The following is a 72,089-nucleotide window of genomic DNA, read 5'->3' as shown; positions in this document are numbered from 1 at the left end:
TGGCCCCTAGACCCTGGCCTCTAGTCCCCAGACCCTGGCTTCTAGACCCTGGTCTCTAGCCCCTTACCCTGGCTTCTAGCCCCTGGCATCTAGACCCTGCCCTCTAGCCCCTAGACCCTGGCTTCTAGCCCTCTAGACCCTGACCTCTAGACCCTGACCTCTAGCCACTAGACCCTGGCCTCTAGACCCTGACCTCTAGCCACTAGACCCTGGGCTCTAGCCACTAGACCCTGGCTTCTATCCACTAGACCCTGCCCTCTAGCCTTCAGACCCTAGACCCTGGTCTCTAGCCACTAGACCCTGTTCTCTAGCCCCTAGACACTGGCTTCTAGCCCATAGACCCTGGCTTCTAGCCCCTAGACCCTGGCTTCTAGCCCCTAGACCCTGGCTTCTAGCCACTAGACCCTGGCCTCTAGACCCTGGCCTCTAGCCACTAGACCCTGGCCTCTAGACACTAGACCCTGCCCTCTAGCCTCTAGACCCTGCCCTCTAGCCTTCAGACCCTAGACCCTGGTCTCTAGCCACTAGACCCTGTTCTCTAGCCCCTAGACACTGGCTTCTAGCCCATAGACCCTGGCTTCTAGCCCCTAGAACCTGGCTTCTAGACCCTGGCCTCTAGCCCCTAGACCACGGCTTCTAGCCACTAGACCCTGGCCTCTAGACCCTGGCCTCTAGCCTCTAGACCCTGCCCTCTAGCCTTTAGACCCTGGCCTCTAGCCACTAGACCCTGTTCTCTAGACCCTGGCTTCTAGACCCTGGCTTCTAGACCCTGGTCTCTAGCCCCGAGACCCTAGCCTCTAGCCCATAGACCCTGTCCTCTAGCCACTAGACCCTGCCCTCTAGCCTCTAGACCCTGCCCTCTAGCCTTCAGGCCCTGGCCTCTAGCCCCTAGATCCTGGCCTCTAGCCACTAGACCCTAGCCACTAGACCCTGGCCTCTAGCCTCTAGACCCGGGTCTCTAGCCCCTAGATCCTAGCCACTAGACCCTGGCCACTAGACCCTAGCCACTAGACCCTGGCCTCTAGCCACTAGACCCTAGCCTCTAGACCCTGGCCTCTAGACCCTGGCCTCTAGCCACTAGACCCTGGCCTCTAGCCACTAGACCCTGGCCTCTAGCCACTAGACCCTGGCCTCTAGCCACTAGTCTCTAGCCACTAGACCCTGCCCTCTAGCCACTAGACCCTAGCCACTAGACCCTGGCCTCTAGACGCTGGCCACTAGACCCTGGCCTCTAGCCCCTAGATCCTGGCCTCTAGCCACTAGACCCTAGCCACTAGACCCTGGCCTCTAGCCACTAGACCCTGGCATCTAGCCACTAGACCCTGGCCTCTAGCCACTAGACCCTGGCCTCTAGACCCTGGCCTCTAGCCACTAGACCCTGGTCTCTAGCCCCTAGATCCTAGCCTCTAGCCACTAGACCCTAGCCACTAGACCCTAGCCACTAGACCCTGGCCTCTAGCCACTAGACCCTAGCCACTAGACCCTGCCCTTAGATCCTAGACCCTAGCCACTAGACCCTAGCCACTAGACCCTGGCCTCTAGCCACTAGACCCTAGCCACTAGACCCTGCCCTATAGTCTTCAGCACTGTGTTGATTAGTGTGATAGTTGGTTAGTTTCTCTCTCTTGCTCACTCTCTATTAATTTACACTGTTCCACTTCCTCCTACTCGACTTCTCACTCCATTCCATCTCTTTGTCTCTTTTCCTCCCCCTTCTCATCTCTTCCTTTCTCTCTCAGAGAGCTGAAGCACAGGTCTATGAAGGAGCCCAACGAGACCAAGTTTAAGCTTCAGGACTACGTCAACAAGGAGATGAAGAGTGCTGGATGTGCATGTTAGATCACTCTCTGTGTGTGTGCGCGTGCGCGTGCGCGTGCTAGCTCGTGTCTTGCTCCACGTCAGATGTATTACACTCATAAAAGATGATGTTATATGACTACCTGCGGCCTCAGCCTGTGAGATAGAGTGCCAGTCATGTGCGAGATATACCTATGTCACTAACCACACAGTTTGCCCTTCCTTTGTCCTCTCTATGCCCTCTGAAAGAATCCATTATGTCCATATTCTAAGGTTATCTGTGAGGCGTCTCTCCTCTCCTCATCTCTCTTCCGTCTCTCCTCTCCTCACCTCTCTCTTTTCCTCTCCTTTCTCTCTCCTCTTGTTTTCTGGGACCCACTGCTCCACCGCCTTCTGCATCTGTGAATGTACTTCAATATCCAGCCATGACTCTTACCCCATCAGTGCTGTCTGACACTGTTAACTTTACGACTGTCTGACCATGTTAACCGTATGACTGTCTGACCCAGTTAACCCTATGACTGTCTGACCCTGTTAACATGGTCAGACAGTCATGGGGTTATCAGGGTCAGACAGTCACGGGGTTAACAGGGTCAGACAGTCATGGGGTTAACAGGGTCAGACAGTCATAGGGTTAACAGGGTCAGACAGTCATAGGGTTAACAGGGTCAGACAGTCATGGGGTTAACCCCTTGACTGTCTGATCCTGTTAACCCCATGACTGTCTGATCCTGTTAACCCTATGACTGTCTCACCTTGACTGTCTGACCATGTTAACCCTATGACTGTATGACCCTGTTAACCCCATGACTGTCTGACCATGACTGTCTGACCCTGTTAACCCCATGCCTGTCTGACCATGACTATCTGATCCTGTTAACCCTTTGACTGTCTGACCATGTTAACCCTATGACTGTCTGAACCTGTTAACAGGGTCAGACAGCCATGGGGTTAACCCCATGACAGTCTGACTCTGTTAACCCCATGACTGTCTGATCCTGTTAACCCTATGACTGTCTCACCTTGACTGTCTGACCATGTTAACCCTATGACTGTATGACCCTGTTAACCCCATGACTGTCTGACCATGACTGTCTGACCCTGTTAACCCCATGACTGTCTGACCATGACTATCTGATCCTGTTAACCCTTTGACTGTCTGACCATGTTAACCCTATGACTGTCTGAACCTGTTAACAGGGTCAGACAGCCATGGGGTTAACCCCATGACAGTCTGACTCTGTTAACCCCATGACAGTCTGACCCTGTTAACCCCTTGACTGTCTGATCCTGTTAACCCCATGACTGTCTGACCCTGTTAACCCTATGACTGTCTCACCTTGACTGTCTGACCATGTTAACCCTATGACTGTATGACCCTGTTAACCCCATGACTGTCTGACCATGACTGTCTGACCCTGTTAACCCCATGACTGTCTGACCATGACTATCTGATCCTGTTAACCCTTTGACTGTCTGACCATGTTAACCCTATGACTGTCTGAACCTGTTAACAGGGTCAGACAGCCATGGGGTTAACCCCATGACAGTCTGACTCTGTTAACCCCATGACAGTCTGACCCTGTTAACCCCATGACTGTCTGACCCTGTTATGACTGTGACCATGACTATCTGATTCTGTTAACCCTTTGACTGTCTGACCATGACTGTCTGACCATGTTAACCATATGACTGTCTGACCATGACTGTCTGACCCTGTTAACCACATGACTGTCTGAACATGACTGTCTGACCCTGTTAACTCCATGACTGTCTGACTCTGTTAACCTTATGACTGTCTGACCATGTTAACCCTGTGACTGTCTGTCCCTGTTAACCCTATGATTGTCTGACCATGACTGTCTGACCCTGTTAACCCCAGGACTGTCTGACCATGACTGTCTGACCATGTTAACCCTTTGACTGTCTGACCATGTTAACCCTATGACTGTCTGACCCTGTTAACCCTATGACTGCCTGACCATGACTGTCTGACCCTGTTAATCTTATGACTGTCTGACCATGTTAACCCTGTGACTGTCTGACCATGACTGTCTGGCCCTGTTAACACTATGACTGTCTGACCCTGTTAACCCCATGACTGTCTGACCCTGTTAACACTATGACTGTCTGACCCTGTTAACCCTATGACTGTCTGACCCTGTTAACCCCATGACTGTCTGACCCTGTTAACCCCATGATTGTCTGACCCTGTTAACCCCATGACTGTCTGACCCTGTTAACCCCATGACTGTCTGACCCTGTTAACCTAGTCTGACCATGTTTAACCATATGACTGTCTGACCCAGTTAGCCCTATGACTGTCTGACCCTGTTAACCCTATGACTGTCTGAACCTGTTAACCCCATGACTGTCTGAACCTGTTAACCCCATGACTGTCTGACCCTGTTAACCCCATGACTGTCTGACCCTGTTAACCTAGTCTGACCATGTTTAACCCTATGACTGTCTGACCCTGTTAACCCCATGACTGTCTGAACCTGTTAACCCCATGACTGTCTGACACTGTTAACCCTATGACTGTCTGACCTTGTTAACCCTGTGACTGTCTGACCCTGTTAACCCTATGACTGTCTGACCCTGTTAACCTAGTCTGACCATGACTGTCTCACCCTGTTAACCCCATGACTGTCTGACCCTGATAGCCCCATGACTGTCTGACCATGTTAACCCCATGACTGTCTGACGCTGTTAACCCCATGGCTGTCTGACCCTGTTAACCCCATGACTGTCTGACCCTGTTAACCATATGACTGTCTCACCTTGACTGTCTGACCATGTTAACCCTATGACTGTATGACCCTGTTAACCCCATGACTGTCTGACCATGACTGTCTGACCCTGTTAACCCCATGACTGTCTCACCATGACTATCTGATCCTGTTAACCCTTTGACTGTCTGACCATGTTAACCCTATGACTGTCTGACCATGACTGTCTGACTCTGTTAACCTTATGACTGTCTGACCATGTTAACCCTTTGATTGTCTGACCATGTTAACCCTATGACTGTCTGACCCTGTTAACCCCAGGACTGTCTGACCATGACTGTCTGTCCCTGTTAACCCATGACTGTCTGACTCTGTTAATCTTATGACTGTCTGACCATGTTAACCCTGTGACTGTCTGGCACTGACTGTCTGACCCTGTTAACCCTATGACTGTCTGACCCTGTTAACCCCATGATTGTCTGATCCTGTTAACCCCATGATTGTCTGACCCTGTTAACCCCATGACTGTCTGACCCTGTTAACCCTATGACTGTCTCACCTTGATTGTCTGACCATGTTAACCCTATGACTGTCTGACCATGTTAACCCTATGACTGTATGACCCTGTTAACCCCATGACTGTCTGACCATGTTAACCACATGACTGTCTGACCATGTTAACCCGATGACTGTCTGACCCTGTTAACCCCATGATTGTCTGACCCTGTTAACCCCATGACTGTCTGACCCTGTTAACCCCATGACTGTCTGACCCTGTTAACCTAGTCTGACCATGTTTAACCATATGACTGTCTGACCCAGTTAGCCCTATGACTGTCTGACCCTGTTAACCCTATGACTGTCTGAACCTGTTAACCCCATGACTGTCTGAACCTGTTAACCCCATGACTGTCTGACCCTGTTAACCCCATGACTGTCTGACCCTGTTAACCTAGTCTGACCATGTTTAACCCTATGACTGTCTGACCCTGTTAACCCCATGACTGTCTGAACCTGTTAACCCCATGACTGTCTGACACTGTTAACCCTATGACTGTCTGACCTTGTTAACCCTGTGACTGTCTGACCCTGTTAACCCTATGACTGTCTGACCCTGTTAACCTAGTCTGACCATGACTGTCTCACCCTGTTAACCCCATGACTGTCTGACCCTGATAGCCCCATGACTGTCTGACCATGTTAACCCCATGACTGTCTGACGCTGTTAACCCCATGGCTGTCTGACCCTGTTAACCCCATGACTGTCTGACCCTGTTAACCATATGACTGTCTCACCTTGACTGTCTGACCATGTTAACCCTATGACTGTATGACCCTGTTAACCCCATGACTGTCTGACCATGACTGTCTGACCCTGTTAACCCCATGACTGTCTCACCATGACTATCTGATCCTGTTAACCCTTTGACTGTCTGACCATGTTAACCCTATGACTGTCTGACCATGACTGTCTGACTCTGTTAACCTTATGACTGTCTGACCATGTTAACCCTTTGATTGTCTGACCATGTTAACCCTATGACTGTCTGACCCTGTTAACCCCAGGACTGTCTGACCATGACTGTCTGTCCCTGTTAACCCATGACTGTCTGACTCTGTTAATCTTATGACTGTCTGACCATGTTAACCCTGTGACTGTCTGGCACTGACTGTCTGACCCTGTTAACCCTATGACTGTCTGACCCTGTTAACCCCATGATTGTCTGATCCTGTTAACCCCATGATTGTCTGACCCTGTTAACCCCATGACTGTCTGACCCTGTTAACCCTATGACTGTCTCACCTTGATTGTCTGACCATGTTAACCCTATGACTGTCTGACCATGTTAACCCTATGACTGTATGACCCTGTTAACCCCATGACTGTCTGACCATGTTAACCACATGACTGTCTGACCATGTTAACCCGATGACTGTCTGACCCTGTTAATCCTATGACTGTCTGACCCTGTTAACCCCAGGACTGTCTGACCATTACTGTCTGACCATGTTAACCCTTTGACTGTCTGACCCTGTTAACCCTATGACTGTCTGACCCTGTTAACCCTTTGACTGTCTGACCATGACTGTCTGACCCTGTTAATCTTATGACTGTCTGACCATGTTAACCCTGTGACTGTCTGACCATGACTGTCTGACCCTGTTAACACTATGACTGTCTGACCCTGTTAACCCTATGACTGTCTGACCCTGTTAACCCCATGACTGTCTGACCCTGTTAACCCCATGACTGTCTGACCCTGTTAACCCCATGACTGTCTGACCCTGTTAACAGGGTTAGACAGTCATGGGGTTAACAGGGTCAGACAGTCATGGGGTTAACAGGGTCAGACAATCATGGGGTTAACAGGGTCAGACAGTCATAGGGTTAACAGGGTCAGACAGTCAGTGTCAGACAGTCACAGGGTTAACATGGTCAGACAGTCATAAGATTAACAGGGTCAGACAGTCATGGTCAGACAGTCACAGGGTTAACAGGGTCAGACAGTCATGGTCAGACAGTCATAGGGTTCACAGGAACAGACAGTCATGGGGTTAACAGGGTCAGACAATCATGGGGTTAACAGGGTCAGACAGTCATGGGGTTAACAGGGTCAGACAATCATGGGGTTAACAGGGTCAGACAATCATGGGGTTAACAGGGTCAGACAATCATGGGGTTAACAGGGTCAGACAGTCATGGGGTTAACAGGGTCAGACAGTTATAGGGTTAACATAGTCAGACAGTCATAGGGTTAACATGGTCAGATAGTCAAGGTGAGACAGTCATAGGGTTAACAGGGTCAGACAGTCATGGGGTTAACCTCATGACTGTCTCACCTTGACTGTCTGACCATGTTAAGCCTTTGACTGTCTGTACCCTCTATTACCCATAGAATGACTGACTGTATACCTCCATGCATAAAATCCTCCTAGTCCCTGTGAGATCTTCAAATTCAGCTTAACTGGTCATTTTCATGGTCCTTCGAGCCAGATAGTGGTCCAGGAAATTGTACACTCCGCATTACCCTATGACCCCTGTATTTAACCTTATCTCTGACTGACAACCTCTTATCATTGACCATCTAGCTATGCGCTTCCAGAATCTCTCATGACCGCAGCTGCCCGTCTAGCTCACTCAAACTAGCTGATCTAGAACCACTCAAACTAGCTGATCTAGAACCACTCAAACTAGCTGATCTAGAACCACTCAAACTAGCTGATCTAGAACCACTCAAACTAGCTGATCTAGAACCACTCAAACTAGCTGATCTAGAACCACTCAAACTAGCTGATCTAGAACCACTCAAACTAGCTGATCTAGAACCACTCAAACTAGCTGATCTAGAACCACTCAAACTAGCTGATCTAGAACCACTCAAACTAGCTGATCTAGAACCACTCAAACTAGCTGATCTAGAACCACTCAAACTAGCTGATCTAGCTACTATTTTAGCCTATTTCTTTTTAAATGACTTTTTGTTGATTATTTTGCTTAACAAGCACCTTGAGATTCTGTCTGTAATGAAAAGCACTATAAAAGTTTAATCAATGATTATAATTATCCCTGGTTGACCCCATGACCCTTGCAGTCTACCTTCCTATCACTGTATATATCCTGGGATATGTCCCAATTATCACTCCTTTCTCACAAAGTGTGCACTTGTTTACTTCCCTTCACTGATCTGAAAGGGTTAGTATGATTGGTATAAAAAAAACATGATGGAAACTGGCCCGTACCTCCACCAATCCAATGCTTTTAGATTTGTGGTAAGTAGTGAACAAGTGCACACTTCAGGAAAAATATGTTTATTGGGACACCACTTAAATCCCCTATAACTGAATGAATCCCCATCACTGTCTTACTCAGTTAAACTCAGCTGTCAGTTCTCCTGCTTGATCCAACGGGTTCATAGTAAGAAAAGGAAAAGTGAGAATGTCCCGCAGAGCTCATTGTATGAATGTATTCCTGTACAGTATCTGGATGAATGTATATATTGTATGTAGTCGAATGTGTATAGTCAGGTCATTGTCAGTTGTCAGGCTGGCTCAGTATCACAGTACAGATGTAGGATCTTAATTTGAGCCAGTTCTTGACCGCAGGAAAATAATCCAGCAGCAACAGGAAATGTGAATTATTATGTAATTTTAAATTAATGGACTTTTTTGTAGGGGTTGATCCATTTTCAAGTCTGACATTTTGAAGTGGAAATTACAATCTTTAGAAGCCTTTTTAAACCTTGAATACATTACACATTTGCTTTTCCTGCTATGCAGGAAAATTCTCAGCGACAAAGAGTGATCAAATTTAAGATTCTACATCAGTAAATCATATGTTCAGGCCTTTTCAGCCAACTTCAACTCACCAGCATTCTAATCTCCTACAGTAGTATTCATTTATAACAAGCATTTTGCTAAAGATCACCCATAATCGAATGTAGTGAAATGTATATTCAATGTTAAAGTTAAGACATTGATGGAAAATGTTAGAAGTTAAAGTGTAGTGTCTTACCTGTCAATCAAAATAAAGGCAGATTTGAATTCAGTGGCAATTTCAAAATCACTCTGAAGTCCAACAAATCTAAAGTAAATACAGTTTTAGAAATAGATTATGGTTAATGCATACATCTATTTTTCTGGTGGAAAAATACTAATTACGATGTACAAAATCTTGAATTGATTTAAATTGGCTTTTCCTGCCAGTAAATGTTTGGTTGAGCCTTCGGTCCGTAGATCTCTTGTAGTTGTGTTAAGTGTAGACCTAGCTTGATAACGAAGCTTTGAACCGAGAGAGAACTCAAAATGAAGCAAATAAAAGCATTTTTTGGTGAATTTTGTCTAAAGTGTTGTACAGTAATTTGGAACGAAATATACAATAATGAAGAAAGGGGAAACCAATAATATGTTGCAATATCTTTATGACTAGGCTATTGTTTCATGTTGTTTGAATCATCAATACTCTTTTGCTGCCTATTTTTTGTAATATATGTATATGGTGAATGTTATGTATATAAAGTGTTTGTCATCTTTAAATGTTTAATCAGGGTCATATCTTTTGAAAATCTTCAAGGATTTTTTGTATTTACATGACATTATTTTTATTTTCTTTCTTAACCACAAATGAAGATGTCATGTTGTTTGATTCTCATCTTTTATCAGTTCTCGGTTAATCATCAGTATTTCACAAAGATCCTTCATGTTCTTTCAGTGTATTACCATCAACATCCATAGAAGCAGAATATTAAATGTACAGTATTTACATAACTTGAAATTAGATGTTCAGACAATGTATTGTTATACCTTCATGAGATCTTTTACTACTTTTCAGTGTGCAACGACTTTCTTCTCAAATTAAAGTTCAATACAATAAAGATGACAACAAAATACTTGGGACTCTTGATCTAATCCAATGTGTCTCAATCTCTTTTTGTCACTTAAAAAGAAAGTCTAAAAAGAAAATTGAAAGTCATGGGAGTTTCTCGGGAGTTTCATGGGAGTTTCTCTGTCCTCTTCTCGAATCCTAAGTACTTTTCTCTTTCGTGATCCATAAAAGAAAAGTGGTCGCCATATGTAGACGAGTGTCAATTTGTTAATAGGCGAACGGAGTAGTGTCCTCAATAGCCTTCTCCCAGCGAGGAAGCACAAAGGTATCCTCTCGGCTCCGTATCGTAGAAGCGTTTTGAAATCCACCACACAGCTGTTTTCTTCTCGGAAGAGAAACGCCTGCTCACGTTTAAAAACGATATGCTACTAAATCTGTTGTCTATAAAATGTCTGGCTACATTTATTTTTAACACTTTACACATATTTTGGAATTCCTCTCTAACTGATGGTGCACGAGTGAAGGAAAGTCTAATTTAATACAAGCACATTTGTGTCCACGTTTTCCACCAGGAGAGGGCGGCGGAGAGGACGCGAGGAGTCGAGCAAATCCAATTGAGATTCTCCCCATGTAAAAATCTGAATAAGAGTGTGTTCGTAGTTTTGACTTTGTCTCCCTCTGCTGGTAAAGATAAGTTACAATATATGGATAGAACCTGTAGGCAGGATACCAAAATGACATATTAGAATACTTTAGAAAATCATCCTTCCATGTTTTCCTTTTAGATGAGCAATTTCTGAAGTATTGGAACAGGGCCCATAACATCAACTGACATATTAAATAGTATTTCTGAAGTATTGGAACAGGGCCCATAACATCAACTGACATATTAAATAGTATTTCTGAAGTATTGGAACAGGGCCCATAACATCAACTGACATATTAAATAGTATTTCTGAAGTATTTGAACAGGGCCCATAACATCAACTGACATATTAAATAGTATTTCTGAAGTATTTGAACAGGGCCCATAACATCAACTGACATATTAAATAGTATTTCTTCACTGGAGAAACCTGTTGAAGTAATTCACAATTCTCCCTTTCAAATTTAGTCATTTACAGCTATAAAATACAAAAAATGGTTCCTGTACCTGCAGTGCTTGTCAGAATGTTAAGCTTCACAACACGAAGTGATAAATAAATGAATATACATCTGCACCAATACAAAGAAATGAACAAGGAAATACATCCACAGTATCAATGTCTGTTTTGGAAACGACTAGAGAGACCGAGCAGTTATTATTCACTGGAGACACAAAATGGGCCTATCACATTCAGTCAGTTCCCACTGGCCTTGAAATGTATTATTCAGTCCAGTCTCAAAAGAAAAGAAGGAAAATATTCACTATCAACTATCAAAGCAGCATACCATTAGCTTGGTCCCAGATCTGTTAGTTTTGCCAACTTGAGAATGGCCATAGCACTTGTTAAGACCGCATTAACAGATCTGGGACCAGGTTAGCATATCATGTCATTTAACAAACAAGGTCCACATCACACTCGTACAATCAGTCCAGGAGCCAACATTACACATATACCAGCTGTATCTCTTTTGTAAATGGTCAAGTTATTTTCTCACGACAACTGTAGGACAGTTAGGAGAACATTCATATGACTTTGCATTGGGCCGATTTACTGAACCTTCTCATCAATGACCTCAAATACTAATCTGCACTATACTGCCTTTGCACTATGTACAGCTCTGTACAACACAGTATCCACAGCAGGATCCCTCCCTCTGCTTATATACATATAGCCCCTCTGTAGATGGTCTATTCCCACTGTAATCAGCCTATACTCCACAGATTGATGTTTTATGGTTACTGTTCCGATGTCTATGTGTCTGTATTCTGTTTGTATATTGTCTACTGCTGGCAGCACCAAGGCACATTCTGGGTATGTGTAAATGTACTTGGTGAATAATGGTGATTCTGATTCGTATGAAATGGCCCCCTGTTCCCTATAGTGTACTACGACTAGCAGAGCCCTATAAAGGTGCTTTATAGGGAACAAGGTGCCATTTCAGATGCACTCCTGAGTCCAACGATGCAGAAAGATAAAGTGACTAAGAGGGTGGGGTTGGCACAAAGCTGAGTCTGGAGATACATGAGGCAGGGTCATAGAGATGAATAGAGGGTGCACTTGCCAGAAAATCTGTTTTAGCATGTGCAGTGCCTAGTGCTGAGCGATTAATCGAAATGTCGGTTATTTTTCGTTTTTTGAACAACTAATTGACCGACGTCGGTTAAATTATTTGAATTCCATTTTGTTCGGGTTACACAGTTTCTCTGGAGATAAATTGCATACGGCCTGAACTGTGCAATATAGTAGGGAGTTGTAGTTTCCAACAGGGCTAATATTCTACATAGTTTAGTGCATAAAATGTGGTAATTAACTACATTGACCATAATCCACTGCAAATCTTCTTGTCCCATCTGTGTTTCTTTTACAGCTGCTATGGAAGAGACAGAAGAATGCGTGATCGTGAGGTGATATAGAGAGCAGCTGTTGCTTCACAAGGTATCTCTACCTGAAAATACATGATCTAAGTGATTGATAGTTGGTATTCAGCAGTCATAAAGTATGCCTTATTTACTTTAAAGAACTCCTAAAATTGGGACTTTGTCAGACAGCAAAGGAAGCAGCTCTATAGAGAGGAGATGACTTGGAATGAAATAATAAAGTAATCAAATTAAACAAATGTAATATACACAACTTAATATTTGATTAAAGTAATGTGAATAAATGATGGGTAATAAAAGTGATAAGCAGTAATGGGCAGTCACTACCTTCATGGGAATTATATTAATTAGTTTTATTCTGTGTTGTTACAGTATTCAACCCACATTATGAATAGCGTATTTAATGTAAAAAATACTTGATTATTTTCTTATCTAACCGAAACCGAACCGACCTCAAAAAGCACTAATCACTCAGCACTAGCAGCGCCATTGAAGGGTATGTAGTCAACTTGGTGGGACTTCCTATGAGTTAAGGAGGTCAACATAATTCTGGGCTCTCTTTCCAACTATTCTGAACAAAAATATAAATGCAACATGGTCCCATGTTTCATAAGCTGAAATAAAAGATCCCAGAAACGTTCCATTTGCACAAAAAGCTTATTTCTCTCCAATTGTATGCACACATTTGTTAACATCCCTGTTAGTGAGCATTTCTCCTTTGCCAAGATAATCCATCCACCTGACAGGTGTGGGATATAAAGAAGATGGTTAAACAGCATGATCATGGCCAGCAGCATACCACCCTACATACCACTGCTGGTTTGCTTCTGAAGCTAAGCAGGGTTGGTCCTGGTCAGTCCCTGGATGGGAGACCAGGTGCTGCTGGAAGTGGTGTTGGAGGGCCAGTAGGAGGCACTCTTTCCTCTGGTCTAAACAAAGATCCCAATGCCCCAGGGCAGTGATTGGGGACACTGCTCTGTGTAGGGTGCCGTCTTTCGGATGGGACGTTAAACGGGTGTCCTGACTCTCTGAGGTCATTAAAGACCCCATGGCACTTATCGTAAGAGTAGGGGTGTTAACCCCGGTGTCCTGGCTAATTTCCCAATCTGGCCTTCAAACATCATGGTCACCTAATAATCCCCAGTTTACAATTGGCTCATTCATCCCCCTCCTCTCACCCTGTAACTATTCCCCAGGTCGTTGCTGCAAATGAGAACGTGTTCTCAGTCAACTTACCTGGTAAAATAACGATAAAATAAAATAAAAAAATTACACAGGGGAACCTTGTGCTGGGGACAATAAAAGGCCAATCTAAAATGTGTTTTAAGGGACCATGCAATTGGCATGTTAACTGCAGGAACGTCCACCAGAGCTGTTGCCAGTGAATTGAATGTTAATTTCTCTACCATAAGCCATCTCCAATGTTGTTTTAGAGAATTTGCCAGTATGTCCAGCCAGCCTCACAACCACGCCAGCCCAGGACCTCCACATCCGTCTTTTTCACCTGTGGGTGATGAAATGGAGGAGTATTTCTGTCTGTAATAAAGCCCTTTTGTGGGGAAAAACAAATTCTGATTGGCTGGGCTCCCAAGTGGGTGGGCCTATGCCCTCCCAGGCCTCCCATGGCTGCGCCCCTGTCCAGTCATGAAATCCATAGATTAGGACCTAATTTATTTATTTCAATTGACTAATGATCTCTGTAATATCGTTGAAATTGTTGCCTGTTGCATTTATATTTTTGTTCATTATATATGGTCAGGATTTGGGGTAAGGCGGAGTAGAGGAGTATGGCAACAGGACAGTAACACCACACTCTGTAGTCCTCTCTCCCTCCTCTTTTACTGCTCTGTGTGGTTTATTCTTAATTGTATATATATTTTTCTCCTTATGAGGAGGAGAAGGATCCTATTTGTCTGTCTTCATCCAGGGGATATGTCCAGCCTTCCTCTTTTTCCTTATTGTCCTCCTCTTCTCAGGGCTTGTGCTTAAAGTTGGCCTCCACTAGAGAGCGAGAGAGAGAGAGACTAAATCAGTCACTTAACCAGGTACCAGGAGAAATCAACTGTGTAAAATAGAGTGGTTCAGCTCCACATAAACTGTCATAGCCTCTACTGCCATGAACTCAGTGGAAGCACCTCACCTCTAGGTATTCTTAAAAGAGTTAGATGCACTATTGTAAAGTGATTGTTCCACTGGATATCATAAGGTGAATGCACCAACTTGTAAGTCGCTCTGGATAAGAGCGTCTGCTAAATGACTTAAATGTAAATGTAAATGTAAATGAAGCATATAGCTATCAATTCACCAATCATCAGAAGGGCATCACATGTATTGGCGAGAAATATCCACCAACGGAAGGTGATTAGGTCACTATTAGTATGCTGGACACTTTACTCAACATATCACCCATAGTAAAAGACCCCAAATATTATTCAACTAAGGGGCAGCAGGTAGCCTAGCGGTTAAGAGTGTTGGGCCAGTAATCAAAAGGACGCTGGCTCGAATCCCCATGCCGACTAGTGGGAAAATGTGTCTGTATGTCCTTGAGCAAGGCACTTAACCCTAATTTCTCTTATAAGTCGCTCTGGATAAGATTGTCTGCTAAATGTAGAAAATGTATATGTTTTCCTTGGACAAATCCTGGGTAGAGCCATGTGAATGGTTACCTGCATATTCCTGGGGCAGCATAGGTCGATTCACCAAACCCTGAAAGGCAGCCATCCAATCCTGCTGCTCCTCCTCGGTCTCGCACGTAAACAGGAAATTCCTGTCGGGCGTTACTATGGTGATGCCAAACTGCCAGTGGTAGCCCTGGGTGGATGGGGGAAGTCCGGGGAGCACAGTGTAGCTGTTCTCCTTACTACCAATGAACACCTCACCGCGCGCATAGGCATCCTCACAAAGAAACAGAGAGGAGACTCAGTGTGTGGGAGAGGGGGAGAGGTGTGTGTGTGTGTGTGTGTGTGTGTGTGTGTGTGTGTGTGTGTGTGTGTGTGTGTGTGTGTGTGTGTGCGTGCGTGCGTGCGTGCGTGCGTGCGTGCGTGCGTGCGTGCGTGCGTGCGTGCGTGCGTGCGTGCGTGCGTGCGTGCGTGCGTGCGTGCGTGCGTGCGTGCGTGTGTGTGTGTGTGTGTGTGAACGTGTTTAACTATACTTGTGGGGACCAGAAGTCTCCATAAGAATAGTAAACAAACCAACATTTGACCAACTGGGGACATTTTGTTAGTTCCCACAAGGTCAAATGCTATTTCTAGGGGGTTTAGGTTTAAGGTTAGAATTAGTGTCAGGGTTAGAATTAGGTTTAGGTTCAGGGTTAGGAGCTAGGGTTCATTTTAGGGTTAGGGTTAGGTTAAGGGTAAAGGTTAGGTTGTTTGGTTAGGGTAAGGGTAAGGGTATGGGTTAGGGTTAAGTTTAGGGTTAGAGGTTAGAGAAAATAGGATTTTGAATGGGACTGAACTGTGTGTCCCCCAAAGGTTAGTTATACAAGACTGTGTCTGTGTGCACCTGTTACGTGTGTAATGTGTTTGTCTGACCAGCCACATTGTATATGAGGTCCAATAAATCATTTGGGTATGTTTGTTTGCATAATATGACATGCAAATAACATTAATTCAGTACCACTGTACTATAAGTGCCATACTGCTTTATATGACTTGTCATAAGAACCAATGAACTGCTTATAATGGGTATTATGCATTTATTATCAATCAGAGCTGTTATCAGTCATTTTGGAGCCTGTTGAACCGTAAGCCCTAAATAAAGTGTTACTAATAGTACTGAAATGGTACAGCACCATCTCTTTGACCCATATGACATGGCACCTCATTCACCCACTGACTATCTTACCAGAGGACCCTTGAAGTACATGAGTCTCCTGTCATCCATAGTGAACCATCTCTTCTTGAAGCCCTCTGTGTGCTGTAAGAGGGAAACAGGAAGCACAGACGTTGAAGGAATTAAAGAGGCTGTACAGAAGTTCAGTTGTTAATCACCTACATATATTGTCTTTCTGTCCAATGAGGTCATTTCTGGGCAATATGTCTGTCTATTTAGGGGACACCTTTTAGTTCCAGAGCCCCCCCCACCCAGAGGCAAAAGATCCGTATAACCTCTTTAATGAAGAGAGTACAATAACAGTACTCTTGTAACTGTAAACAGTTGTTTACAACTGTGATAATGCACTATTATTGTACTCTCTTAACTAATGGCTTTCTTTGCTTACATACAGGATCACATACTGGAATAACAATACATTATCCACATCAAGCAGTACAAGGCAAGCATTCAGCTCACAGGCCCTGCAAATATACTGTGGCTGAGGTTGTACATGGCCATTATTAATGCGGTAGGTTTGTGTGGTACAAATTAAACCCCATTCGCAGTGAAACCTGATGGGCTGATGAAGTTAGAAGCATTAAGTGCTGTGTCACAAAGTAACTAAAGTGTAAGTAACTAAAGTGTAAGTAACTAAAGTGTAGGTAACTAAAGTGTAAGTAACTAAAGTGTAAGTAACTAAAGTGTAAGTAACTAAAGTGTAAGTAACTAAAGTGTATGTATTAAAAGACTTCACCTTTGGACCCGTCTTCTCCATGTAGCCTTCCTTGATGTAGTTTCGTGTTAGCTTTGGCACCAACTGGACGAATACATGAGAAGAAGGAGAAATGTTTTATTCTGTGACCATGTGAGGGTGTGTGTAGCCAGTCCCAATTCCCTCGCTACCCCTTCCCATTGGCCCTAAGCCTTCCATGTTTGCAGATCCATAAGGTATAAGCAATATGATGGAAGATGCACCAGTACAAGACCCTTGGGATATGCAAACATTGAAGGGTTAAGGACAAGGAGAAGGGGTAGGGAGCAGAATTGGGCCAGCTGTATATAAAGCTGTGTATACTAGAGAGGAATGGACTGAGGGATTAATGAGAGAACAATAAGATAATGAGAGAGACTCACATCAGCGTGGTGGGCCCCAGGGAAAGCGACCTGTAGGTAGTGAAATCTGGCTGCTCTGATGGCGTTGAACCAGTCCACCATTTCCTTAAAACACAACAGACATGCTAACATGATCTGGGTCCTGTTCAATGGGAATGAAACGGAAGGCAACTTTTTGTGCTACCTACACTGAACACGACCCAATCTCCATACACACTGACACCCGATAGAGACTCTTTCCTGGCAATAATCCACCATTACTGTGAACAGCAGTCGACTGTGATTTCAGAATATTTCCTACTGGGTTTAGGGTGTATTTAAAGGCATGCAATTGCAACGTATGTCCTGCAGAGGGAAATATACTCCTGCTCAGCTGCCAGCCGCTTCACAACACAAATGCTTCTGACAGTTGATAGACAGTCCACTCCTGGGTGGTGTTCTCCAGGAAACAGAAGAAAATGCTTTAAAACTGAGTGAACCAGGGAGGTACTTACTGAACTTGACCAATAAGAAATGCTTATTTATGTTTTCCATTGAAAAATGTTTTGCTACAGTGTGCTAAACAAACATGACCTAGATGAATGTAATTTCGTGGGACTGGTGTGAATGCCAAGCGAACACCCAACGACCACGCAAGATTGCCTCAAATTAGTTCACCTCACCTTGCCATCCTTGTGGTAGACAAAGATGTTCCTAGTGCTGTTGTCCTTCAGATAGGTGACCTGCAGGCCGTGGGGCTGGCCTATCTTCCCAGGCTGGAAGGAGGCGTTCAGGGTGTGGATCTTCATCAGAGCCTTGGGCTCTCTGGCCTGTACAGGGAGAGAAGGAAGGGGGAGGAGAGTATTCATCATCATCACCACCATCGTCATCATCATCACCACCGTCATCATCATCATCACCATCATCATCCTCACCACCACCACCATCATCATCATCATCATCACCACCACTACCACCATCATTACCACCACCACCATCCCCATCATCATCACCTCCACCATCATCATCACCACCACCACCATCAAATCAAATCAAATGTATTTATATAGCCCTTCGTACATCAGCTGATATCTCAAAGTGCTGTACAGAAACCCAGCCTAAAACCCCAAACAGCAAGCAATGCAGGTGTAGAAGCACGGTGGCTAGGAATAACTCCCTAGAAAGGCCAAAACCTAGGAAGAAACCTAGAGAGGAACCAGGCTATGAGGGGTGGCCAGTCCTCTTCTGGCTGTGTCGGGTGGAGATTATAACAGAACATGGCCAAGATGTTCAAATCATCACCACCACTACCACCATCATCACCACCACCATCATCATCATAACCACCACCATCATCATCATCATCACCTCCACCATCATCATCACCACCACCATCATTATCACTACCACCATTATCATCAAAACCACCATCATCATCATCATCACCTCCACCATCATCATAACCACCACCATCATCATCACCACAACCATCATCATCACCATCATCATCATAACCACCATCATCATCATCATCATCACCTCCACCATCATCATCACCACCACCATCATCATCACCTCCACCATCATCATCACCCCCACCATCATTATCATCATCATCACCACCACCATCATCATCATCATCATCACCACCCAACCATCATCGTCATCACCACCACCATCATCACCACTGCCACCATAATCACCACTACCACCATCATCGTCATCACCACCACCATCATCACCACTACCACCATCATCGTCATCACCACCACCATCATCACCACTACCACCACCATCATCACCACTACCACCATCATCATCATAACCACCACCACATCATCAACACCTCCACCATCATCGTCATCACCACCACCATAATCACCACTACCACCATCATCGTCATCACCACCACCATCATCATCACCTCCACCATCATTATCACCACCACCACCATCATCATCATCATCATCACCACCCCACCACCATCGTCACCACCACCATAATCACCACTACCACCATCATCGTCATCACCACCACCATCATCACCACTACCACCATCATCATCACCATCACCACCATCATCATCATCATCACCATCATCATCACCACTACCACCATCATCATCATCATCATCATTGTTCGGCTGCAGAACAATCAACTATGAGCTTCCTCTAGTAACTACAGTCATTAGTAAGGTTTGCTGTTTTATGTGGCTGAAGCCAGTGTTGTCCCCCATCAGGCCTAGAATGTATGGGAGGTATGATGTTCACTGACACCCAGGTCTTCTTTTGGTGGAATGTAGAGTATGTAGAATTTGTCGCTAACAACTGATTAAGGGTCAGATATTCTTTGCATTCAACTGATGGTTGAGGTAAGGATTGGGAATAGAGTAATCTGATCTGTGGTTAAGGACAACTTCTATTTGAAGCAGGGACAGGGAGTGGCCAATGTTTATGGTGAGGTATGTGGCATCATACTTTACTGGATTTAACATGTATCTTTTGTTGATATGCAAAGTAGGAGACAATGCCACTATGTGGAACAGAACATCTGGGGAATGTGAGCAGATCAGAATCAGACGTTTGAGACGATAACAGTGTACTATTGTCAGAGATAGTCAGGAGAAAGGAATGAAGGGGAGGAGGAAGAGGAGGAGGACGGGGAGAAAGGAATGAGGAGGAAGGCGGAGGAAGGGGGTATGAGAAATGGGAGATGTTGCATAATGATCTAAGCAATTATAATATACCTGACATTTCCCAAGGTGTGTGTTATTTCAAGCAATTGCAGCTCAGGACCTCAGAGTGCACTTGAGATGAGACTCAGGCACTCACAAATGCAAAGAGAGAGAAGAAGAGTCTGAGAGAGAGCGAGCGAGGGAGAGGAAGAGAGAGGGAGGGATATAGAGAGAGAGAGAGAGAGAGAGAGAGAGATAGAAAAAGAGAGAGATATACATAGCACTACACTCACATCATGCTTGTTGAAGTACTTCAGAACACCATCCCGCTCTGACAGAATACATTTTCGGCTCAGGAACTGTCCGTTATCTCGGCCCCGTTTCCATAGAAACCCCTCTCGGTACCCTGCAAGGAGAGGAGAGGAACCACAGGGGTCCCATTCCAAAGACAAAGGAGCAAAGGAGAGGAGGAGAGAGAGAAGGCGATGAGGAGAGCGTAAAAGGGGGAGCCACAAAATAACAGGATTCAGAAGTGAAGCTGGGGTCCAGTAGACTGTGTGTGTGTGTGTGTATGTGTGTGTGTGTGTGTGTGTGTGTGTGTGTGTGTGTGTGTGTGTGTGTGTGTGGGTGTGTGTGTGTGTGTGTGTGTGTGTGTGTGTGTGTGTGTGTGTGTGTGTGTGTGTGTGTGTGTGTGTGTGTGTGTGTGTGTGTGTGTGTGTGTGTGTGTGTGTGAGTGTGTTGCTGAGGCTGGGTCAAGGTGGTGATGTCTGTCGTCTTGGCCTTTAGCTGGAATGAATAATTCATCTTGAATTGTCTCAGCAGAGATCAATTGCTTCTTCCAACATTACGATCAATGCTGAAATCAACCCTCTGCCCTATTCAGCAAGCACACACACCATGGCTTTGTGCTCCCGGTCTGTTCCTGTCACTGACCTCTCTGCCCTCACTAAGTCTCAGCCAACAGACAGAGACAACTAGGACTGTCACTGTCCTACACTGCCAACACACACACACACACACACACACACACACACACACACACACACACACACACACGTGAATAGAGTATTAATATCAAACTATCAAATCCCATTAATGAGCAATGCACTAGAAGACAGACAACAGGGTGAAAGAAGGAGACGGAAGAATGAATAGCAGAGTGGCATTTCATCTCAGTTAATACTGCTGTGAAAGTGCTCCATTCTCCTCAAGGCTTACGCAGACTGTACAATTTTAGCTTTTAGATTTTTCCGTCCCAGAACTATTGGCCACGTTGTGGGAACATTCTTAGGTCGCAGATCATTTTTGGACATCTTGGCTCGTTCAGTGTGATAGGGTCTACGGTCGGACATCTTGGCTCGTTCAGTGTGACAGGGTCTACGGTCGGACATCTTGGCTCGTTCAGTGTGACAGGGTCTACGGTCGGACATCTTGGCTCGTTCAGTATGACAGGGTCTACGGTCAGACATCTTGACTCGTTCAGTGTGACAGGGTCTACGGTCGGACATCTTGGCTCGTTCAGTGTGACAGGGTCTACGGTCGGACATCTTGGCTCGTTCAGTGTGACAGGGTCTACGGTCGGACATCTTGGCTCGTTCAGTGTGACAGGGTCTACGGTCGGACATCTTGGCTCGTTCAGTGTGACAGGGTCTACGGTCGGACATCTTGACTCGTTCAGTGTGATAGGGTCTACGGTCGGACATCTTGGCTCGTTCAGTGTGACAGGGTCTACGGTCGGACATCTTGACTCGTTCAGTGTGACAGGGTCTACGGTCGGACATCTTGACTCGTTCAGTGTGACAGGGTCTACGGTCGGACATCTTGGCTCGTTCAGTGTGACAGGGTCTACGGTCGGACATCTTGGCTCGTTCAGTGTGACAGGGTCTACGGTCGGACATCTTGGCTCGTTCAGTGTGACAGGGTCTACGGTCGGACATCTTGGCTCGTTCAGTGTGACAGGGTCTACGGTCGGACATCTTGGCTCGTTCAGTGTGACAGGGTCTACGGTCGGACATCTTGGCTCGTTCAGTGTGACAGGGTGTACGGTCGGACATCTTGGCTCGTTCAGTGTGACAGGGTCTACGGTCGGACATCTTGGCTCGTTCAGTGTGACAGGGTCTACGGTCGGACATCTTGGCTCGTTCAGTGTGACAGGTTCTGATTAAGTACCACTACGTGCGGTCGAAGGCTCCAACAAAGTTCTGTCAGTGTCACAATTTTTTCACCTTTTATCGTGTAGTGTGGCTGGTGGTATGAGCCAATCCCGGTGACTGACCAATAGTTAGACGGCTGGCACTGAGTATGCACCCAATAATACGATTACTGTGAATTGTCAGATTAATATAATAATTTGATATAAATGTTTACATGCTGTGCAAGAAGAAGGATGTCTCTAATAATCTTGTTTATCAACACATCTGAAATCAGCAATCAAAATAAACGTTGTACCACAGCGACCATGCTATTTGGGGAAGCCTGTTTGATTCTGAGTTTGGACATACAGAGTTAGTATGGGAAAACTGCTTCTAAGATATATTCTTTCAGTTCACTCACACATAAGCATAGAGAGAGGCTTGTGCTGCACATGTGCAGATCAAACACTGCAGGTTAAGTAGCCTACGTCGGCTGATGTCACCAATCACAGAACTGAAGCAAATCATACAATCTGTTCAGGTTGATATCAAGGGAAACGTGCTGGAAGTAAGGAACACAATACTGCCTATATTCTTCCATCCCTCCCTCTCTTCCTTCCTTTCTCCATCCCTCCCTCTCTTCCTTCCTTTCTCCATCCCTCCCTCTCTTCCTTCCTTTCTCCATCCCTCCCTCTCTTCCTTCCTTTCTCCATTCCTCCCTCTCTTCCTTCCTTTCTCCATTCCTCCCTCTCTTCCTTCCTTTCTCCATCCCTCCCTCTCTTCCTTCCTTTCTCCATCCCTCCCTCTCTTCCTTCCTTTCTCCATCCCTCCCTCTCTTCCTTCCTTTCTCCATTCCTCCCTCTCTTCCTTCCTTTCTCCATCCCTCCCTCTCTTCCTTCCTTTCTCCATCCCTCCCTCTCTTCCTTCCTTTCTCCATCCCTCCCTCTCTTCCTTCCTTTCTCCATCCCTCCCTCTCTTCCTTCCTTTCTCCATCCCTCCCTCTATTCCTTCCTTTCTCCATTCCTCCCTCTATTCCTTCCTTTCTCCATTCCTCCCTCTCTTCCTTCCTTTCTCCATTCCTCCCTCTCTTCCTTCCTTTCTCCATCCCTCCCTCTCTTCCTTCCTTTCTCCATCCCTCCCTCTCTTCCTTCCTTTCTCCATCCCTCCCTCTCTTCCTTCCTTTCTCCATTCCTCCCTCTCTTCCTTCCTTTCTCCATTCCTCCCTCTCTTCCTTCCTTTCTCCATTCCTCCCTCTCTTCCTTCCTTTCTCCATTCCTCCCTCTCTTCCTTCCTTTCTCCATCCCTCCCTTTCTTCCTTCCTTTTTCCATCCCTCCCTCTCTTCCTTCCTTTCTCCATCCCTCCCTCTCTTCCTTCCTTTCTCCATTCCTCCCTCTCTTCCTTCCTTTCTCCATCCCTCCCTCTCTTCCTTCCTTTCTCCATTCCTCCCTCTATTCCTTCCTTTCTCCATCCCTCCCTCTCTTCCTTCCTTTCTCCATCCCTCCCTCTCTTCCTTCCTTTCTCCATCCCTCCCTCTCTTCCTTCCTTTCTCCATCCCTCCCTCTCTTCCTTCCTTTCTCCATTCCTCCCTCTCTTCCTTCCTTTCTCCATTCCTCCCTCTCTTCCTTCCTTTCTCCATCCCTCCCTCTCTTCCTTCCTTTCTCCATCCCTCCCTCTCTTCCTTCCTTTCTCCATCCCTCCCTCTCTTCCTTCCTTCCTCCATTCCTCCCTCTCTTCCTTTCTTTCTACATTCCTCCCTCTCTTCCTTCCTTTCTCCATCCCTCCCTCTCTTCCTTCCTTTCTCCATTCCTCCCTCTCTTCCTTCCTTTCTCCATCCCTCCCTCTCTTCCTTCCTTTCTCCATCCCTCCCTCTCTTCCTTCCTTTCTCCATCCCTCCCTCTCTTCCTTCCTTTCTCCACCCCTCCCTCTCTTCCTTCCTTTCTCCATCCCTCCCTCTATTCCTTCCTTTCTCCATCCCTCCCTCTCTTCCTTCCTTTCTCCATCCCTCCCTCTCTTCCTTCCTTTCTCCATCCCTCCCTCTCTTCCTTCCTTTCTCCATCCCTCCCTCTCTTCCTTCCTTTCTCCATCCCTCCCTCTATTCCTTCCTTTCTCCATCCCTCCCTCTCTTCCTTCCTTTCTCCATTCCTCCCTCTCTTCCTTCCTTTCTCCATCCATCCCTCCCTCTCTTCCTTTCAGTTCACTCACACATAAGCATAGAGAGAGGCTTGTGCTGCACATGTGCAGATCAAACACTGCAGGTTAAGTAGCCTACGTCGGCTGATGTCACCAATCACAGAACTGAAGCAAATCATACAATCTGTTCAGGTTGATATCAAGGGAAACGTGCTGGAAGTAAGGAACACAATACTGCCTATATTCTTCCATCCCTCCCTCTCTTCCTTCCTTTCTCCATCCCTCCCTCTCTTCCTTCCTTTCTCCATCCCTCCCTCTCTTCCTTCCTTTCTCCATCCCTCCCTCTCTTCCTTCCTTTCTCCATTCCTCCCTCTCTTCCTTCCTTTCTCCATTCCTCCCTCTCTTCCTTCCTTTCTCCATCCCTCCCTCTCTTCCTTCCTTTCTCCATCCCTCCCTCTCTTCCTTCCTTTCTCCATCCCTCCCTCTCTTCCTTCCTTTCTCCATTCCTCCCTCTCTTCCTTCCTTTCTCCATCCCTCCCTCTCTTCCTTCCTTTCTCCATCCCTCCCTCTCTTCCTTCCTTTCTCCATCCCTCCCTCTCTTCCTTCCTTTCTCCATCCCTCCCTCTCTTCCTTCCTTTCTCCATCCCTCCCTCTATTCCTTCCTTTCTCCATTCCTCCCTCTATTCCTTCCTTTCTCCATTCCTCCCTCTCTTCCTTCCTTTCTCCATTCCTCCCTCTCTTCCTTCCTTTCTCCATCCCTCCCTCTCTTCCTTCCTTTCTCCATCCCTCCCTCTCTTCCTTCCTTTCTCCATCCCTCCCTCTCTTCCTTCCTTTCTCCATTCCTCCCTCTCTTCCTTCCTTTCTCCATTCCTCCCTCTCTTCCTTCCTTTCTCCATTCCTCCCTCTCTTCCTTCCTTTCTCCATTCCTCCCTCTCTTCCTTCCTTTCTCCATCCCTCCCTTTCTTCCTTCCTTTTTCCATCCCTCCCTCTCTTCCTTCCTTTCTCCATCCCTCCCTCTCTTCCTTCCTTTCTCCATTCCTCCCTCTCTTCCTTCCTTTCTCCATCCCTCCCTCTCTTCCTTCCTTTCTCCATTCCTCCCTCTATTCCTTCCTTTCTCCATCCCTCCCTCTCTTCCTTCCTTTCTCCATCCCTCCCTCTCTTCCTTCCTTTCTCCATCCCTCCCTCTCTTCCTTCCTTTCTCCATCCCTCCCTCTCTTCCTTCCTTTCTCCATTCCTCCCTCTCTTCCTTCCTTTCTCCATTCCTCCCTCTCTTCCTTCCTTTCTCCATCCCTCCCTCTCTTCCTTCCTTTCTCCATCCCTCCCTCTCTTCCTTCCTTTCTCCATCCCTCCCTCTCTTCCTTCCTTCCTCCATTCCTCCCTCTCTTCCTTTCTTTCTACATTCCTCCCTCTCTTCCTACCTTTCTCCATCCCTCCCTCTCTTCCTTCCTTTCTCCATTCCTCCCTCTCTTCCTTCCTTTCTCCATCCCTCCCTCTCTTCCTTCCTTTCTCCATCCCTCCCTCTCTTCCTTCCTTTCTCCATCCCTCCCTCTCTTCCTTCCTTTCTCCACCCCTCCCTCCCTTCCTTTCTCCATCCCTCCCTCTATTCCTTCCTTTCTCCATCCCTCCCTCTCTTCCTTCCTTTCTCCATCCCTCCCTCTCTTCCTTCCTTTCTCCATCCCTCCCTCTCTTCCTTCCTTTCTCCATCCCTCCCTCTCTTCCTTCCTTTCTCCATCCCTCCCTCTATTCCTTCCTTTCTCCATCCCTCCCTCTCTTCCTTCCTTTCTCCATTCCTCCCTCTCTTCCTTCCTTTCTCCATCCATCCCTCCCTCTCTTCCTTCCTTTCTCCATTCCTCCCTCTCTTCCTTCCTTTCTCCATTCCTCCCTCTCTTCCTTCCTTTCTACATCCCTCCCTCTCTTCCTTTCTTTCTCCATCCCTCCCTCTCTTCCTTCCTTTCTCCATCCCTCCCTCTATTCCTTCCTTTCTCCATTCCTCCCTCTATTCCTTCCTTTCTCCATTCCTCCCTCTCTTCCTTCCTTTCTCCATTCCTCCCTCTCTTCCTTCCTTTCTCCATCCCTCCCTCTCTTCCTTCCTTTCTCCATCCCTCCCTCTCTTCCTTCCTTTCTCCATCCCTCCCTCTCTTCCTTCCTTTCTCCATTCCTCCCTCTCTTCCTTCCTTTCTCCATTCCTCCCTCTCTTCCTTCCTTTCTCCATTCCTCCCTCTCTTCCTTCCTTTCTCCATTCCTCCCTTTCTTCCTTCCTTTCTCCATCCCTCCCTCTCTTCCTTTCTTTCTCCATCCCTCCCTCTCTTCCTTCCTTTCTCCATTCCTCCTACATCCCTACTTTCCTCCCTCTCTCCATCCCCCACCTCTTTCTCTTCATCCCTCCCTCCCTCTCTTCTTTGTGTAGTGATAAAGTCATCATGCTCTGAGAGAGAGAGAGAGAGAGAGAGAGAGAGAGAGAGAGAGAGAGAGAGAGAGAGAGAGAGAGAGAGAGAGAGAAACGGTGGATAGAGGGAAAAGGAGAGATGGGGTGATAGGAAGCGAGAATGGGAGAAAATACGAGAGAGTGAAATAAAGATTAAGAGGAAATAGAGAGAGAAACAGAGAAACTAATATAGAGAGAAACAGAGACAGATAGAGAGAAACAGAAGAACAGAGGGACAGAGAGACAGATAGAGAGAAACAGAGACAGATAGAGAGAAACAGAGAGAGAAACAGAAGAACAGAGAGACAGATAGAGAGAAACAGAGGAACAGCGAAACAGAGACAGATATAGAGATAGATACAGAGAAACAGAGAGACTAATATAGAGAGAAACAGAGAGAGAAACAGAAGAACAGAGACAGATAAAGAGATAGATAGAGAGAAACAGAGACAGATAGAGAGATAGATAGAGAGAAACAGAGACTAATATAGAGAGAAACAGAGAGAGAAACAGAAGAACAGAGACAGATAAAGAGATAGATAGAGAGAAACAGAGAGAGGAACAGAGAGACAAATATAGAGGTAGATATAGAGAGAGGTAGATAGAGAGAGAGAAACAGAGAGACAGCTAGATAGATAGATAAACAGAGAGACAGAAAGAGAGAGAGATAGATAAACCCGGAACACACCCACCATTCAGCCACTGGCACGATCCTGGTACAGCCACATGACTCTCTATAGTACCACTCGTGCTAACAGGATCACATCAGACAGACTCCAGGTCAGATCTAACACCAGAGTCAGCTGAGACAAGAACCAGAGTCACTGAGAGTAGGAGTGTGAGTGACCATGTTAAAGAGGTTTTGCTGACTTCCCCAGAGTCAGATTAACTTGTGGATACCATTTTTACGTATCTGCGTCCAGTATGAAGGAAGTTATTTTCGCGAGCCAATGCTAACTGGCGTTAGCACAAAGACTAACATGCTCCCCAGAGTCTAGCTTCATACTGGACACAGATATATAAAAATGGTATCCATGAGTTCATCTGACGCCAGGGAAGTCAGCAAAATCCTAACTATCCCTTTAAGGCTGATTCCTCTTTGGCTGCAAAGAGGACAGAGACACTCATCAGAGAGATAATGATGATGCCCGACTACATGATGACTGACTGACCCACTGACATTGACTAACTGACTGACTAACCGACTGACTGTGTGTGTGTGTTTGTGTGTTGCTGAGGCTGGGTCAAGGTGGTGTAATCTGTTTACCCAAAACAAGATTGTAATAAGTAGATGATTACTGCTTGGATTATTTATAAATTCAGAAAGGATGTTTGTGGAAAAGAATACATTATCACACCTTTCTGTTTTCTTAATGGTTTTTCAATTCAGCATTGAAAAAAGGCGCAAGTTTCAGTTTGTTGCACCTGACTCTCACCACAAGTCAGAGACCGCTACGATGACACAACAAATGTGTTTTCTGGATCCTTTTTGTCTTCTTCTAATGCCTCTTAAGGGGAAAGTAATCCAAAAGTCACTGAAAATAATCTGATTTATGTGATTGAGTTTGGGTAATCCAAAAGTTATGTTACCGATTACAATTTTGAACAGGTAACTAGTAACTAACGGATTACATTTAGAAAGTACCCAACCCTGTTAACCCATTTCTGTCTCGCTTTCTGCTTCCCAGGGGGGTTTAGTAGAGGAAAGGACGACAATGTGGCGGTCGCTGAAGCGAGATGACAAGGCGGCACAAGGCTTATCCTATTATCGTCTCAAAGTAACAGCTCTTTACTGCTCATGTGGTCCTGAGATAACATGGTGTAGGCATAGCAATGATAAAGCACATGAATGGAAAGAAGCACGAGAAAGAAACTCTCAGTTGAATGGCATTTGATATTATTTTAATGGATTTCCAGGAAAGAGAGGGAACGTTGAGGTCTCTTTCTTTCTTTGTTCTCTCTCTCTTTCCCTCTTTCTCTTTCCCACTCACTCTTTCTCTCTTTCTCTCTTTCTTTCCCTGCTGATTGTATCAGCTGTTCAGCCTTAGAAAGGCCATTATTCTCTGAGTGTGGAATGCCGGGGTGTTGAGGAGCACACTGTGGTGAGAGGATAAAGACAGAGAGAAAGGCTCAGGCTCATTCTGTCTGTGTGTGTATGTGTGTGTGTGTGTGTCTGTATGTGTGTGGCTGTGTGTGTGTGTGCATGCGAGCGTGCTTGTTTGTATGCATATGTGCATGCGTGTGTGTGTGTGTGTGTGTACTCAGTCTTACCTGCAGAGTAAGGCTCCTGTCTCTCCACACACACAAACTCCTTCCTCTCGTATCTGGCTCTGATCCACTGTTCCCGAAGGAGCCTGCAGAAACAGGTGTTTCTTTACTATATTTACTGTGTTTATGCTTGAAAACATTCACTGTCAATAATGTCTCATTAACCAACATGGATGACAGATCAGGGTGGTGTTCATTAGGGCACGCAACTCAAAATGTTTTGCAACGGAACACAAAAATAAGTATTTGTTATTGGACCAGTCCAGAGAGTTCCTCCCTGTTTCAGTCCGTTTGGTACCTAATGAACACAACCCTGGAGTTCTCATCCAGTGAGTGTATAATGGTGTACTTTTATTTTAAATATTATAAATATTATATTGCTCCTCTGCCCTGTCAAATAATCAGGATTGCCAAGTCAAAATATTGTTATTACAGAAATGATTGGAATGGACGGTCACCCATAAAAATACTTTGACACCCTTCTCTCCAATTCCCTCTGCCTCGCTCTGAATTTATCATTCCCATTTCACATCTTCCTCCCTCCCTCCCTTCCTCCCCCTGCCTTCCTCCCTCCTTCACCACCCTTGTCTTTCAACACTTTCCCTCACTATCTCTCTCTCCTCTCTCTTTCTGTCTTATCAGTAATCGGTCTTAAAATGCACACAGGCAACATGAACAAACACAAACGTATAAAGCCTGAGACTGTGTGTGTTTGTTTGCTCTGTCTCTCTACCACACCTCACCATCCTCCTCTCCTCTCTCTTGTGTATTCTACCCTTTCTAGTCTCTCTACCACACCATCCTCCTCTCCTCTCTCTTGTGTATTCTACCCTTTCTAGTCTCTCTACCACACCATCCTCCTCTCCTCTCTCTTGTGTATTCTACCCTTTCTAGTCTCTCTACCTCACCATCCTCCTCTCCTCTCTCTTGTGTATTCTACTCTTTCTAGTCTCTCTACCACACCTCACCATCCTCCTCTCCTCTCTCTTGTGTATTCTACTAGTTCTAGTCTCTCTACCACACCTCACCATCCTCCTCTCCTCTCTCTGGTGTATTCTACTCTTTCTAGTCTCTCTACCACACCTCACCATCCTCCTCTCCTCTCTCTGGTGTATTCTACTCTTTCTAGTCTCTCTACCACACCTCATCATCCTCCTCTCCTCTCTCTGGTGTATTCTACTCTTTCTAGTCTCTCTACCACACCTCACCATCCTCCTCTCCTCTCTCTGGTGTATTCTACTCTTTCTAGTCTCTCTACCACACCTCATCATCCTCCTCTCCTCTCTCTTGTGTATTCTACTCTTTCTAGTCTCTCTACCACACCTCACCATCCTCCTCTCCTCTCTCTGGTGTATTCTACTCTTTCTAGTCTCTCTACCACACCTCATCATCCTCCTCTCCTCTCTCTGGTGTATTCTACTCTTTCTAGTCTCTCTACCACACCTCATCATCCTCCTCTCCTCTCTCTGGTGTATTCTACTCTTTCTAGTCTCTCTACCACACCTCACCATCCTCCTCTCCTCTCTCTTGTGTATTCTACCCTTTCTAGTCTCTCTACCACACCATCCTCCTCTCCTCTCTCTTGTGTATTCTACCCTTTCTAGTCTCTCTACCACACCATCCTCCTCTCCTCTCTCTTGTGTATTCTACCCTTTCTAGTCTCTCTACCACACCACACCATCCTCCTCTCCTCTCTCTTGTGTATTCTACTCTTTCTAGTCTCTCTACCACACCTAATCAACCCTCCTCTCCTCTCTCTGGTGTATTCTACTCTTTCTAGTCTCTCTACCACACCACACCATCCTCCTCTCCTCTCTCTTGTGTATTCTACCCTTTCTAGTCTCTCTACCACACCTCATCAACCCTCCTCTCCTCTCTCTGGTGTATTCTACTCTTTCTAGTCTCTCTACCACACCTCACCATCCTCCTCTCCTCTCTCTTGTGTATTCTACCCTTTCTAGTCTCTCTACCACACCTCACCATCCTCCTCTCCTCTCTCTTGTGTATTCTACTCTTTCTAGTCTCTCTACCACACCTCATCAACCCTCCTCTCCTCTCTCTGGTGTATTCTACTCTTTCTAGTCTCTCTACCACATCTCACCATCCTCCTCTCCTCTCTCTTGTGTATTCTACTAGTTCTAGACTCTCTACCACACCTCACCATCCTCCTCTCCTCTCTCTGGTGTATTCTACTCTTTCTAGTCTCTCTACCACACCTCACCATCCTCCTCTCCTCTCTCTGGTGTATTCTACTCTTTCTAGTCTCTCTACCACACCTCATCATCCTCCTCTCCTCTCTCTGGTGTATTCTACTCTTTCTAGTCTCTCTACCACACCTCACCATCCTCCTCTCCTCTCTCTTGTGTATTCTACTCTTTCTAGTCTCTCTACCACACCTCACCATCCTCCTCTCCTCTCTCTTGTGTATTCTACTCTTTCTAGTCTCTCTACCACACCTCATCAACCCTCCTCTCCTCTCTCTGGTGTATTCTACTCTTTCTAGTCTCTCTACCACACCTCATCATCCTCCTCTCCTCTCTCTGGTGTATTCTACTCTTTCTAGTCTCTCTACCACACCTCACCATCCTCCTCTCCTCTCTCTTGTGTATTCTACTAGTTCTAGTCTCTCTACCACACCTCACCATCCTCCTCTCCTCTCTCTTGTGTATTCTACTCTTTCTAGTCTCTCTACCACACCTCACCATCCTCCTCTCCTCTCTCTTGAGTATTCTACTCTTTCTAGTCTCTCTACCACACCTCATCATCCTCCTCTCCTCTCTCTTGTGTATTCTACTCTTTCTAGTCTCTCTACCACACCTCATCATCCTCCTCTCCTCTCTCTGGTGTATTCTACTCTTTCTAGTCTCTCTACCACACCTCACCATCCTCCTCTCCTCTCTCTTGTCGCTCTACTCTATTGCGTGTGGTTGCCTCTCACCTCACCATCCTCCTCTCCTCTCTCTGGTTGCTCTACTCTATTGCGTGTGGTTGTCTCACACCTCACCATCCTCCTCTCCTCTCTCTTGTCTCTCTACTCTATTGCGTGTGGTTGTCTCTCACCTCACCATCCTCCTCTCCTCTCTCTTGTCTCTCTACTCTATTGCGTGTGGTTGTCTCACACCTCACCATCCTCCTCTCCTCTCTCTTGTCTCTCTACTCTATTGCGTGTGGTTGTCTCTCACCTCATCATCCTCCTCTCCTCTCTCTGGTCTCTCTACTCTATTGCGTGTGGTTGTCTCTCACCTCACCATCCTCCTCTCCTCTCTCTGGTTGCTCTACTCTATTGCGTGTGGTTGCCTCTCACCTTCCCAGATCTCCCCAGCAGTAGAAACCCTGTGTAGCAGCTTAACATATTGTTGGTGATTGTGTTGTTATTGATTTCACTGGAGGCCATTCACTGGTTGAATCAACATTGTTTCCACGTCATTTCAACCCCAAAAAATGGATGTGATTGAATCAACGTGGAGAAAACAAGTTAGATTTGCAAAAAGTCCTAGTTCATATCTAAATCCAATGACATTTTGAAATGTTTTTCTGATTTTACATTGAAATCACGTTAGTTGACAACTCAACCAAATGTAAATGAATACTAGACGTTGAACTGACGTCTGTGCCCAGTGGGACTGTTACCCCCCAGGAGAACCAGGCTGAGGACTCCATTTGGAAGGGTACTGTAAACACTTGGGCCATTATCTTACATCCGGTAGCGTCACTCCTACACTCGTCTCTCAACCAGAGCAAGCGGAATCCTCGAGCGATCTGACGTAAGACAGTGAATGCACTGTGGCTGCATTCCAAACTGTTGCCTTTCCTCTGGCCTCGGCCATTGATGACTAAACATTGCACCCCTGAAAGGAGGAATAGGTATATATAAGGGTGTTTCTGTATAGGTAACCAACATCTGGTAATGGTTCTACCTCCATAACTCTACGTGGAGCTTCCTCCATATGACTAGAACCCATTTAGTCTTTGAGAAGTTGTCATTTTACAGGTGTGCCAATGAGAAGCCCACAAGTTTAAAGTTGGTCATGTTTGGTGAAGTTTGGTAAGCCAGGACAGCAGACGTTTGTTCATGTTGGTTACATTGTATTGTGTTATGTTACAGTGTTTAGAGGGCCACTGAGAGGAGCGGTCACACAGACAGAGGGTGACCCAGCTGAGCGAACTGGATCATGGTATGAAGGGGTGGGTGGTTAGGCCAGAGGTCTATGTATGTTGGACAGTTGTAGGGCCAGGGACCAAGACACTTACTGGCAGTCTGTGTGTGTTGGACGGTTGTAGGGCCAGGGACCAAGACACTTACTGGCAGTCTGTTTGTGTTGGACGGTTGTAGGGCCAGGGACTAAGACACTTACTGGCAGTCTGTTTGTGTTGGACGGTTGTAGGGCCAGGGACCAAGACACTTACTGGCAGTCTGTGTGTGTTGAACGGTTGTAGGGCCAGGGACCAAGACACTTACTGGCAGTCTGTGTGTGTTGAACGGTTGTAGGGCCAGGGACCAAGACACTTACTGGCAGTCTGTGTGTGTTGGACGGTTGTAGGGCCAGGGACCAAGACACCTACTGGCAGTCTGTGTGTGTTGGACGGTTGTAGGGCCAGGGACCAAGACACTTACTGGCAGTCTGTGTGTGTTGGACGGTTGTAGGGCCAGGGACCAAGACACCTACTGGCAGTCTGTGTGTGTTGGACGGTTGTAGGGCCAGGGACCAAGACACTTACTGGCAGTCTGTGTGTGTTGAACGGTTGTAGGGCCAGGGACCAAGACACTTACTGGCAATCTGTGTGTGTTGGACGGTTGTAGGGCCAGGGACCAAGACACTTACTGGCAGTCTGTGTGTGTTGGACGGTTGTAGGGCCAGGGACCAAGACACTTACTGGCAGTCTGTGTGTGTTGGACGGTTGTAGGGCCAGGGACCAAGACACTTACTGGCAGTCTGTGTGTGTGGGACGGTTGTAGGGCCAGGGACCAAGACACTTACTGGCAGTCTGTGTGTGTTGGACGGTTGTAGGGCCAGGGACCAAAACACTTACTGGCAGTCTGTGTGTGTGGGACGGTTGTAGGGCCAGGGACCAAGACACTTACTGGCAGTCTGTGTGTGTTGGACGGTTGTAGGGCCAGGGACCAAGACACTTACTGGCAGTCTGTGTGTGTTGGACGGTAGTAGGGCCAGGGACCAAGACACTTACTGGCAGTCTGTGTGTGTTGGACGGTTGTAGGGCCAGGGACCAAGACACTTACTGGCAGTCTGTGTGTGTGGGACGGTTGTAGGGCCAGGGACCAAGACACTTACTGGCAGTCTGTGTGTGTTGGACGGTAGTAGGGCCAGGGACCAAGACACTTACTGGCAGTCTGTGTGTGTGGGACGGTTGTAGGGCCAGGGACCAAGACACTTACTGGCAGTCTGTGTGTGTTGGACGGTTGTAGGGCCAGGGACCAAGACACTTACTGGCAGTCTGTGTGTGTTGGACGGTAGTAGGGCCAGGGACCAAGACACTTACTGGCAGTCTGTGTGTGTTGGACGGTTGTAGGGCCAGGGACCAAGACACTTACTGGCAGTCTGTGTGTGTTGGACGGTAGTAGGGCCAGGGACCAAGACACTTACTGGCAGTCTGTGTGTGTTGGACGGTTGTAGGGCCAGGGACCAAGACACTTACTGGCAGTCTGTGTGTGTTGGACGGTTGTAGGGCCAGGGACCAAGACACTTACTGGCAGTCTGTGTGTGTGGGACGGTTGTAGGGCCAGGGACCAAGACACTTACTGGCAGTCTGTGTGTGTTGGACGGTTGTAGGGCCAGGGACCAAAACACTTACTGGCAGTCTGTGTGTGTGGGACGGTTGTAGGGCCAGGGACCAAGACACTTACTGGCAGTCTGTGTGTGTTGGACGGTAGTAGGGCCAGGGACCAAGACACTTACTGGCAGTCTGTGTGTGTGGGACGGTTGTAGGGCCAGGGACCAAGACACTTACTGGCAGTCTGTGTGTGTTGGACGGTTGTAGGGCCAGGGACCAAGACACTTACTGGCAGTCTGTGTGTGTTGGACGGTAGTAGGGCCAGGGACCAAGACACTTACTGGCAGTCTGTGTGTGTTGGACGGTTGTAGGGCCAGGGACCAAGACACTTACTGGCAGTCTGTGTGTGTTGGACGGTAGTAGGGCCAGGGACCAAGACACTTACTGGCAGTCTGTGTGTGTTGGACGGTTGTAGGGCCAGGGACCAAGACACTTACTGGCAGTCTGTGTGTGTTGGACGGTAGTAGAAAACAGGCACCTTCTGTTCATATTTGGCCTTAGCAGCATCGTTGCCGTTGGACGCCATAAACTGCAATCACAGAGAGAAAGAGATGTTTAATGAGCTGGGTTTCACTCACACACACACTCATGCATACATGCACATACACACACTGTGCTGGCATGCACACAAGATCAATACCAAACCTTGACACCTCCCCTTTATCTCTGGCCTCCCACCCCTTTTTCTCTCATTCTGCCTTCCTTCAAGTCATTTAGTCTCCATCTCCCTTCTTTCCCTTCCTCCATCAATCACCTGCCAGAATTAGGGCTGAGAGGCTGTCCTCTCAGCCCTAACAACACTGCCCCCCATACACACACACACACACACACAAACACACCACACAAACACAAACACACACACAACCACACCACACAAATACAAACACAGACACACACAAATACAAACACAAACACAGACACAACACACCACACAGACACGCACACACACACAACACACCACACAAACACACACACAAACACAGACACACACACACCACACAAACACACACACACACACACACACACAGAACCAATGGCAAACTCAAATCATCTCTACCTCTGCATCACTCCATGGGTCCAGCAGAACACTCACCTCTACCTCTGCATCACTCCATGGGTCCAGCAGGACAGACTTGACTTTGCTGATCTGGGAGATGTTTCTATGGAGACCCGAGCAGCTCTGACACACAAACACACCCAGGGTGTAGGACGCCCACTCCGGGTCTGAAAAACACACACACACACACACACACACACACACACACACACACACACACACACACACACACACACACACACACACACACACACACACACACACACACACACACACACACACAGAAGACATGCATACATGCACACAGGAAACACCCTTAGCAACAATGACAGTACTAGAAATGAGGAAGTTCATTTCCGGGCTGCCTCAGACTAACAGAGACAGAACAGGCCACTACTACCATGACATGGTGACCACAGACCTCTAGACTGACATCTTAAAGGTCCAATGCAGCCGCTTTTATTTCAATATCATAGCATTTCTGGAATCTATTAAGTACTTTACTGTGATTGTTTTCAATTAAAATGGTCAAAAGGAACCAAAATAGCTTCTTAACAAAGAGCAATTTCTCAAACAAGAGTTGTGCTAGGACTGTCTGGGAGTGGTCTGAGTGGAGAGGGGAAAACTAACTGTTATTGGCAGAGGTTTGAAACTCTCTTTCTTATTGGTCTAACTAATCGTGATGTCACCAGGCAGGCCAAAACTCCATACCACCAAAACTTCCTGAAATTTCAGCCGGTCTTTTCAAACAGCTCTTATACGAAAAGGACATTATCATCATTTTAATTAAAGTATTATTCCAACCTCATAGTGTGTAAATATATATATAAAACACAGGAAAATGACTGCACTGGGCCTTATAGTTCTAGTTCTCATTGAGCCCAGTGATAATCTATGTCTGCTACTTCCTGTCTGCATCTACACTATCTTCATAGTAAATAAATAAGTACAACACTGTTACAAGAAGAAGCATTTATTAGTTGAGAAGATAATATGTTGAAAGCTTGAGATTTGTTTTATAAATTGTTTCTGTCATACAGTGACAAAGAGAGTCTGTATGAAAAAGAGGGAGGACAGTCTCTGTGCAAACAAATTGAGCTAATGAGGTAAAGGATCCCCAGCTCATTTCCAGAGTGGCTTCATAGTAAATGCTTCTACACCTGCATTACTAGCTGTTTGGGGTTTTAGGCTGGGTGTCTGTACAGCACTTCGAGATATCAGCTGATGTACGAAGGGCTATATAAAATAAAATTGATTGATTGATTGATAGTATCCACTGGTCATGAACCAGACCATTAGCACTCCCGTCAGAGTGTCTGGCTAAACGTCTGCTATTACGAGACTGTCCTCCTGTGGGGGCTGGTGTCGGGAGGGAAGGGAGGATGGTTCTCCTATGTGTCTGATAATTGGGGGGGAAGGGGAGGGGGGGACAGAAGGCGTGACGGAGTCTATCAGACACCACGGAGTCTCACCTTGAGTCATCGTTATGGGGTAGCGTTTCCCACAGACACTATATGTGGCTCAACGCTGCTCCTGACATAGACACCAGAAACAAACAGTTTGGGAGGAATCCCTGAATATATTTACTGTAATACATACAGACCCTATGGGTTCATCTGGTGTAGCAACTGAACTTCAGCAGGCCTCTTATGCCTGCTACTGACAGAGGAGTATGAAGGCAACACATACCTTTCCTTTCTGGGATGAATAACATATTGATATGCCAAGGCAATTGTACAGCAGTAGAAGTGTTTCTCGCTAGGACCAGATGTGAATCTATTGCTTCATACAGACAGTATTTGGTGACCTCAATCAACAAAACCTGCAACCTGCACCTTTAACACCATCAGTATTTCACTGCCTCCTCGACAGACAGACAGACAGACAGACAGACGACAGACAGACAGACAGACAGACAGACAGACAGACAGACAGACAGACAGACAGACAGACAGACAGACAGACAGACAGACAGACAGACAGACAGACAGAGACAAACAGACGGATGGACAGACAAAAGGACAGATGGACAGACAAACGGACAGACAAACGGACAGACAGACAGAGACAAACAGACGGATGGACAGACAAACGGACAGACGGACAGACAAACGGACAGACAAACGGACAGACAAACGGACAGACAGACAGAGACAAACAGACGGATGGACAGACAAAAGGACAGACGGACAGACAAACGGACAGACAAACGGACAGACAGACAGAGACAAACAGACAAATGGACAGACAAACGGACAGACAGACAGAGACAAACAGACGGATGGACAGACAAACGGACAGACGGACAGACAAACGGACAGACAAACGGACAGACAAACGGACAGACAGACAGAGACAAACAGACGGATGGACAGACAAAAGGACAGACGGACAGACAAACGGACAGACAAACGGACAGACAGACAGAGACAAACAGAGGGATGGACAGACAAACGGACAGACGGACAGACAAACGGACAGACAAACGGACAGACAAACGGACAGACAGACAGAGACAAACAGACGGATGTACAGACAAAAGGACAGACGGACAGACAAACGGACAGACAAACGGACAGACAGACAGAGACAAACAGACGGATGGTCAGACAAAAGGACAGACGGACAGACAGAGGGAATCTTTAGAGCCCTATGACCCCTGGAAAGCATACTGCTCTGCTGTAACAAGATATGCTATAACTTCCTGTAAGTATTTTTACTAAAAACACTCTCATGTGGCTCAGTATGTTTGCATAAAATTTAGCTTTAATACAAGGGAGCCAAGAAAGAGTGATTTGAAGCACATTCTAGTGTCATTCTCGGCCTTTAGGGCCTATATTCTGTTTTACAGTCTGTCCCCAACATCAGCACAGGTCGCAGTAAGTTCAACCTAAACTGGAAAAGGCAGAGCCTGTGGTCAAAATATGATGAAAGCAACAGAAGACTAGAAGAATGTGGTAAATGTAATTTCCTGCATGAGCTCTCTGGCTATGCCGAAGTACATTGTTTGTAGACTGTATGTCTGATCAGCATTGTTGTGTGAGATGCTTTTATTCTGTTTATGTTTCAGTGGCTGCTGTTTATGACGGGGCCATAGAAATAGAGCAAGTCGTTTTCTATGGAGGATGCAGTCATTGTATGTAACTCATGTAACTCAGCCAAACAGCACACCAGGGTATAACCATTAGAGACAGTGATATCCTTAAGTAGCCTGCCACTGCTCTGTTGCACTTAGATATACATCTACCAATTAAAGGGATAGTGAGGGATATACAGTACATCTACCAATTAAAGGGATAGTGGGGGATATACAGTACATCTACCAATTAAAGGGATAGTGGGGGATATACAGTACATCTCCCAATTAAAGGGATAGTGGGGGATATACAGTACATCTCCCAATTAAAGGGATAGTGGGGGATATACAGTACATCTCCCAATTAAAGGGATAGTGGGGGATATACAGTACATCTCCCAATTAAAGGGATAGTGGGGGATATACAGTACATCTCCCAATTAAAGGGATAGTGGGGGATATACAGTACATCTACCAATTAAAGGGATAGTGGGGGATATACAGTACATCTCTCAATTAAAGGGATAGTGGGGGATATACAGTATATCTCCCAATTAAAGGGATAGTGGGGGATATACAGTACATCTACCAATTAAAGGGATAGTGGGGGATATACAGTACATCTCTCAATTAAAGGGATAGTGGGGGATATACAGTACATCTACCAATTAAAGGGATAGTGGGGGATATACAGTACATCTCCCAATTAAAGGGATAGTGGGGGATATACAGTACATCTCCCAATTAAAGGGATAGTGGGGGATATACAGTACATCTCCCAATTAAAGGGATAGTGGGGGATATACAGTACATCTCCCAATTAAAGGGATAGTGGGGGATATACAGTACATCTACCAATTAAAGGGATAGTGGGGGATATACAGTACATCTCCCAATTAAAGGGATAGTGGGGATATGCAGTACATCTACCAATTAAAGGGATAGTGGGGGATATACAGTACATTTCCCAATTAAAGGGATAGTGTGGGATATACAGTACATCTACCAATTAAAGGGATAGTGGGGGATATACAGTACATCTACAAATTAAAGCGATAGTGGGGGATATACAGTACATCTCCCAATTAAAGGGATAGTGGGGGATATACAGTACATCTACCAATTAAAGGGATAGTGGGGGATATACAGTACATCTCCCAATTAAAGGGATAGTGGGGATATACAGTACATCTCTCAATTAAAGGGATAGTGGGGGATATACAGTACATCTACCAATTAAAGGGATAGTGGGGGATATACAGTACAACTACCAATTAAAGGGATAGTGGGGATATACAGTACATCTACCAATTAAAGGGATAGTGGGGGGATATACAGTACATCTCCCAATTAAAGGGATAGTGGGGGATATACAGTACATCTACCAATTAAAGGGATAGTGGGGGATATACAGCACATCTCCCAATTAAAGGGATAGTGCGAGATGATCATAAACCTGCAAAAAAGACGAGTCACACAGTGAGTAGATTTATGTTTATGGTAAATTCCACAGAGCGAGGGAGGGTGGGGGATGGCAAAGATATTGAGAGATAGAAGAGGAACAACGGACAAGAGGAGAGGACAGAAAAGAGACAGGTGAGGAAAAGAAAAATGGAGAAGGCATTGAGTGAAATTGAGAGAAAGAGAGACAGATACAGAGAGAGACACAGAGAGGGAGAGAGAGACAGAGACACAGAGAGAGAGAGAGAGAGAGAGAGAGAGAGAGAGAGAGAGAGAGAGAGAGAGAGAGAGAGAGAGAGAGAAACCTTCAGGGTTGTGAGGTCTGGGGTCTGCTCACCAACCAAGAATTCACAAAATGGGACAAACACCAAATTCAGACTCTGCATGCAGAATGCTGCAAAAATGTCCTCAGTGTACAACGTAAAACACCAAATAATGCATGCAGAGCCGATACCCACTAATGATCAAAATCCAGAAAAGAGACGTTAAATTCTACAAACACCTAAAAGGAAGTGATTCCCAAACCTTCCATAACAAAGCCATCACCTACAGAGAAATTAACCTAGAGGAGAGCCCCCTAAGCAAGCTGGTCCTGGGGCTCTGTTCACAAACACCAACAGACCCCACAGAGCCCCAGGACAGCAACACTATTAGACCCAACCAAATCATGAGAAAACAAAAAGATAATTACTTGACACACAACTGGAATGCTATTTGGCTCTAAACAGAGAGTACTGACACAAAATTAAGGAAATCTTGGACTATGTACAGACTCAGTGAGCATCGCCTTGCTATTGAGGAAGGCCCCCAAAGGCAGACCTGGCTTTCAAGAGAAGACAGGCTATGTGCGCACTGCCCACAAAGTGAGGTAGAAATTGAGCTGCACTTCCTAACCTCCTGCCAATGTATGACCATATTAGAGACACATATTTCCCTCAGATTACACAGACCCACAAAGAATTTGAAAACAAATCCAATTTTTCTAAACTCCCATATCTATTGGGTGAAATACCACAGTGTGCCATCACAGCAGCAAGATCTGTGACCTGTTGCCACAAGAAAAGGACAACCAGTGAAGAACAAACACCACTGTAAATACAACCTATATTTACGTCTATTTATTTTCTCTTTTGTACTTTAACCATTTGCACATCATTACAACACTGTGTATAGACATAATATGACTGATATGATTTGAAATGTCTTTGTTGTTTTGGAACTTTTGTAAGTGTAATATTTACTGTTATTTTTTTATTGTTTATTTCACTTTTGTTTATTATCTATTTCACTTGCTTTGGCAATGGAAACATATGTTTCCCATGCCAATAAAGCCCTTACATTGAAATTGAATTGAGAGAGAGTGAGAATGAGTGAGAGAAAGAGAGAGAGAGACAGACAGAGAGTGAGTGACTGAGTGAGTGAGTGAGTGAGTGAGTGAATGAGTGAGTGAGTGAGTGAGTGAGTGAGTGAGTGAGTGAGTGAGTGAGTGAGTGAGTGAGTGAGTGAGTGAGTGAGTGAGTGAGTGAGTGAGTGAGTGAGTGAGTGAGTGAGTGAGAGAGTGAGAGTGGGTGAGAGGCCATGACGAGGGGCATTGTCTGTTAGACCAACCAACCTTCACATCTTCCTGTTATTAAATTATTTTTTTACTTATTCTCATTAGTAAAAAACAACCCCATCCCCCCACCCTTGATTATTGTTGTTACTGATTGTCCTGTTTGTGACAATCTTGAAATATTATGTTTAATTATGTTTTTATTGATTTTGTTAATTTATCATTTCCAAAGTGCTCTTTGGCAATATGTACATTGATATGTCATGCCAATAAAGCAATACAACATTGAGAGAGAAAGAGAGAGAAAGTAGTGTGATGACAGAATCTACTTGGCATGGTTCCAAATTATATTGCACATTTACAGTTTACAATTATGAGTGTACAGTATGACATGGTTTATCTCAACCAACCATCTCTTCTCTAAATTACAGAAAGTAATGGCACAAACCCATACAATACACTCAGTACACCAGTCATGCTGTGAGATTCGAAAGACAGACAGACAGACAGACAGACAGACAGACAGACAGACAGACAGACAGACAGACAGACAGACAGACAGACAGACAGACAGACAGACAGACAGACAGACAGACAGACAGACAGACAGACAGTTTGCTCATTCTAACAGCTATATTACTATATATAACTATACTCATACTAACGAAATACACATAGGCTGTTTAGAGAGACATTTACTTAGACAACAATGGGTGACTGACACTTTAGCATGTGTCCCAGAATTTCCAAATGAGAAGCTATCTGTTGTATCTTTTGTTTAAAATCTACTAAAAGAAACACTCACATCATCCCTGATCCCATCAACCCAAAAAGATGGAAGAATTAAATGAATAAAGAAGAGATACAACCCCAAGAGGCTGTACAGTCCCTATACTGACCAGATACTGCTACTAGCAGAGAAACATCTGAATGAATTCCACCTTGTAGATACTGTATTTCTTTCAAAAGCCAAGCAGAACAAGACATAACTGTGAACTCTGTGACCTGGGCTCCAGAGATGAGCTCATAGCTGAGTCACCATGGGAACGTGTGGGTGTGCTCAGCACTCAGCCTTGGGTTATGCTCATTAGGGCATGTAACAAAAAAAATGCTTTACATTATGCAACGGAGCAAAATAAATTGAGCTTCTTATTGGACAATTCTAGGCAATCTGTCCCTGTTTCAGTGAGTTTTTCTTCCATTTGGTTCCTAATGAACACAACCCTGGAGTATCTATCGTCTCCATGCAGAGCAGACTGGCTCCACAGGCTAAACTGGCCCTCTGATCCACATGATTGATAGCACAGCACTCCTGATGAAATATTAGTGTCTCTTGGCATTGGCCTTATGAAAGAGCAGGTGGCATCTGCAGGATTTAAAAGATGACAGTGTTCTACTATGTGATGAGGCCCATGAAAAAAATAAAAAAGCTCTTTACAGTTAAGTATGACATACTGTGTGTCTCGTCCTCTCATATCACTGACATCTTGTAAGAACGGGAAGCTATATTCCAAATTTACTGATGTCTTATTTTGTCACCATGTTATCAAATCAAATTGTATTGGTCACATACACATGGTTAGCAGATGTTATTGCTAGTGTAGCGAAATGCTTGTGGGACTAGAAGCGAGGCAGCCATCTCAAACAAAACATATTGCAGATCCTCTTACATTCTTACAAGAAACACTTGATACAGAAGGAGGCAGGCAGACTTCCTGAGGAATCTAAATGATCCATAAGGAGAGTTAAATGATTTAATGATGGAATACAGTAGATTTTATGTTGACTGGACCCTCTTAAGTCTTTTCAAAATCCATGCAGTTGCTATTCATTGCACATATGAATTACTACCCTGAAAATAAATATCACTATTTGACTTCGAGCCTTGACTTGTATAGCATAGTAACTGCTACAGTGGATGGAACCAGGGGATTAATATAGCATAGATCGAGGTTAATGGCAGGGCACGTCCACTTGAATGAGTCATAGCATTAAGAAATCATAAATAGTCTGTAACGTATTCCTGGTCAGTGGACACAATAAGCTTATGAAGACTGTATTACAACCTACATTATGATTAGATGCAGGTCTCACTCTGTTGAGGTAGATAAAGTTATAGACTGGCATTGGTCAGATGGGCAGTGTGCCAGGGATAGAGAGAGAGAGCCTGGGGAACTCACACAGGGAATTAGGCCTAAATCCCAAAATATGATGTTATTCTGTCAGTCAGCCTGTCTGTCTGTCTGCCTGTCACTCTCTCAAGGTTCCAGTCTCTTGCTCTCTCTCTGATACAAACATTTAAATGTTCACCAGATTTCACTCTATTGTTATGCAATGACACCAGTTTGACTTCACTAGAGTGTAAACAGACACATATAACTCTGAAAACTGCAAACAACTGAGCACTCCAGTAGCCTACTGTACTTGCATGTCTGCATCTCGGATTTACATACAGAATAATACGAAATCCTCTGAGACCAGGCTGTGCAGTGAACATGATCGCTAGACTCCAATCACCCAAATCAAAACACATTTACACCATCAAGACAGATAATTCCTATATTAACCTACCCGCAACTTGATGGTATATGGTCTGTGATTAAATAATCCATTATCTAATGCGAGAGGGTAGCGCTGCTTGCGTGGCGAAACGCAACGACCTTGTTCATAGCCTACCTGTCTGGAGATTGGCGCGCGCCACCTGACCTGACATACTTGAGACATTGATGCGACCATAGTAGCCTAGACTGTACCTGCAGCTCCGCAATCCACACAGCTCCCGTTCCCTGGTCTTTCCAACAGCTTTAACAAAAGCTGTTTATTCTTTTCTTGATCCGTAGCCATGTTGAGAATGTATTTTCTAATTAAATTAATTGATCGACTCCAAACCCGCGAAAGTGAAGGCTGAAGGCTGTTCGAGCGTAGTTAAATAATATCCACTGTAGTTGTCACTCACTGGACACCGGGGGCTGTGATGTGATGAAAACACGATCACATCTGAAACATGGGAAATATTGTCCACGTCGCAATAATTATTATGAAAACATATATCCAACGAAATGTACAGCTGAATATTCCGTGTGATTTCCACCCTACTCTTAACTCCCAGTTCCTGCTCTCTACACATCAGTGTTCTCTATATCTCTCTCTCAAAAGTGAGACCTCAAGCGGACATTCAGTTCTTGAAAACATTTTCCAAGGCACTCCCATTACAAACAATTTCCCTTCCGTTTTGCTTCATCTTAATCGATAACTTTATTGATTCTCTGTAGCTCAGGCTGGCTGAAATGTCATGTTGGCAAAAACGGGCATTTACCTGTTCTGGAATGTTTAGTCCGCTGAAAAGTATAATGGAATTTGTGCTACCAACTGACTAAAATGTATATTCGGTAGAAAAAGACTAATCAGTAGGTGCCCATTCACATCACTTGGGGGTGAGTGGGGCATCAGTCACACACTGTAAGGGTACTACATTATTTATGGCTCTGCTCCCTCCACCTTTCCTTCAGATGAATAATCTTGAACATTAGAGGGCGGTAGAGCTGCATCTTGGCGTTTTATTACCGCTCTCTTGACAACTCACCGGCATCCAGCAAATTTAGTGACGTCTCCATTTCAAGAGAATGTAGACCAATGTAGACCTAAACTTTAAACCAGCAATGAATCCACAGAACACTAAAATGGCAGTATGAAGATGACTCTTTCTGGTCATCCTCAAGAGCTTTACTGCGCATCATCTTATTTATTTAGCCTTTATTTAACCAGGAAACTACTGTAGGAACCTTGTTTGCAAGTGGGGCAATAGGTCACCAGGAAATAGTCAAAGTTGCATTGAATATTTGAATTTTTTTTAATTTTTGTTTGACGTTTGGATGTAGAGTGTTGCATTCAGAAGAATTAATACAAGTAGGCAGCAGACCAATAATAAGATATTTTACCATTCGGCAAACTGTTACTAAACCACCTAGCCAGTCTACTGATTTTGCTACACTCTTTATGTCTATGGATCCTAGGCATAGCTAAATGGTCTGTAACCTGATTGAATATTGTGTGCATTTACATGAGAAGTCAGAGTATGCAGGCCGTGTTGTATGCATGTGCCTCCATGAAACAGCAACCTTACCTAGGTCCAGGTCCAGCTCCGTCTCCTTGGTCGGCCGGCCCAAGCAGATTATTGTGTGTTCAGTTGATGGTGACAGAAATAAGTACAGTGGGGTCCAAAATGATGGGGTCCCTTGATAAAGATTCATTTAAAAAAAGACTGCATTAAATAAATAATACAAAATACTGAGCTACATTGTACTCTCAATAAAATGTCAATGTTCTATTATTTTATACTAATACAATTGCTCAGAGAAAGAGATTATGTTGAACAAGTAATACAAAAAAAAACGTTTCCAATCCATGTGCCAATGCCTTTTAGCAAACTCCAGGCGGTGCCATGGTCAGATGACATGAAATTAGAGCTCTTAGGCCACGCACACCAAGAGTGGGTCTGGCCTTCAAAAGAACAACGCATATGCAGAAAATACTTCATCCCTACTGACTGCAAAGGGAAGCACAGCCACGAGCTGCCCAGTGACACGAGCTTACCAGATGAGCTAAATCACTTATATGCTCGCTTCGAGGCAAGAAACACTGAGGCATGCATGAGAGCATCAGCTGTTCCGGATGACTGTGTGATCACGCTCTCCGTAGCCAACGTGAGTAAGACCTTTAAACAGGTCAACATTCACAAGGCCGCTGGGCCAGACGGATTACCAGGACGTGTGCTCCGGGCATGTGCTGACCAACTGGCAGGTGTCTTCACTGACATTTTCAACATGTCCCTGATTGAGTCTGTAATACCAACATGTTTGAATCAGACCACCATAGACCCTGTGCCCAAAAACACTAAGGTAACTTGCCTAAATGACTACAGACCCGTAGCACTCACGTCCGCAGCCATGAAGTGCTTTGGAAGGCTGGTAACGGCTCACATTAATACCATTATCCCAGAAACCCTAGACCTACTCCAATTTGCATACAGCTAAAAACATATCCACAGATGATGCCATCTCTGTTGCACTCCACACTGCCCTTTCCCACCTGGACAAAAGGAACGCCTATGTGAGAATGCTATTCATTGACTACAGCTCAGCGTTCAACACCATAGTGCCCTCAAAGCTCATCACTAAGTTAAGGACCATGGGACTAAACACCTCCCTCTGCAACTGGATCCTGGACTTCCTGACGGGCCACCCCAGGTGGTGAGGGTAGGTAGCAACACATCTGCCACGCTGATCCTCAACACTGGAGCCCCTCAGGGGTGTGTACTTAGTCCCCTCCTGTACTCCCTGTTCACACATGACTGCATGGCCAGGCAAGACTCCAACACCATCATTAAGTTTGCAGATGACACAACAGTGGTAGGCCTGATCACCGACAACGACGAGACAGCCTATAGGGAGGAGGTCAGAGACCTGGCCGGCTGGTGCCAGAATAACAACCTATCCCTCAACGTAATCAAGACAAAGGAGACGATGGGGCTGTAGTGGAGAAGGTTGCTTGCTTCAAGTTCCTTGGTGTCCAAATCACCAACAAACTAGAATGGTCTGAACACACCAAGACAGTTGTGAAGAGGGCACGACAAAACCTATTCCCCCTCAGGAAACTGAAAAGATTTGGCATGGGTCCTCAGATCCTCAAAAGGTTCTACAGCTTCAACATCGAAAGCATCCTGACAGGTTGCATCACTGCCTGGTACGGCAACTGCTCGCCTCCGACCGCAAGGCACTACAGAGGGTAATGCGTACGGCCCAGTACATCACTAGGGCTAAGCTGCCTGCCATCCAGGACCTCTACACCAGGCGGTGTCAGAGGAAGGTCCTAAAAGTTGTCAAAGACCCCAGCCACCCCAGTCATAGACTGTTCTCTCTGCTACCGCAGGAGGTACCAGAGTGCCAAGTCTAGGACCAAAAGGCTTCTCAACAGCTTTTACCCCCAAGCCATAAGAATCCTGAACAGGTAATCAAATGGCTACCCGGACTATTTGCATTGTGTCCCGCCACCCTCCCAACCCTCCTACCCTTCTTTTACGCTGCTGCTACTCTCTGTTTATCATCTATGCATAGTCACTTTAACTATACATTCATGTACATATTACCTCAATTAGCCCGACTAACCGGTGCCCCCACACATTGGCTACCCGGACTATTTGCATTGTGTCCAGTCACTCGCCACTCGCCACCCCCCAACCCCTCTTCTATGCTGCTGCTGCTCTCGGTTTATCATCTATGCATAGTCACTTAAACTATACCTACATGTACATATTACCTCAATTAGCCCGACTAACCAGCGCCCCCGCACATTGACTCTGTACCGGTACCACCTGTATATAGCCTCGCTACTGTTATTTTCACTGTCATTTTACAGGTTTTTTATTTCTTTACTAGTTTATTGTTTTCCTAATACCTATTTTTTACTTAAAAATTGCACTGTTGGTTAGGGCTTGTAAGTAAGCATTTCACTGTAAGGTCTACTACACCTGTTTTATTCGGTGCACGTGACAAATACACTTTGATTTGATTTGATTTGAAATATGGTGGTGGATCTTTGATGTTATGGGGCTATTTTGCTTCCACTGGTCCTGGGGCCCTTGTTAAGGTCAATGGCATCATGAACTTTACCAAGTACCAGGACATTTACAAATACCTGGTTGCCTCTGCCAGGAAGCTGAAATTTGGCCGCAATATTGCCTTGCTGGATCTTCCAGCAAGACAATAACCCCAAGCACGCATCAAAATCCACAAAGAAATAGTTAATTAATTGACCAGAAAATCGACATTTTGCAATAGACATCTCAGTCTCCGGACTTGAACCTCATTTAAACCTGTGGTCTGAATTGAAGAGGACAGTTCATAAGCACAGACAAATGATATCAAGGATCTGGAAGGATTCTGTTTGGAGGAATGGTCTAAGATCCCTCCCGATGTGTTCTTCAATCTCATAAAACATTATAGAAAAAGGCTCAACGTTGTTATCCTAGTTTTTTATTTAAATGTTGAGCATACAATATAGCTCAGTATTTGTATTTGTTTTTATATAGTATTTTTTGCTCATCTTTATCAAAGGATCCAATAATTTTGGACACGACTATATACAAAAAAAATGACTACTAAAGGCCCAAAACCGAAACATTCAATCCAAAACCAAAGACCCACATGGACCTCAAACTCCAGCAGCCTCACAGCTCTGAGAGCTGACACACTGATTGATCACCTGCACCTGTGCATAATCAAGGATTCCTGGCAGAACACAGCACCTGACCAGTTGGTGCTGCCACCTGGCGATTGATTGTGGAAGTGGTAGTGTAGTGTCGTGCAACTAATAACTAAACTACCTAACCTATTCCATAACAGAATGTGTGTCTAGCTAGGCAATAAACTTAGGGTGGCATATAGACTTACAGAATCCACTGAAATTCTTATTTAATTTTTATTAAATTACTTGAGTGTGTGTAAACTAATAATATTGCTATTTACGACAGAAGGAAGGGTCGACACTATCTGGCCAAGTTGCAAAGTCAAAGCAACTAACCACGTGGGTGAATAAAAATATTAAATACAAGCAGTTTATGAAAACAATTTCGGGGGCAACATTAACCAGCAGCCATCGAGTAAACCTTGCACCAGGGACAATAGGGATGTAATCATTATGCCGATTCTGTTGCAAAACCGTTTACTCCAAAAGGAAAACGCAAACGAGTTTATTGGACAAATCCAGGTAGGTTCCTCCCCGCTTCATTACATTTGCTCTGTTTTCTTTTGTTCAGTTCTTATTTAAGAATAAACCCAGTTTCATCAGCTCTGCACTGCTCTGTGTTTTCATTTTACACCACCTGATGGCAGTATCTTCCCCACTTGATATCTCTCCAAATTCACTATGAGCCCTGTACCAGTAGGTGAGATGAGACTAGCAGTCTAATTCTGGAAGCTTTTTGGACCTAGACTTGGCGGACTGAGCATGCACCCCTGAGAGGCCAGTGTTGAGGATCAGAGTGGTTTGTTACCTACCCTTATCACCTGGGGGAGGCCAGTCAGGTAGTACAGGATCCAGTTGCAGAGGGAGGTGTTTAGTCCCAGGGTCCTTAGCTTAGTGATGAGCTTTGAGGGCACTATGGTGTTGAACGCTGAGCTGTAGTCAATGAATAGCATTCTCACATAGGTGTTCCTTTTGTCCAGGTGGGAAAGGGCAGTGTGGAGTGCAATAGATATTGCATCATCTGTGGATCTGAGTCCTGCTCCTTGAAAGCGGCAGCTCTACACTTTAACTCAGTGTGGATGTTGCCTGTAAACCATGGCTTCTGGTTGGGGTATGCGCGTACAGTCACTGTGGGGACGACGTCATCAATGCAGTTATTGATGAAGCCAGTGACTGATGTGGTGTACTCCTCAATGCCATCGGAAGAATCCCGGAACATATTCCAGTCTGTGCTAGCAAAACATTCCTGTAGCTGACCACTTTTTTATTGACCGAGTCACTGGTGGTTCCTGCTTTACTTTTTGCTTGTAAGCAGGAATCAGGAGGATATAATTATGGTCAGATTTGCCAAATGGAGAGCGAGGGAGAGGTTTGTATGTGTCTCTGTGTGTGTAGTAAAGGTGGTCTAGTGTTTTTTCCCTCTGGTTGCACATTTAATATAGTTTCCCTGCATTAAAGTCCCCGGCCACTAGGAGCGCCGCCTCTGGATGAACGTTTTCCTGTTTGCTTATAGCCGTATACAGCTAATTGAGTGCAGTCTTGGTGACAGCATCGGTTTGTGGTGGTAAATAGACAGTTACGAAGAATATAGATGAAAACTCTCTTGGTAAATAGTGTGGTCTACAGCTTATCATGAGATACTCTACCTCAGGCGAACAAAACCTCAAGACTTCCTTAGAAATCATGCACCAGCTGTTGTTTACAAATATACATAGACCGCCACCCCATGTCTTACCAGAGGCTGCTGTTCTATCCTTCCGATACAGTGTATAACCCGCCAGCTGTATTTTATTCATGTCATCATTCAGCTACGACTCGGTGAAACATAACCCTCTATGGCATGGTGTTGCCCTCAGGTAACAAACCACCTTTTTGGACCTCACACCGCCCCTTTAATTTTTTAAAATAAAATTATATTTTTGGGAACAGAAAAATGTATTGAGATCAGATGCTCATCGATGAGAATATTAGCAGAATGTGGGCCCAGTTTCACCTACTTCCATCCTCTCCCATGCACGACTGGACTTCCTCTCACTACCATAGTTGTAAGGGCATGCTTCAGCTTTATAGCCCTGTGACCTTTCTGGGTTACAAATTCTATCTGTAATGCTACTTGTCAGTGAACACTGCACTAAGGTTTGAAAGCGTAACATGCACCAAACAGCTACTGGCTTTCCGGATCCTTCACGTTAATTTATTCCTATGGGTTTCATATACAAACATAAGTTAATGGGGTAAACTCTGCTTATTTTGTTATTATTATTATTTAATTTTGCCTATCGATTTACTATCCAACAGAAAAACATAACTGCAGCTGAGTAAGTTAATATGTTCAAATCTGTATAGCTGTTACTTCATTCTTCTCTTCTTTTCTGTGCCCCGCCCTAAAACATTTTAACTCCGTCATTAATTTGCTAGGCTTCAGCACCCACGGCAATCATGAGCAGCTCCGTAAGTAGAAATCAATAATACAAATTACAATATGAATCATCTAAATATTACTATTAATACCATAATAGTATTACATTAGGTTGTTAAAGATTAGTTTTTCTATTTACAGGGGCAGTTACCACCTAAAAAAAGGTTTGTGTCAATTGTGATCACTTATGATAGTGCAAGATACATATAGACTATATATTTTTAAGGAGTGCATTTGTGAGATAATTGTAGATATTATTAAAATAGTTAGTTCAGCAAATGGGTTTTCTTATGTTGAAAGCAGTCTATGGACAAGGGCAGATTGCAATCCACACTTTTATTTGATTAACTAGCCAGTTACAACTAATGCTAATAAGTATTTTAGGACCAAAAAATAAAAAAACCTCCCTTTAACCCTTTCAGTATGTTTTAAATTTCATGTCCAAATCATCTCTTAAATTGATTGTCACTCAATGACTTGGTTTTACATTATTTTGCAATGATTATGGCATGATTTAAAGACATAGTCATTTTGGCAATGCGGCCCTTTATCTACGCCTCCAGAGTCAGATGAACTTGGAGATACACTTTTTATGTCTCTGTGTCCATCTAGTATGAAGGAAGTTAGAGGTTGTTTCGCGAACTGGAAGTATATGGGTATCAACTAGCATGGTAGTCTTTACCCATGTGAGGTTGACTTGAAAGTAGTGGCAAATGAGAGGTTAGCTTGAAAGTATTGCCAACTGTCATGTTAGCAGTGGCTAGTTAATTGAAACCAAATTGTGGATTACAGTCAGTTCTTATTCACATATTGTTTTCAAGGTAAGAAAACATCTAAAATGTAATTACGCTGAACTATCCCTTTAAGCTGTTCAGTAGTAGTTAACATGCAGATATATTTCCAGAGTAAAAAGCAAAAGTTTGTACAGCAAGATTACCAAGTATTGTAGTTGATCAGAGTTGTTAAATTGCTGAACTAGTGAAATTGCACAACTATAACAAATGATGCCCATTTGTGTACTCAAGAATACAAAAAGGCAGTGAAAAATAAAGAAACTCAACTTGCTTTCTCATTATGCAGGGGAAATGGGATAACACAGCTCAAACGGAGTAGGGCTGCTTGAATTGGGTTTGAACAGCATTTTTTTTTAAATCATTACTTACTGTACATGATCTTTATTAAACTTTACAATACCACTTTTAAGGAGACCAACAGCTACTTATTGGGAACGGAGGAAAAGAAATGATGGAAGCTTAAAGTCATCAGGAACAGCATTTATTAGACAGGTTGTGAGGCTTTGGAGTAGTCCCCTGGGGATGGGAGTTGACGGAATACAACATTACGTGAATATGGTACACATCGCCTAATTAAATACACTAATCATACGCCTAAAATACATTCCCACACATTTAGCATATTTTTGGTTTACTATACATGTTACAAATGAATTGTTTCTAGAACAAACAATTATTAATTGATCTTGTTATGTTATACATTGTTCGTTAATTATGTTATTAATTATTCATGTTTGTTAAAAGTTGCTTCATAGCATCTTTTTCTTAGGTCACATTCATAAGGCCCGTCTTCTTCCAACTGCCTTCTTTGAGTCTCAAGAGGTGATGGACCATTTAGAAGGAATATTTCCACAGGCATTCCACTATTACGAGTATCTACCCCACCAGACTCCATTTTCCATTCTTCTGGATTTGGTAAGTGTGTAAATGGAATGTATTTAACCTGAAGCTTTTGTCCCTGACAAATTTACACATCAACAAAATTAACAATAAACAATGACAATAAAACACATTATATAAAACATGTATTGTCCATGTAGCTTATAATTTGTTGAATATTGCATGTTTCACTTGTCTGTGTTTCAGGCTGTCAGGATTTATGGTGATCAGGACGAAGATGAAATAAAAAACTTTCTTCTACATTTCCTGAATGCATTGAAATTGCCCCCCAAAATAAAAGGCGAGAGAAACTACACAAACTACTACACTCTGGAGGCTACTGTCATTGCTGTGTGCTACAACGAAACCCCTGGAGCCCTCAGACCAGAGAAGTACTATGGAGCATCCCTGTCCTGCAGAGGGGAGACAGAAAAGAACATTATGATCAATCAGTCATGTCTAAAAGTGTGGCATGACTATGTGTCTTATGCAGTGTTGTCATTCAGACATGATGAACAGGGAAACGGTATCAGATTCCCTGTCTCTGTAAAATGCAGAGCATTCTACAGGAATCACCAGACCAATCGTTATGAAGACCGAAGGCCGTGCAAAAACTGTGGGGATCTTTTCTCTCTCTCAAACCCTGAGACGGACAGAAATGACTTTCCCTACGGAAACTGTGCCGAAACGGAGTGCCTGAGTAAACTTATTTTCAATGATCAGGATGTCTGCAGCAATATGAGTTTTGGACACTACACAGAGGAAAACCTGAAAGGTCTTAGAGAAAAGGCAAAATAGCTTTGAAACAGTCTTAAGGTATAGGTCTACTTAGCACCTCTGAACAGTGTGCATTTGATTTGCAAAACAACTGCAAACTGTGACTGTGTAAACTTCTATTATGTGATCAGCAGCAGGATGTCTGCAGCAATCTGAGTTTTGGACACTACACAAGAGAAAATGTCTTAGAAATATGGTAGAAAACGCTTTTGAACATTTAGGTTTTGTTTCACACAGGTTTTATACATGGTGTTTTTACTGTGTTTGACTTGGAAGTTTCCTCTGAAACTACAATAACAATGGTGTTCTTTAATCACTCAACTGGGATTAAGGCAACTGTGCCATAGTCATAATGCGTAAGTAAATGCTTTCTGTCATTGAGAGTTGTGAATTACAGCTCGGACAAACAATACACTTATTACCACTAATAACAGACATAGAAAGCAGCAACCTTGGGAATACATTTTGAAGTTGTTTTACTTTTTGGTTTGGTATTTGTGTTTGGTTGTTTACTTTTTATTTATTTATATTGGGGGATGTTTAATTGTATAAAGCTATCAACTTTGTCCCTTATCAAATAGTCTGCCATGTGCTTTGTGTCACAGTGGAAAATGAATGAAATGAAAATGAACACATTTCTGATGTGACAGGAAACTTCAGAAAGGGTGTGACACTGAACTTGTTTGAATGTAGACCATTCAGTGAAACCACAGCTAATACAGAGGACTAAAACAACAGACAGCATGATGATTACATACAATGATGTTACTTTATGACACAAACTTATCTTGTAAATATTTTGAATCCATCAATAAATGAGAATTGTTAAAAGTAGGTTAGATGTTTTAGTTTCCTTCCAGTTTGCTGCTATAACTTGGACCAGATCTCTCTGGCAAAATACATTTGATCTCAAGGTGAAATAAAACAGGTTTTGGGGCGAACTCAAACTCCCACCACCAGTAACACCGACTTGGGTGATGCATTACAGCCATGCTGTAACAGAGAGGACTCGCTATTCCATGTATTTATTGTAAGTTTAAGTGGTCATCTTTACAAGTGAAGAATGGAGGGACAAGATAAAATGTCAGTGTGAGTTGATCCCTAAAAGCATTTAAAAAATAATTGTACAGTACTCATACTGTTTCCACAACAAAACAGGAAATGTGGAATGTTTTGATCTGAGGTTAGTCAACCTTAAACCGGTTTTGAGAGGCCAGCCTAACACAATCAAGAACACCTCTTCTGTCACTGGTTCAGTTTAAGTTTTCACATTTTGAACACCATAAATGCATTTTAATATTACAATTGTTGCTCAAAGTAAAATAATAAAGCAATAACAAAATCACATGATGTCTATGTATCAGTGATGACACCATGAACATCAAGGAATAATATTATACTCTTAACCTTTTGTAAGAGAGAGAATGCTGTTTAGTCAGTAATACATTAGTAATAATTATAACATCATGCATCAGTCAGGAGGAACTCTGGGCATCAGCGGAGCACCAGGGTGTTTTGTTATCTGACTACCTTTCCCAGAGAAGTACACACGTGCATGACTCAACCTGTTGAGAGGAAAATTACAAAGGCGTGTCAGACAGAAACTCAAGGGAAGTTTTGTATCACACATTTTCAGCATATTCAACGATGACTGTATTCATGTTTACATAATAGTTATTGAGCACTATGGAACAAATAAATAGACATTGTTAACATCAAGTAGAGTTGATATGGTTATAAGAGGACATTTCAGATATATTATATTAACGCAAACAAGAGAGAAGATTGAACCAGTTAGACTTGTCTTAAATGTTATGTTGTTGTGTCCATTAGGCCACCAGTTAATGTATTTGAAACATAGTTAGTCTAATCAGATAAATGTTTTGTGTTATATCTAGATATTCTGAGATGCCTCAACCATAGAGGGGAAGGTTTACGCTTTGTGGTCGGCACTCTACAGCACAGCGATAACAATTGGCAACACCCTCATGTTCTCTCCAGGCTGCTGGGATTTTTTTTGCTGGATTATTATTTTTTTTAACATTAGATTACTTATCAGTCCGCTAATGCAGCACTATTAAACCACCGATGGTCGATCTCCGCGCCCCCACATAAATATAATTAGCAAAATGAAAAAAATGAAAATAATACTCATAGAATTCTGTCTGTTTAAGTTAGAGATATCTGCATTTGCCTATGTCACACTTCCAATGATGGTGTTCTCCATTTTGCTCTACGACCACCTCAAGAGTCTTGGGAGTCATCTGAAGTTGTTACCGCCGATCTGTCTCTAGCGTCCGAACAGTGTGGGCTAAACCACACTAATCTGACCCCTCTGTGGAACATGTCGCTTGTTTTGCTCTAGGACGCCCACAGGCCTCACAAGACTCGTCTGATGGTGGCCCGGTATCAGTTGAAAAAATGAACGGTTGTACAGTATATACAGTGCTTTCAGAAAGTATTCAGACCCCTTGACTTTTTCCACAATTTGTTACATTAAACACTTATTCTAAAATGGATCAAAAAATGTTTTTCCTAATACAATACCCCATAATGACAAAGCAATAACAGGTTTTTAGAAATGTTTGCAAATGTATTAAAAATAAAAAACAGAAATACCTTCTGTACATAAGTATTCAGAACCTTTGCTATGAGACTCGAAATTGAGCTCAGGTGCGTCTTGTTTCCATTGATCATCCTTGAGATGTTTCTACAACTTAATTGGAGTCCACCTGTGGTAAATTAAATTGATTGGAGATGATTTGGAAAGGCACACACCTGTCTACACTGCATTGGGAAAGTATTCAGACCCCTTGACTTTTTCCACATTTTGTTACATTACAGCCTTATTCTAAAATGGAATAATAATAAAAAAATCTCCTCACTCTACACACAATGACCCATAATGACAAAGTGAAAATATGTTTTTAAAAATGCTTGGGAAAGGGTACCAAAAAATATCTGCAGCATTGAAGGTCCCTCAAGAACACAGTAGCCTCCATCATTCTTAAATGGAAGAAGTTTGGAACCACCAAGACTCTTCCTAGAGCTGGCCGCCCGGCCAAACTGAGCTATCGGTGGAGAAGGGCCTTGGTCAGGGAGGTGAACAAGAAACCGATAGTCACTCTGACAGAGCTCCAGTGTTCCTCTGTGGAGATGGGAGAACCTTTACAGAAGGACAACGTTCTCATGCTTTGGGGACGTTTTTCAGCGGCAGGGACTGGGAGACTAGTCGGGATTGAGGGAAAGATGAACAGAGAAAAGTATAGAGAGATCCTTGATGAAAACATGCTCCAGAGTACTCAGGACCTCAGACTGGGGCGAAGGTTCCTCTTCCAACAGGACAACGACCATAAGCACACAGCCAATACAATGCAGGAGTGGCGTCAGGGCAAGTCTCTGAATGTCCTTGAGAGCCAGAGCCCGAACTTGAGCCAGATCTAACATCTCTGGAGAGACCTGAAAATAGCTGTGCAGTGATGATCCCCATCCAACCTGAGTAGAGCTTGAGAGGATCTGTACGGAAGAATGGGAGAACCTCCCCAAATACAAGTGTGCCAAGCTTGTAGCGTCATACCCAAGAAGATTCAAGGCTGTATTTGCTGCCTAAGGTGCTTCAACAAAGTACTGAGTAAAGGTTCTGAATACTTACGTAAATGTGATATTTTAGTTTGTTTAAATTAGTTTGCAAAAATTGTCAATTAAACCTGTTTTTAGTTTGTCACTATGGGGTATTGTGTGTAGATTGATGAGGGAAAAAAGATTTAATAAATTTTAGAATAAGGCTGTAATGTAACAAAATGTGGAAAAGGTCAGGGGGTCTGAATACTTTCCAAATGCACTCTTTATTGCCAAAATAAGGGGTACATAAAAATAAAAATGTTTCCTTATCTTTCTTATATCTCTCAGATATAGGACAAACACTTCAGAACAAACTTCCTATAGATTTATTGGGGGGACTATCAGTTCTTCCATGTAGTGAATTTGTTATTCAATGCATTTGTATGGGCAGTAAATCCAAATAAAATTGTTCATCAAATATATTAGTATATATTTTTTTATACTTCAACGGGTCTTAAAATTCCAAATCAAATAGCTAAATTATTCTTTGTATTACATTCTTAAAACAATTCCATATAGCTTAGTCGAACCCTATTCTGAGCCGACTTCGCATTCGCCATCCGCTCAAGAGGGGCATTTGGTTCACACCCGGGAAGCAGCCCAATTAGAAAACGAATGAAATCCCTTTCAACCGATGTAAACTCCTCCTACTCCTCCTACCCTCCTCCTACCCTACCCTCCTATGTACCGGCCAGGTGAGCCAAAACAACATTCTCAGTTGAACAGAACGAGAAATGGAGGAGCCACACCCATGCAGAGGAACAACATGTCAGTAACCTGTGAGCAGGTAAAGAGCTGCATTTCCAGGCTCGCCCAGGGTGTCAAAACCGCCTAAACCGTTGTGGAAAACCACATCAGTTGCTCTTAAAAAGTCTCTAACTTAGGTTGAAAGTATTAACACAGATAGCACAACATATCCATGTGTATCATAGTATCCAATTACTTTGTTATGCTGGTATAAGTTGTATTATAAGAATAGTCTAACCAACATTTCTGTCAAATTAAATCTAACCAATATATTGTTGTACACAATAGATGGTTTAAAGGAGAAGCGATCCCTCTAAAGTGTTGTTTTATTGACAACTTAAAAAGTGCCTTTGCCTCCACGTCTTTTTCTAAAGTGAAAGTTGGTTAAAACTAGCTACTAGTCTAAAGCCCATGCCTCAGTTTATTTTTCAGTCATGAGCCTTTAATGAAATATGACGCACACAGCACATTGCCTACAGTAATTTTCCAGTGAAGTATACTGTCCTCTCAAGCTCTTCTGTGTTATCAGATGTGTCAATGTAGCATAAACACGGAAGCTGGGAGAAACCGACACCCTGTGGAAAGGTGAGACTCTCAGGTACATGTCAGTTGTTTTTCTCTAGGACGCCAACAGGTCTCACAAGATTTGTCTGAAGGTCCCCGGTACCAGTTGAAAAAATGAATGGAGGTACTGTTTAGTGCCAAAAAGAAGGAGTTAAATACATGTAAAATATATATATATATATATTCCTGATCTTTCTTATATCTCTCAGATATAGGACAGACACTTCAGAACAAACTTCCTATATATTCATTGGAGGGGACTATATGTTCTTCCATGTAGTGAATCTGTTATTCAATGCATTTGTATGGGCTATTAGCAGTAAGGCCACAAATAAAATTGTTCATCAAGTCATTTTGTATATATTTTCTTTTACTTCAAGGGGTCTTAACATTCAAAATCCAAAAGCTAAATTATCCTTTGTATGACCTTCTTAAAACAATTCCATATAGCTTAGTTTAACCCCTGCTCCCACGGCTTACAGGGCTTACACTGTTTAGTGCCAAAAAGGAGGGGTTAAATACATGTAAAAAATAAAATACTTATTTTTTCTGATCTTCCTGATATCTCTCAGATATAGGACAGACACTTCAGGACAAAATAAATGTTGATTGTTTTGTGTTATTCAATGAGTTTGTATGGGCTAATAGCAGTAAGGCCCAAAATAATTTGATTAAAATAAAAAATAAAATAAAAAAATATAGACTTCAAGCGGTCTTGAAATTCAAAATCAAATAGCTAATTGATGCTTGGTATGACCCCCTTTAAACAATTCCATATAGCTTAGTACAACTTTGTTCTGAGCCGACTTCGCCAACCACTCAAGGGGGGCATTTGGTTCACACCCGCGAAGCAGCCCAATTACAAAAGAAATGCAATCAGTTTCAATCTGGAAAAACTCCTCCTCCATCGTGTACCGGCCAGGTGAGCTAAAACAACATTCTCAGTGGAACAGAATGAGAAATGAAGGAGCCACACCCATGCAGAGGAACAACATGTCAACAACATGTGAGCAGGCAAAGAGCTTGAGTTGCAGGCTGCCCAGGGCATCAACATCGACTAAACCGTTCTGGCAAGCTACATCAGTTGCACTTAAAAAGTCTCTAACTTAGGTTGAAAGTATTAACACAGATAGCACAACATGTCCATGCGTATCCAATGACTTTGTTATGCTGGTATAAATGGTATTATAAGAATAGTCTAACCAACATTTCTGTCAAATTAAATCAAATTCATATATTGTTGTACACAATAAATGGTTTAAAGGAGAAGTGAGCTGCAACAGCATCTCCCCAAAATGTTTGTTTTATTGACAACTTAAAAACTGTCTTTCCCTCCACGTCCTTTTCTAAAGTCTAAGAGAAAAAGGGTTAAATTTAGCTACGTAGTCTAAAGCCCACGCCTCAGTCATGAGCCTATAATGAAGTGAAGTCTCATGTTATTTAGAGGTGTAGCCAGACCTCACCTTCTTGACCTGCCCTCCTTAATCCAGTTGACTCTCCAATAGGGAAAATATGTTTCTCCTTGCTCCCTCAGAACAATAGGTCTATATGTGCTTTATTTCAAAGGGATATTGTATCCATTCCTTATGTCACAAGTTACTGGAATACATTGGTCACTAATATCTGTTGGAAAAAAGTCTGGTTATTACCACACAAATACATACTTGTTAACAAGGTCAAATAGGTCTCTTTCAGAATGATCCATAAGTATTACCCTGCGAATCATTACCTGAAGAAACTTAAAAAAGACATTAACATTGATTGTACTTTTTGTGTTGAGCATCCAGAAACAGTTTCACATTTATTTTGGCATTGTCTACATGTAAAACAATTATGGAAAGATATTCACAGCTTTATATTTGTTTATATTCTTGATGACTTTTGTTTTTTATTGGAGAATATGCTGCTCGGTTTCCTTGTTTGATGCTTCCCACAGTTGTGTCAAGTTGGCTGGATGTCCTTTGGGTGGTGGACCATTCATGATATACACAGGAAAATGTTGATCGTGAAATACCCCGCAGCGTTGCCGTTCTTGACACAAACCGTTGGACCTGGCACCTACTACCATACCCCGTTCAAAGGCACTTAAATATTTTGTCTTGCCCAGTCACCCTCTGAATGGCACACATACACAATCCATGTCTCAATTGTCTCAAGGCTTAAACATCCTCCTTTAATCTGTCTCCTCCCCTTTATCTACAGTACATTGAAGTGGATTTAACAGGTAACATCAATAAGGGATCATAGCTTTCACCTGGTCAGTTTGTCAGGGAAAGAGAATGTTTTGTACTCAGTGTGTTTTTGCTGTTTTAATTAAGAACATTCAGAATTTGTATTCGACGATGGGATCAAGTTCTATTGTTTGATATTCCAATTTAGACTTTACTCAACATTTTGGTCTGCCTTGTAATTGAATTTACTGTAGAATCAAAGCTGAGGTTTTTCGCTTGTCACACCATAGATTGTGCAGAGATATATTTGCTGTCACCTACTTACAGCCCTATGTGCGTTTTAATAGATTAATTATAGAATATTCTTAATTTAATCCTTTTCCCATTTTTGTGTTTTCAAAAAGCAATACTTCATCGAGAAATTAACATCCTCCTAGCTGACTTAGAAGACCCTGAGTGTGCAAATCCTGCTGTGCCTGGTGCATCACACCAGTGGAGTGTTAGGAAGGAACTTTCACAGGATAGGTGGAGGGAGTCCAGGCCTGAGATCGTATATTCTCTGCTGGCTGCAGAGCATGCATCTCAAGATCTGTCAGTCATTCAATGTGAAAAGGGCTATTCTGCGATGTAGAGACTGTCTGCCGAAACAGCTTTACTGGGAAGACTGCGATGTCTCTACACATGCAAAGTTCCCCCTTCACAACAGAGAGTCCATGATCGAGGGATTCTACACGCCCCTTCCTCCAACAACAGCCATATCTCTCCACAGTGATGGCAAATATGCACTTCATGAACTTCATGAAAAAACGTAATGTTTTATTTATTTTTTTGCCATCACTGAATGTATTATATCAAAGTTCAAATGTATTGTTGTTTATTGTTGTATATAAATATTGTCCCTAGATTGTTTCTTACCATTGGGCGTACCAGAGGTGATATGTGGTTGCCTGACAAGCACCATCCATGTTTGCCCTGGGAAACATATAATCCTCGTAGGAATAAATGGTATGTGCAATATCTACAAGAACCAAACAGTGATATAGCATTGCAATGTAAAACAACATTAATTCAGACTACACTTTTTTTCCTCAAGGTCGCTACAATGTCACAGTGCCTGTGCTGACCTGCACAACCTGTCTTAGCACCTGGACAGTAAACTTGGCAGATCTGATAAAGAATGGGTACTGGCCTGCCACTGTCAACTGTGACACCATATACCAGGTAGATCTGTTCAGCTCTTTTGAGGAGCTGAAAGTGTCAGCCCCAGGAATGTCCCGTCTGGCGTTTATGCAGATTTTGGAGCAGCGAACTGACTTCTTTGGCAGGGTAACAATAAATGATACTCAGCTTTACCAATGTATGATTTCAGGTTAACAATATGTTAAAGTTACAGTATGTTACACAAAGCATTGTAACAAAATGTATTTACAGTAGTACAACTACGTTAAAACTTCAGGTCTCTTGCTACAGTGTGTGTTAGCCTCCTGCACCACTGCCCTGACATGCCCCTTATCTGTGCCCCTTTTGCATCCAATATTTCCTGCTCTTTACAACATAAGTACTCGTCCTACTTTTGCGTTGGCTTTCACCTGCTATGCTGGCAACACTATGCACTGGCCCTGCTTTAACTCAAATCCAGTCAGCCGTAGTGAATTATAGTATGTTTTGTTTATAGTATTGTTGTAAGTTATTTCATATCTTTCCCATATGTATTTTTCCCTTACCAGAACGGAATGATCTGTGGGGACACTTTTCAAAAATAGCTTCTTTGAGTGGACGTACTGCCGCTCTGAAATTGATCAGGTCTGTGATATACAGTACTTTGACTGCCCAGCCTGTTCACCCAGCATGCTTGCAGTGTCAGTGGACGGGAACAAGAAGCTGTATCGATTCAAAAAAGGGTATGTAAAACTATCCAGGCCATGGGGTGGAACAGGAAGAAGAACTGACATGCAAACCATCCAGGCCATGGGGTGGAACAGGAAGAAGAACTGACATGCAAACCATCCAGGCCATGGGGTGGAACAGGAAGAAGAACTGACATGCAAACCATCCAGGCCATGGGGTGGGACAGAAGGAAGAATGATTTGGCTTTCACCTTCATAAAATATTTTCCGCGAACAACTAGCCTAAAGACCAAGCAGATAGACGGTCTGCCTCTATGCTCTAAACATGCTGCATGCCAATATGACTCAGGGGTAGGCCTATATCCAACATATTTAATGCAGGTAAAGTAATATATGTAATAGCATTATATATACTGTATATATAATCCATATATATGTAAGCTATGTTGATATACACGTAGGCCTATGTATTATAATATATAGCCTAGCTGCGCCTAGCCTATGGGCCTATAATAAACTTGGATATGAATTGCAAAGTTCAAGGTCAGTAGGCCCAACATTGTACTATGTGCCTAGACCTCTGGTCAAAGGTTGTGCACTTTCAAGGGAATAGGGTGGCATTTGGAAAGAAATGATCCAGTACCTTTATCCATTGAACTAACATTCTTCCAATAAAAAGACAGAAGGAAACAAGTGACCTTTAAGGCTCAGATTTGCATTAATTTGTTCCAAACAGAATGTTGTAGCTTTACTATATTGGAAAAGGCCCAGGTAAAATGAAGAACTGTGTACGTTAACCTGTGCGCCTTTTCCAATAGTGCGCAGGCGTTTTATTTCAGGACCACGGACAGCTACTGTTAGCTAGTGCGGCAGAAATGCAAGGTATGCTGTGGCGAGTTTAGAACCACAAGATGATTTTTGCCTACTGTAAACATTGCCATTTCAAATCACGATATGAATCTGTGATTTTCAACCATTTGACCTACTACTGTCTGATTCATATAGCCTGATTTTTTTATGTTTGTTCTTTATTATATCAACCGATTCTGTATGGGGCGCTTTGGCTGAAAGACCAAAACATTTGATCTGGAGCCCATAGACTATTAAACTTGCAAATTAACTGTCTCTTTAGTAAATATAATTGTATCTACTCCATAAGATAATCAGCTATGTGCATTGTGTTATAGAAGTAGGCAGACTGGAGGTAAAAAATGGACAGAGTGAAATTAAACGTATATATTTAATAACATAGTAAAATGAATCAATGCAAACATAAAATACAAAAATACTCAACTTCTGACTACTTTAATACACATAAGTGAATTTATCACAATATTTACAGTCCCCTAAAATGGGGGGGCTGTGTACAAAACGTGCTGTAATTTCTAAACGGTTCACCAGATATGGATGAAAACACAGTCAAATTAAAGCTGATAGTCTGCACTTTAACCTCATAGTCATTGTAGAATTTCAAATACAGTGTTGGAGTACAGATCCAAAATAACAACAAAAAATTCACTGTTGCAATACTTTTGTAGCTCACTTTATATGAAGAATATCTAAATGCATATTCTCATGAATCTGATTGAGATCAAATGGTTGGCATGCTGATGCTCCATGAATGTTTCAATGGTAAATGATGGTGAATTTGGCCAACCATTTATGATTGACAGTGATACATGTGAAGGGAGAGTGAGGAATACATTTCTGCATAAAGTAGGTTAAACTGGAGAGACCCGGTCCTGGCCTTGATCCAGTCATCGTCCCATTTCTTGCCACTGTAAGACAAGAAAACATAAAAAGGAATGTAATGTTTTTAAGCAGAAATAGAAAATAAATCATTCAATATGTAATCGTGAGCAAGGGTTGCACCTATTCCTTTCAAAGGGTTTTATGGTTTTTGGTTACACCTAATCTCACGTTGGTCAAGCGCCTTCTTCTCCTCTCAAATGTAATATTTAAACTACATAAAGTACCTTGCAAAAGTATTCATACCCCTTGGATATCTTCACATTTTATTGTGTTACAACGTTGGATTGAAATTGATTTAATTTTGATTGTTTTGTCCATAAGCAACTCAAAATGGTGTACTCTAATGTCAAAGTGGAAGAACATTTTTATTTTTTATCAAGGCATGCCTAAATTAGTTCACGAGTTACATTTGGCTTAACAAATCACATAATATGTTATATGGACTCAATAGGGGTTGACATTATTTTTGAATAACTACCCATACCTCTGTACCCCATACATAGAACATCTGTAAGGTCCCTCAGTCAGGTATTGAATTTCAAGCACAGATTCTACTACAAAGACCAGGGAGCTTTTTGAAAGCCTCATAAAGAAGGGCAGTGATTGGTGGATGGGTAACAATAACAAATCAGACATTGCATATCTCTTTTAGCATGATCAAGTTAATAATTATGGTGTGGATGATGTATTAAACCACCCAGACACATCAAAAGATACAGTCGTCCTTCTGAACTGAGCTGCAGGACATGAATGCAACTGCTCAGGGGTGTTACCATGATGCCATTGGTGATTTTACAGTTACAGGCTGTCATGGTAAAAAAAACTGAGGATGGATCAACATCATTGTAGTAACGCCACAATAATGACTTAAATTACAGTGAACAGAAGAATACAAATATACAGAATTTTAAAAAATCTAATCATGCATCTTGTATGCAACAAGGCACTGAAGTTAATACTGAACAAAACTGAAAAGGAATATACTGTCTGGCCTAAATGCAAAGCCTGCTTTCCACCAGACACTGGGAGAGGAATTCACCTTTCAGCAGGACATTTACCTACAACACAATGCCAAATCTACACTGGAGTTGCTTACCAAGAAGACAGTGAATGTTCCTGAGTTGCCAAGTTCAAGTTTGGTCTTAAATCTGATTGGAAATCTATTGCAAGACGTTTAAATTGTTGTCTAGACATGATCCCCAACATATTGACAGAGCTTGAAGAATTATAAAAAGAATAATGGGCTAATTTTGCACAGTCCTGGTGTGTTAAGCTCTAAAAGACTTACCCAAGAAGACTCACAGCTGTAACCACTGTCAAAGGCGTTTTCAAGGGGTATAACTACTTTTGCAAGGCACTGTAACGTCCAATACCAAGGTACAGCCAAAACCATTGTATTTGGAGAGTGAAGCTAAAATGTGAAATTTGGATCCATACTCCAGAATTTAGTATTTTAAATAAAATGTTTCATGTACTATAACTTTAATATACTTTAAGTGAATTTGTCCAAATACTTATGGCTTCTTCAAATTGGGGGGTAATATATACATTTTTTTATTGTTAAAAGGTGACCTGTACTATCGCCTCATATGAAACATTTGATCTCAAATCCAAAATGCTGGAGTTTAGAGTCAAATTGTACATTTTAGCTACACTGTCAAAATACATATGGTGTTGAGTGTACAGTATATCATCAATTCATTCTAGGAGATTAGTTGAAGTAAACATACCATCCAGAGCATGGCTTCCACCTCACTTTCTGCTCCTGACCCTTTATTATGCAACAAATACAAATGTCTGTTTTATTTTAAAGCTGCACTATGCAGAAATCGCTCCGCAATGTCATGGTAGCTAATATCAGCTGTTTGCAGCTGTTGTACAAAACCAAAGTAAAAGACTCAATAACAAAACATATGGAACGGGAAGCATAGACATAACACACACTGTAGAACAGATCTACCGCTTCTTAGACTTGCTTTCAAGAAGAATGATGATCTGTAACTAACATTTCTATGTGAATTTGGTCGGGCCACCCAGAAAGTTACATATTGCCACTTTAACTACAATGTCTATTCACTGCAAGTTAACTACAATTGGTGTTGCACTAGGATTAGCCTGTAAATACAGTCACAGGAATTTTAATGTTCTGCAGATTTACCTCCTTTGAAGTTCTATTAGCAAGAATCTTGAGTATAGGGAAAATAGTTTGCCCCGGATGCACTGGACACTCTGAAACAATAAATGGATGTATTTATTTTATCACCACCCAGCAGAACATGAATAAAGTTAGCGGGACAGTAATTTGTATTATTAATTTTACATCTATGCCTAGCCTTAGACTACACTCTTAGAAATGGTTATTTGGCTGTCACCATAGAAGAACCCTTTTTGGTTCCGGGTAGAACCCTTTTGGTTCCATGTAGAACCCTTAAGACAAAGGGTTCTACATGGAACCCAATAGAGTTCTCCTTTGGGGACAGCTGAAGAACCCTTTTGGAACCCTTTTTTCTAAGAGTGTACAGTATGCCTGCCTCCTGAAAAGTAGGGGACCATCAATCAATGGAATTGTTTTATACATTTATTAAAAACATAATTGACATCATTAACATTTATGAATAAACAATATAAGTTAGATACTGATTTACCTTTTTGCATGTAGTCATATTTCCTCTTCCTTGGTCAGGTTGGATGGGGTTGACTGTGTCATGCTCAGCGAGTTGGAGTTATTTTTTAGGGTGACAGGACTTTCTCCCCATCTTCTTTGGTTTGGTTTGGGTGTAGTTGGTCTCCAGGGCGGTGGGGGTTATCGGGGATTCAACCTGGTTGAGGATAGTGTAGCTGGTCTCCTGGGCGGTGGGGGTTATCGGGGTTCAACCTGGTTGGGGATCCGGGTAAAGCTGGTATCCTGGGTGGTGCTGATTACAGGTTGTTCTATTTGGTTAAGGATGGGGGTGTAGCTGATCTCCTGGGCTGTGGGGGATATCGGGGGTTCAACCTGGGTGAGGATGAGGGTGTAGCTGGTCTCCTGGGGGGCAACTGTATCAGACAGTTCTTGGGCAGCAACAGGAGGAGGGTTGGAGGGTTGTAGTGTGGGGGCATGGGTGTTGATTGCCACTGCGAAATAGAACATATTAAGTAAATGGGACAGAGAAGTGGACAACAGTTTCCAAATGGCAGTGGTGAGCATGTATATTTAAGCAATAAGGCCTGAGGAGGTGTGGTATATAGCAATATACCACGGCTAAGGGCTGTTCTTATGTGGAGTGCCTGGACACAGCCCTTAGCTGTGGTATATTGGCCATATACCACAAACCCCCGAGGTGCCTTATTGCTATTATAAACTGGTTACCAATGTAATTAGAGCAGTAAAAATAAATGTTTTGTCATACGGTCTGATATACCAAGGCTTTCAGACAATCAGCATTCAGGGCTGGAACCACCCAGTTAATAAATAAAATTCTACACAGGATATGTGAAAAGAATGTGTTGAAATGTTGCTTGCCTGAACTAACTCCTCTACTTTAATAATAATAATAGTTATACATGAAACATACAGCTTTACAATTGTAGAAACTAACAAACAATCAATAATCTAACTAAACAAAAAAAAGAAAAACATTCAACAAAATTCTTTGGCGCAACATATGTCCTTTATCCTGATTGTCCCCACATTTTTAGAAATGCGTCTACACATGGTCTTATCCGTCCACTGTGTCCGCATTGTGAACAGATTTACTGGTCCCGCCTTGTATGCTAATTCTTTGACAGATATTCTTTCAAAATAATACTTAGTTATTTATTTATTTTAAGACACATATATATATATTTCATAAGTCAATGGTGCCACCTGTCTATGATTTTAGAAGGCAGGATGATTTAAATGGTTTTACTGTCAACTCCAGACGTGGTCAGGAAGATCTGATCACAGTGCTTCTTTTAATCGTCTACACCTGTCTGAAAATGTGGGCACAATCAGACTGTGGACAAGATCAGGACATATAATGCATGTTAGAACCAGGTATAATGGGGCTAAATAGAGGTAAGGGCTCAGGGAATGGGTGTGATGTGTGAGTATGTGAGTGAGACAGCAGGTGAGTGAGCGAGCAGGTGTTGTGTGTATGTGTGAGTGTGTGTGCGAGTGTGTGAAACAGAAGAGGTGTGTGGGAATGGTAGAGGGGGAGGTAAGGTTAGGTCATGGTGAAGAGGTGGGTTTTTAGACAGGACTGAAAGATGATGATGGACTCAGTCATGGATGGCTGGGTGGAGGGAGGGAGTTCCAGAGCCTAGGAGCAACCCTGTCACTGAAACTCTGGAGCTTGGACCTGGGGATGACAAGGTGGCCAACTGTGGTTGAGCAGAGAGAGCATGAGGGCTGGTAGGAGAGAAGAAGTTCAGAGAGGTAAGGGGTAGCAAGGTGGGATATCTTTTTAGGTCAGGAGGATCTTGTAATTAATGCGGTGGGAGACAGGGAGCCAGTGAGGTTCACAGAGGATGGGGGTGATATGCTGCCAGTATGATTTAGTGTGGGTTAGAAGATGGGCTGCTTTTTGAACCATTTGGAGCTTATAGAGGGAGTTTGTGGAGTAGTGAGTTGCAATAGTCTATTCTGGAGAAAGAATGGATGAGAGTTTCAGACAGCAGGACAGGCTGACTTTGCGTAAGTGGAATAATTCGTTTTTTACAGTCTGAGAGATGTATTTTTACCTTTATTTAACTAGGCACGTCAGTTAAGAACAAATTCTTATTTTCAATGATGGCCTAAGAACAGCGGGCAGTGTCGTTCTGCCTGTTCAGGGGCGACAGATTTGTACCTTGTCAGCACCGGGATTTGAACTTGCAACTTTCCGGTTACTAGTCCAACGCTCTAAACACCAGGCTACCCTTCCGTCCCAATGTGGTGGTTGAGGGATAGGGTCTTGAGGTAGACAAACATACATATTTCTGTCCAAATACCTTTCACAATTGCCTCATACAACCTTTGGATTGCTGCCATTGAGGTCTGATTCATCATACCACTGTGAGGACACAGTGCAGTTGACGACAAAATGTTATCCTTCTTCCTCTTGCTGAGGAGTAGCAGGGGGTACACTCCTTGTGGAACCTATGTACCTGGAATCATTAATGACTAAATCACTTCCAGAAACACAACAAATATCAGTCAAATAAGGACATTTAAATGTACAGTCTTAAATGACACAATGAGACAACAACAAATAAGTGCATAGGGCCTATTATATCCCTAAGCAAGAAATGCAGAAATCTTTTTAGAGGAAAAGATAATAAAGCTTCCCAGCTTGTTTGCTACATTAACCAAGGTTGCATATCTTCCATGTTTCATTGTCTTATTTGCCCATTCATCTGTAGCCTTCATTTTTTGGGCCTCTAACTTGACCTTTAATCTTTATTTAACTAGGCAAGTCAGTTAAGAACGCATTCTTATTTTCAATGACGGCCTAGGAACGTTCTGGGGCAGAACAACAGATTTTTTACATTGTCAGCTCGGGGGATCCAATCTTGCAACCTTACAGTTAACTAGTCCAATGCTCTAACACCTGATTACATTGCACTCCACGAGGAGCCTGCCTGTTACGCGAATGCAGTAAGCTAAGGTAAGTTGCTAGCTAGCATTAAACTTATCTTATAAAAAACAATCAATCAATGACTGTCATTGCTCCAATGTGTACTTAACCATAAACATCAATGCCTTTCTTAAAATCAATACACAAGTATATATTTTTAAACCTGCATATTTAGCTAAAAGAAATCCAGGTTAGCAGGCAATATTAACCAGGTGAAATTGTGTCATTTCTCTTGCGTTCATTGCACGCAGAGTCAGGGTATATGCAACAGTTTGGGCCGCCTGGCTCTTTGCGAACTAATTTGCCAGAATTGTACGTAATTATGACATAACATTGAAGGTTGTGCAATGTAACAGGAATATTTAGACTCATGGATGCCACCCGTTAGATAAAATACGGAACGGAATAAACGTTTTGTTTTCGAGGTGATAGTTTCCGGATTAGTCAAAGGTATATGGTTTAGAGAGAAATAGTCGACGCGTTATAATTCCTGTAATAACTTGCGGCTGAACTTGAAAGGGGTTCCTTCGTTATTTTATCGTTCATGTCTTCCAGCCCAGCCTCACATTCAATTCGCGCATATATGTACAAAATGTATTTCAGCAGATTTCGTGCGTTTTTGTGCATTTTTGGGGTGGTTCAATTCGTTTGAAAATACACGAATTTCTGTGCTACTTAATTCGTGCGAAAAGACACGAATTTAACCAGTAGGCGACACACAAGCCGTTGCAACAACCATAGACGCGATCGCCTGTATTTATTTATTTTACGTTATGAATATATAGATATTTTGTCTTTTTTTAATCCCTATTAAAACATTGTGGTTTTATGCCTATATGTACTGTTTTCGATTTTTCTGAACAGACTTTTCGGTATAGAATGAATGTAAGCAATGCATGATGGTTAATGGTGTTTTATTCGGTTGTAGTTCCATGTATTTCTTAAAAAATAAATGTGTAAACCATTTTTATTGAACAGAATGTAACTGAAAATACAATGGCAGCCTTGCCATTGTCCATCAATAACAAAACATTTTTTTTTCGTATAACATTTGGGGAAACGTATGCAGTCATTGTAGTCTTACATTTTGTTGGCCAACCAAAATTACCAAAACATTAACCCGTAATAAGGCTAGGGTGGCTGAGTGTAAATACATGGCTCTGAGTGTAAGCACCTTTTCACTAGAAACGTTCTTGTGTTCAAATTACCGTCAGTGCGAAATAGCTAGAAAGCTTTCGTATTTCCACTTGGCTGCACCTACGGTTACGATAACGATAAATCAAGAGCAATACCTGCGTCGACCTGTGTCGAGCAGCAAAACACCGGAAAGCTTCTAGCCTACCGGAAAGTTACAAGAAGAACAAGAATAGTTACCTCATCCGGTCATGTGACACTCTGGATGCCCCCTAAAAGCAATTTCAACCGTTTTGAAAAATGACGCCTGGTAACCCCAAAAAAATACCAGGTGCATGAAAAGTTTGGACTTAGAATATTTTTTGAAAACCTCCATAAATCACTCAGGCCATTGACTCGAGAAGAAAAAACATAAAATATTTTCCAGAGGAAAAAACATAGAATATTTTTTGAAAACCTCCATAAATCACTCAGGCCAGCACCCATTGATTTGGGGCGGTAGTATAGCGCTCCCAGAGCGGGTATGGAAGTCTGGATCCCCCCTAAAAGCATTTAAGGCTCTGTGTGTCTTTAAGCACCATACTTTTTCACTCCATCCTTGCTGTGTGTGTGTGTGTGTGTGTGTGTGTGTGTGTGTGTGTGTGTGTGTGTGTGTGTGTGTGTGTGTGTGTGTGTGTGTGTGTGTGTGTGTGTGTGTGTGTGTGTGTGTGTGTGTG

General features: G+C 43.4%; 1 protein-coding gene across 1 annotated transcript; it reads right to left on the bottom strand.

Annotated features, from left to right (window-relative positions):
• Positions 1-14,110: 14,110 nt before the first annotated feature.
• Positions 14,111-44,909, bottom strand: LOC120043493 (arf-GAP with dual PH domain-containing protein 1-like). The gene is made up of 11 exons (XM_038988087.1): positions 44,601-44,909; positions 35,795-35,925; positions 35,139-35,230; positions 28,915-28,997; positions 20,249-20,361; positions 17,965-18,111; positions 17,324-17,407; positions 16,944-17,006; positions 16,220-16,291; positions 15,043-15,271; positions 14,111-14,377 (listed from the first exon to the last, which is right to left on the bottom strand). Exons 1-11 carry the CDS (start codon positions 44,689-44,691, stop codon positions 14,349-14,351), a joined length of 1,134 nt encoding a protein of 377 aa, XP_038844015.1. The 5' UTR covers positions 44,692-44,909; the 3' UTR covers positions 14,111-14,348.
• Positions 44,910-72,089: the final 27,180 nt, after the last annotated feature.

The sequence above is a fragment of the Salvelinus namaycush genome, unplaced genomic scaffold (genome assembly GCF_016432855.1).
Source record: "Salvelinus namaycush isolate Seneca unplaced genomic scaffold, SaNama_1.0 Scaffold94, whole genome shotgun sequence".
NCBI classification, from domain to species: Eukaryota; Metazoa; Chordata; class Actinopteri; order Salmoniformes; family Salmonidae; genus Salvelinus; species Salvelinus namaycush.
This window is presented reverse-complemented; position numbering and strand designations above follow the sequence as displayed.

Coding starts and splice junctions, on each gene's coding strand:
- LOC120043493 (XM_038988087.1), bottom strand. CDS start 44,691: ATGGCTACGGATCAAGAAAAGAATAAACAGCTTTTGTTAAAGCTGTTG. Junction 20,362..28,914: donor ACAGGAGCCTTACTCTGCAG/GTAAGACTGAGT, acceptor CTCTCCTTGCAG/GGTACCGAGAGGGGTTTCTA. Junction 15,272..16,219: donor TGTACTTCAAGGGTCCTCTG/GTAAGATAGTCA, acceptor TTTCTTTGTGAG/GATGCCTATGCGCGCGGTGA.